Source organism: Scyliorhinus canicula, chromosome 9, assembly GCF_902713615.1.
Source record: "Scyliorhinus canicula chromosome 9, sScyCan1.1, whole genome shotgun sequence".
NCBI lineage: Eukaryota > Metazoa > Chordata > Chondrichthyes > Carcharhiniformes > Scyliorhinidae > Scyliorhinus > Scyliorhinus canicula.
The window spans coordinates 21,614,752-21,686,840 of NC_052154.1; the positions used below are offsets into that span (position 1 = coordinate 21,614,752).

At 46.7% G+C, this 72,089-nt stretch overlaps 1 long non-coding RNA gene across 1 annotated transcript; it reads right to left on the minus strand.

Annotated features, from left to right (window-relative positions):
• Window positions 1-26,934: 26,934 nt before the first annotated feature.
• On the minus strand, window positions 26,935-30,659 carry LOC119970968. The gene is made up of 3 exons (XR_005461703.1): window positions 30,307-30,659; window positions 29,784-29,857; window positions 26,935-27,922 (listed from the first exon to the last, which is right to left on the minus strand). It is a non-coding gene; the product is annotated as an uncharacterized LOC119970968 (long non-coding RNA).
• Window positions 30,660-72,089: the final 41,430 nt, after the last annotated feature.

Below are 72,089 nucleotides of genomic sequence, written 5' to 3' on the forward strand. Positions count from 1 at the left end.
TCAAAATAGTCCTCTGGAATCTGTAATGTCCTCCTGAAGAAACTACAGGTCCTTGATTTAACATCTCATCTAACAGACAGCATTCCCCACACTATTGCACCATGTTGTTATAAGATGAGCATATACCTTTAAGGACACACATATTAAATTAAAGTCAATCACTGCCCACCTCAACAGAATATGATGTATTCGTCATATGATTGTTAGTCAGTCTAGGAGCAGCAGCAATCAAAGTCAAATGTACTATACTTATGTTATAACCCCCATGAGGACCACAGGGAAAGACATTGTTGATGGGCGGCACGGTTGCACAGTGGTTAGCACTGCTGCCTCACAGCTCCAGGGACCCAGGTTCAATTCCAGCCTCCGGTGACTGCCGATGTGGAGTTTTCACTTTCTCCACGTGTCTGCATAGGTTTCCTCTGGGTGCTCCGGTTTCCTCCCACAGTCCACAGATGTGCAGGTTAGGTGGATTGGCCACACAAAATTGCCCCTTAGTGTCCAAAGGTTGGGTGGGGTTACTGCGCTTAAGTAGGGTGTTCTTTCAGGGGCTGGTGTGGACTCAATGGGCCAAATGGCCTCCTTCTGCACTGTAAATTCTTTGATTCTATGTCCCCGTGGAACTCATGGAGTACGAACTTCCCAGCTGGAGTTCAGTAAAGTCTACATATAAAAGCCGGCCCAAGCAGGGCCCGAAGTTGTTGATTGTCCCAACAAGGACTGGATTGGGAAGGAGTTGTTGCTGTGGACAAAATATGCTACATCGTTCAATAAATCCTTGACTCACTACCTCGCTTCCTCAAGTTACTAAAACGTAACTCTCAGTGATCTAGATAGAGTCTTCAAATAAAGAGCCTCATTATTGTTTCACCAATGTCCTTGTGTATGATTGATGTAATAACTCTCACGAGGATTATGATGGATCACTCATTGATCTACTTGTGGGCTCATGGAGTACAGATTACCATGATAATGGGCGGAGGCCTATTCAGCTAGGACTCATTATTGAGCCTTTTAAATACCATCCCTGGACTGCGAGTGCCTGTTAGTCCTAGGTTGCAACTAATCTTGTATATCACGGATGGAGCTTTACTTTTGAGTGAAAATAAATGTTGTTTAACCTTTACCTTGCATCTACTGGACTACTAAAATTGTTATGTTTACTTAAAATAACCAAAGACTGTAACATGGTGGCAGGGTGATAACATGGTCTTTAAAGATTTGACTGCAAAAATACAAGCCTCAAGCCCTTTACATCAGCAGAAGAAAAGACCTGGTACAGAAGTAAGACAGCAATGGTATGTAAGGATTCTGCAACTTTGTAGGGATTGTTATGGGCCAGGATTTAGAAACTCCAAAGTATATTATGAAATCCACCTGACCTATAACCTTTATGTTGAATTTTGCTAGGATGAGCGCAAGAGCCGTCCCTTCAGGTGTGACTCAACAGTCTTCCTAAGCACTTTAAGAAAAATAAACTTTATTTTAATAACTTAGTTAACATTTATGTAAAGACACCCCACAGCTACAGTATTCTATGTATAACACTTAATGAATTCCCCCTTAACTGTTCCAATTCAAACAAATCCCATAAACCAAAAAAAAACTTTTTCAAAGGCATATCCCAGCACTCTGCATTCTCTCTTGAATAAGACTGGCTTTCCCTGAGATTCTGACCCCATCTCACCAGAGCAAACTAGATATTTTAAGTTACCAAGCAGGTGGCTATAATCAATGAATTTTTTACTGGAACAGATATTTAAAATGAAAACAGAGGGAGACAGGCCGTAACACTTATTTTCTTTGTCTATAGTCCACAGCTGTCAAAACTGAAAGTGAAAGTAAAACAAACCTCACAGCTCAGCTCCACCCACAAAGTGACATCACTGAAGCCATTTGATAAGACAAAAAAACTTTCTTGAAGGGATGCACCCTTGACAGGATTCTATGCACTGCAGTTTCATTCTGAGATCACACCTTGCTCCAGCCAACAGGCATCATGTCTTGGTAAGACTGTTCAAATTTGAGAGAGCTTAATAGGTAAACATTTAACTGCAATAAAGTTTAAGTAGGAACAGAAATTACACAGCAGATTGCAGATGGTCTCACTTAAAACTCCACACACAGAAATACTAACTGCAGCTGAAGCTAAATACTGCAGACGGGACTGGGAAGAAGAATCTTTTCAGCAACAGCTCCCAAAAGATAGAAGTAGGCTGTAAATATCTTTATTCACTGCTTTCACTTTAGGCGTCCTGCTGTAATTTTCCTGCCTATTATCACTGTATTGTACATGGAGCTTAGAAGTAAACTGGGGAAAATAGAGCTCAAGAGCTCTACCATTTCAGTTAAGCAATAACCTATGACCAGCTAAGGGAGTGGCCACTGAAGGTACTGCAATTCAGAACAAAATGGGGCCTCCATGGATTGAACACGTCAGGTCTGCCTGACCTCTTGAAAAATCTGAATAAAATATGTTCAACACACAAAGATTAATTACGAGTGAAGCTCAATTTCAGAATATTCCGTCTGGAGTTCATATTGTTTAGACAACAACTGCTAGAGATCATTGACCACTTCATAAGTAGATGCCGAGATAAGAGGAATGATTCAGCAGCAAAGATAGTCAACAGAATAATCAGGTTTTTGGTAGCATCTACCCTAAAAGCAGCAATCCAAAAAGACCTTTTGGACCAACCCAAAACATACACCATGAGAGAACTACTGCAAAGCAGATGCAAGTGTGAAGCCATACTAAGAGGTAGACAAAGTCTGAAGTCTATGGGCTGAATCCTCCATTGTCCGACGCTGGCAGAGAGATCATCGATTGGATGGAGAATCCAGCGCCAGGAAGAGGACAGGATCAGTGCAATGCTCTGGCCCCTGATGGCAGCGGCATTGAGGTCCATACTGCGCGCCAACTGGAGGATCCGAATAGGTCAAAATGACCGATTTTCATCCTATTTACATGCTGGACACCAGATTATCCAGGCCTCCATGATTCTCTGGCTCACTGGGTCAGAATTCATGCGGACGTGGATTTGTACAAACATTTGTCAGGTGGACCTCGCAGTGGGCCAAGGGGGTAAGTATTTAAGGTATATGCCCCAAAGTCCTTCGGAGGGCCCCCTCCCCCCAGAATGCAAATCCTGCCCGCCCCGCCCCCACCAGACCTCCCCACCAGATACCCTCATCAGACACTCCCACATATCAGGGACCCCCATATCAGAGACCCTCATATATCAGTGATTGCCCCCATAGCAGAACCCCCCCCCCCTCCAATCAGTCACCCATGCCTGGAAGCTAAAGTGCAGTTCAGACAGAAAGAGTGAAAAAATGTCACTGCATTAAAACTCACCTGTCCCTTATAGTTGCTGCCTCAGATGAGGAAGCAGCAGCTGTAACTTCATAGAAAGCGAAAACCACATCACCAGGGGTCAAACCCCCTCAGATCCTCTGATGTATTCTTCTATTCACTTCAAAGAGAAGTAGCTTTCACTAGGCTGTAATTGACAGCTTCCAGATAGCCAGATGTCTGGATTGTTTATTTTCATTTCCCTTCACTCTTGAAAGGATCTTAAGTATTCTGTTGTGAAACTAACCACAATGTTTATAAACACCTCGGAGTTAAGTGCTTCCACTTCCTCTTTTTCGCAACAGAAAGCACTTAACTGCTTTTGACGTGTGTCAATGTTTATAAACATTGCATTGGAAGTGCAAAATTTAGAAAACAAAGGCCAAAACAAGTGGTTCAACATCACAATGAGCCACTACCAGAGGCCAGACAGGTACAACATTCTAATCAATCAAGTGTCAAGACGTAGTTAAGACAAGATCCACAAAATATCCAGCTAAGCTATGTGGCCAGATGGTGACAATGACCAGACCATCAACACACAAAGTGAGCTGACATAAAGTAAAGTCACCATAGTCCCAGATGACCATAGGCTGCTTTCCCCTTTGAGGGGGAGAGCTGACTAGTGGTAGATTTAACTTGAGGGTCACCACACCGCAGGCAAGGAATAAAGTTGAGAAGACAGGGCCTTCATGAATAACCTCAGCTTGTATAGGAATTGAACCTACGCTGTTGGTCGTGTTCTGCATCATGAACCACCTATCCAGCCAACTGTGCAAATTCAGCTGTACAACACAGATTTGTTCCAATTAGTTCATATTTGCATTTATATTCACGTGAATCTCCTCATGCCTTCCCTCATCTAATCCTATCACCATAACTGCCTATACCCTTCCCCCTTGTGCTTACCTTGAGGCATTTCTCAGGGCTAGAAGGCTGGCAACAGATGAAGCCTGTGTGGAATATAAGGAAGGAACTTAAGCAAGGAGTCAGGAGGGCTAAAGGGGATCACAAAAAGTCATGACCAAATATGGTTAAGGAAAATCCCAAGGCTTTTTGCACGTACATAAAAAGTAAGAGGGTAGCCAGGGAAAGGGTTAACCCACTGAAGGACAGGGGAATAAATCTATGTGTGGAGCCAGAGGAAATGGGCGAGGTACTAAATGAATATTTTGCATCAGTATTCACCAAAGAGAAGGAATTGGTGGATGCGAAGTCTGGAGAAGCGTGTGTAGATAGCCTGGGACACATTGAGATCCAAAAAGACGAGGTGTTGGGCGTCTTGAAAAATATTAAGGTGGATAAGTCCCCAGGGCCTGATGGGATCTACCCCAGAATACTGAAGGAGGCAAGAGAGGAAATTGCTAGGGCCTTGACAGAAATCTTTGGATCCTCACTGTCTTCAGGTGATGTCCCAGAGGACTGGAGAATAGCCAATGTTGTTCCTTTTTTTAAAAGGGTAGCAAGGATAATCCAGGGAACTACAGGCCGGTGAGCCTTATGTCAGTGGTAGGGAAATTACTGGAGATAATTCTTTGAGACAGGATCTACTCCCATTTGGAAGCAAGTGGACATATTAGCGAGAGGCAACACGGTTTTGTGAAGGAGAGGTCGTGTCTCACTAACTTGATAGACGTTTTTGAGGAGGTCGCAAAGAGGATTGACGCAGGTAGGGCAGTGGATGTTGTCTATATGGACTTCAGTAAGGCCTTTGACAAGGTCCCTCATGGCAGACTGCTACAAAAGGTGCTTTTCTGATTGGAGGGCTGTGACAATTGGTGTTCCGCAGGGTTCAGTGCTGGGACATTTGCTGTTCGCAGTATATATAAATGATTTGGAGGACAATGTAACTGATCTGATTAGTAAGTTTGCGGACGACACAAAGGTTGATGGAATTGCGGATAGCGATGAGGACTGTCAGAGGATACAGCAGGATTTAGATTGTTAGGAGACTTGGGCGGAGATATGTCAGATGGAGATTAATCCGGTCAAATGTGAGGTAATGCATTTTGGAAGGTCTAATACAGAGAGTGAATATATAGTGAATGGTAGAATGCTCAAGAGTATCGACAGTCATAGAGATCTAGGTGTACAGGTCCACAGGTCACTGAAAGAGGCAACACAGGTGGACAAGTTAGTCAAGAAGGCATACGGCGGGCAGCACAGTGGCGCAGTGGATTAGCACTGCAGCCTCACGGCGCCGAGGTCCCAGGTTCAATCCCGGCTCTGGGTCACTGTCCGTGTGGAGTTTGTACATTCTCCCCGTGTTTGCGTGGGTTTCGCCCCCACAACCCAAAAAATGTACAGGCTAGGTGGATTGGCCACGCTAAATTGCCCCTTAATTGGAAAAAATGAATTGGGTACTCTAAATTTAAAAAAAAGAAGGCATACGGCATGCTTGCCTTCATTGGCTGGGGCATTGAGTATAAAAATTGGCAAGTCATGTTGCAGCTGTACAGAATCTTAGTTAGGCCACACTTGGAGTATTGTGTTCAATTCTGGTCGCCACACTACCAGAAGGATGTGGAGGCTTTAGAGAGGGTGCAGAAGAGATTTACCAGGATGTTGCCTGGTATGGAGGGCATTAGCTATGAGGAGAGGTTGAATAAACTTGGTTAGTTCTCACTGGAACAATGCAGATTGAGGGGTGACCTGATAGAGGTCTACAAAATTATGAGGGGTATAGACAGAGTGGATAGTCAGAGACTTTTTCCCAGGGTAGAGGGGTCAATTACTAGGGGGCACAGGTTTAAGGTGCGAGGGGCAAGGTTTAGAGGAGATGTACAAAGCAAGTTTTTTACACAGAGGGTAGTGGGTGACTGAAACACGCTGCCGGAGGAAGTGGTGGAAGCAGGGATGATAGTGGCGTTTAAGGGGCATCTTGACAAATACATGAATAGGATGGGAATAGAGGGATACGGACCCCGGAAGTGTAGACGATTTTAGTTCAGACAGGCAACATGGTCGGCGCAGGCTTGGAGGGCCGAAGGGCCTGTTCCTGTGCTGTACTTTTCTTTGTTCTTTGTTCTTTAATCTTCCCTTTTCAAGATAAAAGAGGCCCAATCTGTTCATCATCTCTCTGGGTTACATAACTCATATTTCTGTTATCATTATTATAAATCTTTGAATCATCCTTTCTAGTGGCTGCATCATTATTTTTGTGAAATGGTGACCTGAATTGCACACTGTACTCCAGATGTGGCCTACCAAGGTCCAATACAAATTTTGCATAACATCTTTACTTTCCAACTCTGTTATTCTGGAAATAAACCCCAGTGTGTGCTTTGCCTTGTTATGGCCTTGCTAATGTTTGGTGCTACTTTTAGTGATTTGTATGTTTACACTTGCACTTCGATTTGCTCCTCTATCCTGTTTAGATTCTCATTAACCATGTTATTTGCAACTTGTTTGCCAAAAAGTAATACCTGCGACTTATCTTATTTTCAAAGTTATATGTAACTTTCTCATTTTGCCTGCTGAAAGTAATACCTCACATTCATCTTTTATTCTATGTATCAACTGCTTCTTGGCTCCCCAAGCAGAGGAAACGTTCTCCCAGTGTCTACCCTGTCAAGCCTTAAGAATTTATGTGTGTAAAATTGTTTAGCACACTAGGCTAAATTGTTGGCTTTTAAAGCAGACCAAGGCAGGCCAGCATCATGGTTCAATTCCCATACCAACCTCCCAGAATGTGGCGACTAGGGGCTTTTCACAGTAACTTCATTGAAGCCTACTCATGACAATAAGCGATTTTCTTTTCATTTTCATTCAGCTCTATGGGTATAGTTTTGGTACCAAATGGCATGTGGGCAACACCCGCACACATCCAGCAAGACATTGGCTGAATACCAATTTCGTAGAGGCGTTAGCTTGGGTGATAGGTGCATTTGCCAGATGTACGCACAATTGGGAGATTGTGATGCCAGTCACAGTATAAAGCCATTTTTGCCTGAATACTCCACCTAACCTGGCCTCTTAAACACACACTAGAATGTGAACCTGTCTGCAAGAAATACCTCCATCAGTGCGACTTAAAAGGGTTTGTGGTGAATGTATTCACCAGATAGGTGATATGCCTTTAAGGCTTGGGTTGGAACCCCGGGGGGCTCCACCCCTGGCTCCGCCTCCCCAGCGCTGTATATAATGTTGCGTCCAGTGGGTGGCGCTCAGTTTGTACTGAAGTCTCTGGCTAGCTAAGTTCTTTGCGTATATCAATTTAATACGCAAAGAATGACACTATGGTCCCTGCTCTCAAGCCAGAGAAACTTGATCTAGATGCACGTGCGGCAGAAGCCAAGGAGGTCTTCTTTCATTGGCTTTGCTGCTTCGAGGCATATATCGGCTCCTCAGAAGCACCTATCCTCAAAACTTGCAAGCTGCACCTCCTCCATGCTCGGGTGAGCCACAGAATCTCCGTTTTAAACGAGAAGGCGGCCTCGTATGACGCTGCGGTCGAGATTCTAAAGAGGCGCTTTATCAAGCCTGTCAATGAGGTGTTCGCACGGCATCTACTCCCTACCCGCCGGCAGCGCTCCGGGGAATCGCTGGATGAGTATTTGGAAAAGTTCACCATGCTCGCCAGAAACGGCAAATACCAAGCTGTATCGGCGGAGGACCACATGAAGCTGCAGATCTGGGACCTACGTGGCTGGAATCTGCTCGAACTACGTCAGGCAGCGACTCCTAGAAAACGGGGCAAACGACACGCAGGAAACGGTAAAATTAGCCACGTCATTAGAGGTGACCTGCCAGAACCTCGGCGCATACCCAGTGGACCCTGTGAGCCCCACGCGGGCTTCACCAGACCCGACTACGCCACAGGTCTGTGCCACGCGGCAGCCCGCCCAGACCGGGGGACCGTCGTGCTACTTCTGTGGTCAGGGCCAACATCCAAGACAGTGTTGCCCAGCCCGCTCCGCAACATGTAGCGACTGCGGCAAAAAGGGGCATTTCGCTCGAGAGTGCCTGGCCAGACCGAAGGTCCAGAAGCAGAAAACTCACCAGGCCCGACGAACGGATTCACAGGCCCGCAGGCCTCGCAATGTGGCTGCGTGTCTGCCGGACACGCCCTTTTCCGACGGGTCAGCGGCCTTGTGCAATTCGTGGGGGCGGCCATCTTGGTGGCCATCTTCTGCTCAACCCGACACGTGCGACCGATGGGGCGGCCATTTTGTGACTCCGATTCCCCGGATGACACAGACTAGCTGCAGCTTGGAGCAGTTACCCTTGACCAGTCGTGGCCGAAGCACCTACGGAGCTCCATGATGGTCGTCCAGGTCAACGGGTACGAGACCCCCTGCCTCTATGACTCCGGGAGCATGGAGAGTTTTATGCATCCAGAAACGGTAAGGCGCTGCTCCCTGCGCACCTACCCTGCCTCCCAAACAATCTCCCTCGCCTCGGAGTCCCATTCCGTCCGAATTCGGGGGTACTGTATCGCAAACCTCATGATCCAGGGTGCTGAATACGCCCACTTTAAACTCTATGTCCTCCCTCACCTACTGCTTGGTCTGGATTTTCAATGTAGTCACCGATGCCTGACCCTGAAGGTCGGCGGACGCTTACCCCCCTCACGGTCTGTAGCCATGCGACTCTGAAGGTCGCCACCCCCCCTCGCTCTTTGCGATCCTCACCCCCGACTGTAAGCCCATCGCCACCAGGAGCCGGCTGTACAGTGCTGGGGATATGACTTTCATCAAGTCAGAGGTCCAGCAACTCTTAAGAGAGGGGGTCATCGAGGCCAGCAACAGCCCCTGGAGGGCGCAGGTGGTGGTAGTCTGGTCTGGAGGAAAGAACCGGATGGTCGTGGATTACAGCCAGACCATAAACTGGTTCATGCAGCTTGATGCGTACCCCCTTCACCGCATAGTGGAGATGGTTAATCAGATCGCGCAATACCGAGTTTTCTCCACGGTCGATCTGATGTCCGCCTACCATCAGCTCCCGATCCGCCCGGAAGATCGCCACGACACTGCTTTTGAAACAGCCGGCCGGCTCTTCCACTTCCTTAGGGTCCCTTTCGGCGTCACTAATGGAGTCTTGGTCTTCCAGAGAACGATGGACCAAATGGTGGACCAGTACGGGCTGTGGGCTACTTACCCGTACTTGGACAATGTCACCATCTGCGGCTATGATCATCAGGACCACAAGGCCAACCTTGAGAAGTTCCTCCAGACAGCCCGGGCCCTCAACTTAACTTACAACAAAGAAAAATGCGTTTTCCGCACAACCCGGCTCGCCATCCTCAGCTATATAGTGGGAAGTGGGGTCCTAGGGCCCGACCCCAACTGCATGCGCCCCCTCATGGAACTCCCTCTTCCCCACAGCCTCAAGGCCCTCAAACGGTGCTTGGGGCTTTTTTCCTATTATGGCCATTTCCCCTGACGGCTGAGGCCCGTTCAGCCTTCAGCCGTATCAAGGCCGATATCACTAAGGCCGCTATGCACGCGGTGGATGAGACCATTCCCTTCCAGGTCGAGAGCGATGCATTAGACGTCGCCCTGGCTGCTACCCTCAACCAGGCAGGCAGGCCAGTTGCGTTTTTTTCTAGAACCATCAACGCTTCCGAGATCCGGCACTCCAGCTATTGTGGAAGCTGTGCGGCATTGGAGGCACTATCTAGCCGGTAGGAGGTTCACCCTCGTCACCGACCAGCGGTCGGTTGCCTTTATGTTCGACAACGCACAGCGGGGCAAGATCAAGAATGATAAGATCTTGAGGTGGAGAATCAAACTCTCCACCTACACTTACGATATTAGGTATATTGCTATACGCAAAGAACTTAGCTAGCGAGGGACTTCAGTACAAACCGAGCGCCACCCACTGGACGCAACATTATATATAGCCCTGGGGAGGCGAAGCCAGGGGCGGAGCCCACCGGGGTTCCAACACAAGCCTTAAAGGCATATTACACCAAACCTTAAAGGCATATCACCTATCTGGTGAATACATTCACCACAGGGTTATCAACAACTTCCAGTTTCGTTGCTGTCTACTTTCAATCGGTTCTGCTGGTGGAATTGTTAGGTGTTTAAGGAGTTGGCTACAGTTGAAGTCTGCAGGGATGGATGTTGCACATGAGGATGGCATTGGTTGCTACTGCAACGTTTCTGCACATCACTTGCTCGCAATCATCGTGCCGTGTTTGCATTCCACCTTGGGTTTCAGATTGAGAAGAAGATGGAACAGAGGTAGCAAAGAATGGGGCAAATTTCTCCCAGAGGGGGGGAGGTGGAGGGGGAGAGGGGCTCTCAGCAGGAGGTCTTGACTATGTAGTGTCTTCTGGGAGCACATCTTTCACCTCCACCTAATCCAGGAGGAGTGTGTGTTTCATCTGCATTTTACGAAGGAGGTGCTGGTGGATCTGTATCTCCTTTCTTTCAACCAACCCAACAATCTCCAAGCAGGTCAAGGAGGGAACTGCCAGTTGCTGTGAAGGTTACATTTTGCGATACTCTTCGTCCGGAGCAGGCAACACATCTTTTTTTACTCAATTTTTTAACTTTCTACACTAAAGTAACAAAAATATTTTCAGTGCAAAACAAGTATTGTACAGAACACAAATTATTGCAATTATGAGAACAAACAAGATAGCATGACTTTAGAACAAGAGACTTTATGAACTAGCGCCTCCAATTTTAATATCAGATCAATCGAAAAAAACAACTGGGGGAGAAAGGGAAATGCCGTATAAATAAGATGGGATAACATTTCAGGCCGCACACATTTATGTATTGTGAGATCAAGACTTACAATCTGACTCAAGGGAAACCCAACTAGAGTAGGTCAGACAAGGTGGAGCTATCAATTTGATTTAGGAGTCCCACATTTTACGGAATGCATCAGACTTAGAATGGATCACAGAAATCAGGGATTCCATAGGAATACATTCCATGACTAATTAATGCCAGTTTTGAATCGAAGGGAACTTGTCACTGATCCAGGAGCAGAGGATATTTTTTCCGAGCTGCAAAGGTTAGGATGCTATACAGCCTTTTTTGATTAACATCAGTAATTCTCCCACCTGGAAGACCCAGAATTAGGAACAAAGATTAAGCTCTAAGGCCCTGTCAAATGCCGTCTCGAACTCTCTAACTACGCAAAATAAATAGGATTGAATCTTAACACAGGTCCATATGCATAATCACCCTTAATTAGCAGGATCAACCCTGTATCTCAGACGAGGCATGATATGCAATTATCTAAACTGACTCTCCTTCATTCGACTGCAATCTGACATTTTATTGGCATACTACCATATACTACCCCATGTCTCCTCATTATTTTAGTTGCCAAGTTCTTTTTTCCAAGACTGCAGGGTACCCAATGCCCAATGCACTAACACAGGATCTAGAACACAAGGTATCAAGAAACTTGTTAATGAACTGTATAGGCTCTGCAGAAATCAGGGGCGTGATTTAACTGCCTCGTCGCACCTGGTCTTGGTGTCGCGATGCTCAAAATGTCTCGCGAGATTCAACTGAACTTCATGAGAGGTTGCAACCCAATAGTGGGGTTCCAAACTTTGAGGGGGGAGGTAATGCCCATGTGTTCGGGAGGTGATATTGTCTGTGGGTAGGTGGGGGGGATGGGGTTGGGGGACCCTCAAGCTCACTTGTGTTTGTGGGATTCAACCCCACAACTCAAAGATGTGCAGGGTAGGTGGATTGGCCACACTAAAAACAATTGGCATGATCTCATTAAATGGTGGGATAGGCTCGAGGGGCTGATTGACCTACTCCTGTTCCTATGTTCCTCAGACTTTCTTCCTCACTATTAGCCACCCTGCCAATCTTTGTGTTATCTGTAAACTTATGTGTCACCCCCTTCGTCCCCACATGCTCATCTATATTATTTATATACATCATGAACAATAAGGGACCTCGTTGATTACTTTTAGTTACGGAGACATCTTTGTAGGATATTCCGGGATATCTCAGAGCCTACGCCAGGCTTTAGACTGTATCACTTCAACATGCGGTGGCAGCAGTCAGGTGTGGCTGGCTAACAGGCAACAACAAGGCCTCTGACATAGTAACAGCGATGGGAGTGCAGCTACTAACAACCTGAGGGACCAGCACTAGGTTCGCGCACCAGGAAACCACGGCCACTCACCCAGGGGTGACCCCCTCAGCAATCCTAATCGTGTGTTAGGAGGTGAGATTTCTGGGCCGCTGTGACAGCCGGCCTTTTTCCTGAGCCCCCTTGACAGCCATTCTGTGCTCGCAGAGGCTGGCTGCTGTTCATGCTGCTCACACTGCAATAGGAGCGGTGACATTGCTGTTCAGACAACGCCCACTGGTTTGCTTCACAAGTGTTCAAATGGAGATGGCCACCAATTCCACGCTGCAAAGGATGGACTGTGAACGCTATGTAAAATCCTGCGTCGGGTTGGTGCCAGACTCCTCCTCCATGTCTTTGATGTTGAACACAGGCTTTCCGGTCGACTTGTCAATGCACCACGTGTGACTGTTTACATGGCCATAGCCCTATTAGAATGCTTATCTGAGTACTCCACAGCAGAACCCATGTACAACCTCAACCTGCCCTCTACAGTGTATGCAGTGCCAGTGTCTCAGTTGGTAGCAGCAAGTGTGAGATCAAGTGTTGGTATTTCTTTGTCATTCGTGTCCTGTCCAATGTGTCAGACATCTGCACTTAAGGGCATCCGAACTGGTATCTGCCACCTGCTGAAGATGCAGCTGTCGGCGGCACGGTAGCTGTGGTTAGCACTGTTGCTTCACAGCGCCAGGGTCCCAGGTTCGATTCCCGGCTTGGGTCACTGACTGTGAGTAGTTTGCATGTTCTCCCCGTGTCTGCGTGGGTTTCCTCCGTGTGCTCTGGTTACCTCCCACAAGTCCCGAAAGATATGCTGTTAGGTAATTCGGACATTCTAAATTCTTCCTCTGTGTACCCGAACTGGCACCGGAATGTGGCGACGCGGGGATTTTCACAGTAACTTCACTGCAGTGTTAATGCAAGCCTACTTGTGACAATAAAGATTATTATTATCAGAGCAAGGCAAAGAGTGCATTGGCAGTGACTGTGAAGGTGGCCATAACATTTATGCATGTAATGCCTTACAGGCTGTAGCTGCAACATGTCACAGTTTGCCATAAATTATTACATAAGGGAGGTCACTCAGGTTCTTTGTTCAAATAGAGCTAACTACATTTTTTCCATGCCAGAGATTAGTAGGTTGAGTGGGCTCATGCCTTTGTGAGGATTTCACGATTCCCCATGGTGACATAAATTGTACTCAAATCACTTTATAGGCATTGTAAACCAACTCTATACGGGAACTTAAAGGAATTTCACTGCCTTAACATACAACAGTATTACCATATTCAGCGAATAATGCAAGTCAGTGCCTAATATTTTGACAGCAGTTATGATGCCTTCATTGTGCAGCAGTCAACTGTACCACTTGTATTTGAGCCACCACGGCAAACCAAAGGATGCCCGCTGAGCAACAAGGCCGATCTGCTGATGGGGCAGCACGGTAGCATGGTGGTTAGCATAAATGCTTCACAGCTCCAGGGTCCCAGGTTCGATTCCCGGCTGGGTCACTGTCTGTGTGGAGTCTGCACGTCCTCCCCGTGTGTGCGTGGGTTTCCTCCGGGTGCTCCGGTTTCCTCCCACAGTCCAAAGATGTGCGGGTTAGGTGGATTGGCCATGATAAATTGCCCGTAGTGTCCTAATAGTAAGGTTAAGGGGGGGAGTTGTTGGGTTACAGGTATAGGGTGGATATGTGGGTTTGAGTAGGGTGATCATTGCTCGGCACAACATCGAGGGCCGAAGGGCCTGTTCTGTCCTGTACTGTTCTATGTTCTATGACTCCAGTATGTAACACATAGGACTCAGCGTGCACACACTGAAAGCCATGGTCCCACACAAAATGTGACCAAGCAAACCACCGGCAGACTGAAACAAAGCTTCTTGGTTTGCTCTGCTGGAGCTGTATAGTGCCCAGCAGTGTAGGTGTTAATGTTCATAGTGATTTGCTTCATGCTGCACATCCTCGCCATCATGAGGAGGCAGTGTTCTCCTGGCAGCTGAGGGAGAGAAACAGAAGAATGAAGAAGTGGAGGAGGACGAAAAGGAAGGAGGCAACCAAGACTGGACTGTCCAGGAAGAACTCATCCAAGTATGATATCAGTAACCGTAAACCCAATTCCCATACAGTCCCATTTACTTCCCCCTTCACTGACTAACACAGTGTCCCCTTGGCCGCAATGCAAAAATAAAAGCCACCATGTGGGTTTAAATAAGGTGGTTCTTTCAAAGGGCCAGTGCAGACTCAATAAGCCGAGTGGCCTCTTTTCTGCACTGTAAATTCTATGAAACAGTCTGAACCAAAATTATCAGTGGAATTGCACCATATTGCATTCAAGGGTCAACCAATCACCTTGTGCATTTCCTTTGTGCCTATCCTCCTTTTGCTGCTCTTGCTCCTACACAGTGCCTGCAGCTGGATGGTGGAAGACTGATGACTTACAGTGAGGAAGAATGTCAATGATCATGCTGGATTCCTTAGCGCAGATCTTGACATTGAAGGCCCCACTTTAACACCGCTGCATGAGTATTATTCACAGTTCAGACTAACAGACCACAAGGAGGGGAACTGACAGACCAGTGAGAAGATAATCTTGGTTTAGTTGAAGATGGTCACCATTTTCATGCTCTATGGGCGCACGGCTACTCGCATCTGAGGCAGTTCCTCAGTTGGAGAGCAGATTGCTGGACAGCTGGGAGGCCCTGTGAGCCCCTCAGCATGCAGAAATTGACAGTCCTGATGGCATTACATAACATCAGTCTGAGCTTCCACTGCAGCCCTCAGGCAGTTGGTAGCCATGGCATGTACTGCAATAGTGGTTACAACATCAACCATCAGACAGTATATCATGCCTGATTCAGAACTGTGTGAATGGAATTGGTCACCATTGTCATGCTGGCAATGGTGGTGCTTTTGTGGAACACCCTGTGCCAAGTTCATGCTGGATTCTTTAATGCTCCATGACATTGACTGCAGTCTTTCTGGCAGGCTTCCCTATGCTCCAAATGTTTTATTAATAATAAAGGGGTGATGTCAGAGGTAGGTTCTTTACCCAGAGAGTAGTGGGGGTATGGAATGCACTGCCTGTGGAAGTAGTTGAGTCAGAAACATTAGGGACCTTCAAGCGGCTATTGTATAGGTACATGGATTATGGTAGAATGATGGAGTGTAGATTAATTTGTTCTTAAGGGCAACACGGTAGCATTGTGGATAGCACAATTGCTTCGCGGCTCCAGGGACTCAGGTTCGATTCTGGCTTGGGTCACTGTCTGTGCGGAGTCTGCACATCCTCCCTGTGTGTGCGTGGGTTTCCTCTGGGTGCTCCGGTTTCCTCCCACGGTCCAAAGATGTGCAGGTTGGGTGGATTGGCCATGATAAATTGCCCTTGGTGTCCAGAATTGCCCTTAGTATTGGGTGGGGTTACTGGGTTATGGGGATAGGGTGGAGGTGTTGACCTCGGGTAGGGTGCTCTTCCCAAGAGCCGGTGCAGACTCGATGGGCCGAGTGGCCTCCTTCTGCACTGTAAATTCTATGATATTAATAATAATCTTTATTGTCACAAGTAGCCTTACATTAACACTGCAATGAGGTTACTGTGGAAAGCACCTAGTCGCCACATTCCAGCGCCTGTTTGGGTACAAGGAGGGAGGATTCAGAATGTCCAAATGGCCTAACAACACATCTTTCAGGACTTGTGGGAAGAAACCGGAGCACCTGGAGGAAACCCACGCAGACACAGAGAGAAGGTGCAGACTCCGTTCAGACAGTTACCCAAGCCATGAATCAAACCTAGGACCCTGGTTGTTCCATCAAAGCGCGCATCTGAGTTCTCTGCATTGGAATTCATGTCCAACCCAGTCCTCTGGCAAGCTGGCACCTGTGTTTTCCTTGCTCCACCACCTGGTTGCAAGCCATTTGTACGCAGGGTCCCATCATGTGTATAACGTACCTTTCTGCTAGGTTATCACTGTCGGTATCCGAGCTGCTGGCTTCAAGATCACTGTGCTCAAGCTGTTTCTCCAGTGCCTGGCCAGGCTTCACTTCTTGGGCATCCAATAGGAGAAAGGCATGGGGGTATGGTTGAGGTGTGGAGAAAGTGAATGCTCACACCACCAGCTGCTTGTAAATCAGAAGACAATGTGAGACGAAGCAGGCTGGAATGTAAGAAGGAGGATTAACTGTGTAAGGACACCGTCTTCTTCAATGATATCAGCCCTGAAATGGGCCACAGCCTGGGTTATGGGTGTTCCAATAATATCTCCCACTGTCTCCTCCATCAGTGTGAGGATGTGCAGGCTCACCTGTCCCCCATTCCTTGGCTCCTGCGCCTCTGTGTCCTGCGAGAAAAAAAGAGTCGTGTCAATGGGTGCAGTGCAATCTGTGTGGCCATGCGTGAATAGCTAGCCGTGTTTGCAGGCTGTGAGATGTGAGCTTGTGAGGCATGGAGCAGTGCTATGATAAACCCAAATAGCTGCAGATGCTGGAAATCTGAAATAAAACCAGAAAATGTTGGATAACTTAGCAGGTCTGGCAGCAGAGAATCATAGAATCCTTACAGTGCAGAAGGAGGCCTTTCAGCCCATCGAGTCTGCACGACCCTGCAGTTTTCATGGCAACTGAAAATTTACTCGGGAATGCGAGATGTCAGAAATCCTCGGACCACGAATAATCAAAATTCTTGAAGCAGCATAAAATTTAAATAACACCATCTCTTACAGACATGTAGAAGGGGGCATGAAATGCTGTTACAAGATGGTTTTGATCTGGATAATAAGATTGAAAATGTGCCCCCCCCAGGGCTTTTTGTTTTAGCTGAAACTATCCTTGTAACATCTGACTTATTTTTATTTGCGTTTATCATTATTATATTTCTACCTTGTTTGCTTCAATTATCTTATCATTTATAATTACCTCATAATTAAATGGTGTATTTTGATGTTTCATTTGTCCAAGTTATAATATTATAAATACAAAACTTTGATACCATGTTAATATTTAACTTAACGTTTAATATTAAAAGTTGCTGTATGACATTTAATTTAAAAAAAATTTTTTTTTATTCTCCTCCTTTTTCATATTTTCTCCCAAATTTACACCCACCAACAATAAACAATAATCAGTAACAAATATGTCAATCCCCACATCAATAACTACGATCCCATCCTCCCACCAAACCCCAAACATTAGCCCGCATGTTCACACAAACATATGACAAAAAGGAATTAGGGATCACCCAGAGTCGCCATTAACACACACACCCACCCACCCCAACTGATGTTCGATGTTATCCAGTTCTTGAAACTGCAAAATGAATAATGCCCATGAATTGTAGAAGCCCTCCATCCATCCCCTCAGTTCAAACTTAACCTTCTCAAGAGTCAAGAATTCCAACAGATCCCCCCCGCCACGCCAGGGCACAGGGTGGAGAGGTTGCTCTTCAATCTATCAGGATCCGCCTTTGGGCGATCAACGAGGCGAAGGCTACAATATCAGCCTCCGCACCCGTTTGAACCCTGGCTGGTCCAACACTCTGAATATGGCCTCCTGGGGGCCCAGGTCCAGTTTCACGTGCATCACTTTAGAAATTACCCTAAAAACCTCCTTCCTGTAATCCTCTAGCTTTAGACAGGACCAAAACATATGAGCATGATTAGCGGGCTCCCCTTCCCCCCCAGCAACGTTCACAAACATCTTCTACTCCTTCAAAGAATCGGCTCATCCTCGCCTTCGTGAGGTGTGCTCTGTATACCACCTTCAGCTGTATCAGCCCCAACCTCGCACACGAGGTGGAGGCATTCACTCTCCGGAGCACCTCACACCAGAATTCCTCCTCCATATCCTCTCCCAACTCTTCCTCCCACTTTGCTTTGCTCCCTTCCAGTGGTGCCTTATCCTCTTCCAAAATAGCTCCGTACACCGCTGACACTACCCCCTTCTCCAGTCCCCCTGTCGTCAGCACCTCCTCCAGCAATGTGGAGGCCGGCTCCACGGGAAGCTCTGTATCTCCTTTCTGGCAAAATCTCGAACCTGCATGTATCTAAACATTTCCCCCTGCTCCAGCCCCTACTTCGCTTCCAGCTCCTTCAATCCTGCAAACTGACCCCTAAGAAACAAATCTTTTAGTGTCTTAATCTCCTTCTCCTCCCATTTCTGAAAATGTTATCCCACCTCCCTGGCTCAAATCTGTGGTTCCCCCGAATCGGCATTTCCCTTGAACCTGCCCCTAACCTGAAGTGTTGATGAAACTGCCTCCAAATTTTCAATGAAGCTATTATTACCGGACTCCCTGAGTATTTCCCCGGAGCTATCGGGAGCGGCGCTGTTGCTAGTGCTTTCAGTCCCGACCCCCTGCACAAACTTTCCTCCATTCTGAGCCACTGGGAATCAACCCCTCTGACCCAGCTGTGCACCATCTCCACATTCGCCGCCCACTAGTAATTCATCAGGTTCGGAAGACCCAAACCCCCTGCCTGCCTTCCCCTCTGTAGCAGCACCTTTCTAACTCTGGCCACACCCCCCCCCCCCCCCCCCCCCCCCCCCCCCCCCCCGATATGAACAAAGTAATCCTTCCCTCAATCTCTCTGAAAAAAGCCTTTGGCAGGAAAATCAGCAGGCATTGAAAAATAAACAGAAATCACGGCAACATGTTCATTTTAACTACCTGTACCCGACCCGCCAATGACAAAGGGAGACCATCCCACCTTGCCAGATCAGCTTTCACTCTCCCCAACAAACTAGAAATGTTGTACCTGAGGAGCCACCCCCACTCCCGGGCAACCTGCGCCCACAGGTACCCAAAGTGAGTCCCTGCCCTACGGAATGGCAGCCCCCCAACTCCTGCCCCCACCCCCGGCCGAGACACCACTAAATACTCACTCTTGTCTTGATTTAGTTTGTACCCTGAGAAAGACCCAAACACTCGAAGCAACTCCAATATTCCCCCTATTGACACACTCGGTTCCGACACATCTAACAGCAAGTCATCGTCATATAAGGACGCCCTATGCTCTATCCCCCCAACCCCTCCCCCCCGCCCCCACTATTCCTTTCCATACCCCCAAAGTCTTAATGCGATGGCCAATGGCTCAATCACAAGTGCAAACAGCAGGGGGACAAGGACATCCCTGCCTAGTCCCACGGTGGAGAGAAAAGTATCTCGAGCTGATGTTGTATGTGCGGACACGCGCCCTCGTCTCCTTATATAGTAGCTTTACCCAGTCCACAAATCTTGGTCCAATCCCAAACCGCTCCAGAACTGCCATCAAGTACCCCCATTCCACCCGGTCAAACACCTTCTCAGCGTCCAATGCCACAACTACCTCTGTTTCCTTCCCCTCTGCCGGTGCCATAACCACGTTCAATACCTTTCTAATGTTTGAAAAGAGTTGCCTCCCTCTCACGAACACGTCTGATCTTCACCTATCACCTTCGGGAGGTACTCCTCTAGTCTACCCGCCAGTACCTTCGCCAATACTTTTACGTCCACATCCAGAAGTGATATGGGCCGATACGGCCCACACTCCGTCGGATCCTTATCTTTTTTTAGCAACAGGGAAATCGATGCCTGCCCCAACGTTTGCAGCAACACCCCCTTCCCTATCGCCTCTTCAAACATCCCCACAATCAGGGGTACCAGCTTATCCTTGAATTTTTATAATATTCCACCGGAAACCTATCCGGCCCTGGAACCTTTCCCGACTGCATCTCCAAATCGCATCGTTTATCTCCTGCTCCACTCTCGCTCCTTCTAATGTAGCCCTGTCCCGCTCCCCTAACCTCGGGTGCTCCAACCTATCTAGAAATTCCTGCATCTCACTGTCTCCCCCAGGTGGCTCTGACCTGTACAACCCTCTGTACAACCTCAAAAACCTTGTTAATCAGATCCGGAGCCATCACCAATTTCCCTGCCCTCTCCCTCACCCGAACAATTTCCCTTACCGCTGCCTCCCTCCGGAGCCGACCTGCTAACATATCTCCATGTTCGGAAACTGCACCCCTTGCTCGTCTCAGTTGGCGCACCGCCTTCCTGGTTGATAGTCGGTCAAAGCTCGTCTGTAATTCCTTCCTCTTTTCCAGCTTTGCTGGGTCCCCATCTTCTGCATAACTCTGCTCTAACTCCAACATCTCATCTATTACCCTCTGCCGCTCCAACCTTTCCTCTTTGTCCACTCTCGTCTTAAACAAAATCAGCTCACCCCTCACCACCGCCTTTAGAGCCTCCCAGACAACTGCCTTCGACACCTCACCCATATAGTTGACACCTACATATTCCTCAATTACCTTTTCAATTTTGTCACAGAACCCTTGGTCCCCCAAAAGTCCCACATCTAATTTCCACCCGGGCCTCTGCGCTACCCCCTTCTCCAGCACCATATCCACCCAATGTGGAGCATGATCTGACGCTGCAATTGGCGAGTATTCCGACCCCTTAACCCCAGCCAGCAAAGCCTTCACCACGAAAAGGTCGATCCGCGAATATACCCTATGGACTGCTGAGAAAAACTAGTACTTCCCTCGGGTGCAGAAACCTCCAAGGGTCCAGCGAGCGCGGCCGTGACCTGTCCAACCGTGGCTCCTGCAGCAAGTTCCAGTCCCGCCCACTATCAGTTCGTGTGTGTCCAAGTCGGGGATGGCCCCAAACAACTTATTCACGAATCCCACATCGACCCAATTGAGACCATATACACTTACCAGCGCCACTAACCTCCCCTCCAGTGCCCCTGTCACAATCACATATCTACCCCCCTGATCTGCCACCACCTTCTCTATCTGGAAGCGTACTCTTTTGCTGACCATTACCGCTACCATCAAGCCCTTCCGTCAAATCCAGAGTGAATCACTTGACTAACCCAGCCCTTTTTAAGTCTCACCTGGTCCTTCACCCTCAAGTGAGTCTCCTGCAGCAATGCTACATCGGCTTTCAAACTTTTAAGATGCACAAGCACCCTTGACCTCTTGACTGGACCTCTTAACCCCCTCACGTTCTACATGACTATCCTAACTGGGGGTCTCTCACCCCTCCCCCCACCCTGCTTATCCACCATCATCATGTCACCGGGCCCTGCCCCATGAGCCTGACCCGCCCCTATCCATTATTAACATTGAACCCCTTCCCTCCCTTCCAAAACCCCCCCTACATTTCCTCTCGAAAAAACACCTCCCAGCATCAACCCCTTCCCCTCCCCTCGCTCGTCTCGTAGGCCCATTGAAACCTGCTAAACAGGCTCCAATGTCCGCAGCACTCCTCTCACCTCACCTCCGTTCACTAGCCGACTTTAGTTAGCTAGCGCGGGTGGCTACCCCCGGCAAGGTATACCGCCCTTCCCACCAGTCCCAGAGAAAGAAAAAAACAAAAACACCAATCCAACCCATACAAATCACTAAAATAAGGTATAACCGTCGCAACACAGAATGCCAATCAACCCAACCAATAACTTGAACTCTGTAACAATGCGAAGAGAAGTAAATTACAATACACATCAGTAAAAAGAAAGTTATAGAATTTATACATTATCCAGCTCCCCAATCAGTCCACAGTCTCTCTTCCAGCTCCGCTCCTCACGTCTGTCCCAAGCCTTCTGCCCTCACGAACGCCTCAGCCGCCTCCGCTGTCTCGAAATATAAGTCTCTGGCATCATACATTACCCTCAGCTTCGCCGGGTATACCATACCAAATCACACCCCCTTTTTGTACTGTTCCACCTTTACTCGCCCGGACGTCGCTCGTCTTTTTGTCATCTCCACCGTCAAGTCCTGGTAGATCCGAACTCCAGCACCATCCCACTGCGCCTCGCTCTTCTGCTTCGCCCAGCTGAACACCTTCTCCTTTATGCAGTACTTATGGAAGCAGATAATTACTGCTCTTGGCGGCTCATTCACTTTGGGCTTCGGCCTTAATGACCGATGAGCTTGGTCCAGCTCATACCAGGAGGGGTTCTCACCGTCCTCCATCAACTCCACCAATTCTTAGCGAAGTACTCTGTTGGGCTTGGGCCCTCTGTCCCTTCACGCAAGCCAACAATTTTGAGATTGTGCCGCCTTGAGCAGTTCTCCAAGTCCTCGAGCTTTGCTCGGAGTCCTCTGTTGACTTCCACCACCCTCCGCAGCTCGTCCCCCATCGAGGTGAACTGGTCGCTGTGCTGCGACACGGCCTTCTCCACTTCCTTCATCTTCTCGCCCTGCTCTCTCACCTCGGCCGATGTCTTTGCCACAGTTACCCTCACCTGGGCGATTGCTGCCTCCACCAATGACTTCAATGCGACCGCCATCTCCTTCCTCAAAGCCTCCATGTGCCTCGCAAACTGCGTTTCCAGCTCCACCGCCATCTTCAATCTATTTTTTATAGAAAAACAAAAAAATTCTTCCTTCAAAAAAAGAAAAAAAAATTTCACCAAGTTTCTTTAAAACCTCTTTCTCCTCTTTTTTTGTATTCCTCCAGAATTTCCCTAGGACCAGACTTCAGTCTTCTTACAACATTCTAGGCGGGAGCCACCCGATGTGGGACATCTCACCTACATCGCTCCCTGGCTTCGGGCCTGCCGCCTCAACCTCCGTTTGGCTCCACCCCGCTGCTCCGACCTGCGCGCGCGCTGGGCCTGACGCCTCAGCACCAGCCGCCCAACACCCGCGCGAGGTTCCTCGGCAGCTTACGATGCCCGGAACAGCCCCAAAGGCCAATAATAATTGGGGAGGAGAGCGAAGAATCGGGGAAACCCCCGAAAGCACTGCAAATCGGGGCCACCGGCGGGAGCTCCTCTCAATGCGGCCGCCCCGCTCGAAACCACCGGAAGACCCCTATGACATTTAGTTTAATAACTGCCTCAACCATTTCAAATTCTTTGCAATAAAATATGGGCGCAATTCTCCGTGGTCACGAAAATTCGGAGAATAGCGGGCGGCGTAAATTTTTACGGACACGCTGTTCCGACGCCCTCCCGCTATTCTCCACCCCCCCCCCCCCCACGCCCGCCTCCCGACACGAATCGCTGCCTGCCATTTTTTTACGGCGAGCAACTATTCACCCCTGGCCGATGGGCCGATTTCCAAGGCCTTTACGGCCGTTTTTATGTTCGTAAACACACCTGGTCTGACCGTTCGTAAAAACGGCCGTAAAGTCCCGATCTGGGGAATCATGGCACCGATTGGCACGGCCGTACCACGGAGTTGTACAATCCGCGCATGCGCGGCTGACGTCATCTGACGCGTCAGCCGTCGCTATCTCTGGCTAGCGGGCTTAACGAAATTCGTTAAGCCCACGATGCCGGAGTTCACGGCCGCGCGGTACTAGCCCCGACCGGGGAGCTGAATCAGTTCCCGGTCGGGGGGGGGGGCGGAGGCTGGCGTCAAACCCGCCCATTTTTGACGCCAGCTTCCCGAGTCTTCGTGACGCGGGAGAATCGCGCCCTATATATTTTCACTTTAACACAACGATCAATAAAATAATTTTTTTACTTGAACACAATGGTTCTATTGCCTTTCTGTAAATAGGGGAAGGGGGAGGTGATGGGAGGAGGGGAAGGGAGGGAGGGGAGGGAAGGGAGGTGGAGGCAGGGGGGAGAAGGGAGGGTTCAATGTCTAAATGCAGCTACTGCCAGGCACACCAAACTGCTGTAGGATTCTGAATTTAACTTTAATCTTGAATCTAACAGGAGTTAAACCTCATAGAGGGCAGCACGGTAGCACAGTGGTTAGCATTGTTGCTTCACAGCGCCAGGATCCCAGGTTCGATTCTCGGTTTGGGTCACTGACTGTGCAGAGTCTGCACGTTCTTCCCATGCCTTCGTAGGTTTCCTCCGGGTGCTCCGGTTTCCTCCCAAAGTCCCGAAAGACGTGGGGTGGAATTCTCCGCTCCCGGGAAAAATCGGGAGGGCCGTCCTGAAATCGGCCGAGTTTCACGACGGCCTTGGAGGCCGCTCCTCGCCCCCTATTCTCCCCTCCCGGCGGGGCTAGGAGCGGTGCTCCGTAACACTCGGCCGCGAGGACGTCGCGCCAAGAATGATGCGGCCGGCGCACCTAATGACGTCAGCCGCGCATGCGCAGGTTGGCCGGCTCCAACCCGCGCATGCGCGGCTGACGTCATGACGCTGACGGCACGAATCCGCGCATGCGCGGTGGCCGTCTTTCCCCTCAGCCGCCCCGCAAGACGTGGTGGCTTGATCTTGCAGGGCGGCGGAGGGGAAATAGTGCATCTGATTTGGACGCCGGCCTGACGATCGGTGGGCACCGATCGCGGGCCTGTCCCCTCCCGAGCACAGTCGTGGTGCTCTTTCCTTTCTAGGCCACCTACAAGCCCCAAACGGGCTTCTCACTCCCGTTTCACAATGGCAGCAACCAGGTGTGTTTGCCGCTGTCGTGAAACGCCCTGGAACGGCAGGCCGCTCGGCCCATCCGGGTCGGAGAATCGCCGTTTGCCGTAAAACGGCGAGCGGCGATTCTTCCAAGCCGGCGGGGGGGGGGGGGGGGGGGGGGGGGGGGGGGGGGGGGGGGGGGGGGGGGGGGGGAGAATTGCGGGGGGCGCCAGGGGGTCGTGAAATTTGTCGGGAGGCCCTCCCGCGATTTTCCCACCCGGCATGGGGAGCGGAGAATCGTGCCTGTGCTGTTCGATGAATTGGACATTCTGTATTCTCCCTCAGTGTACCCGAATAGGCGCCGGAATGTGACAACTAGGGGATTTTCACAGTAACTTCATTCCAGTGTTAAAGTCAGCCTACTTGTGACAATAATAAAGATTATTATTATTATTATTGTATTAAATATCAGAGAATGGAATGGCCACTGGTGCCCGGTATGATATGGACACCATAGTTATGTTTCTTCACAGCTTTACTGCTAAGCTGCTTCTTAAGTGGACATATTGGGATTTTCAGTTATTTTTGCGAGTTATTTTGCCTTCTTGAAAAATTACTTTACTTTCTTTGATTCTTTCCATCTCCATCGTGTCCTGACTATATTGCAGGCACTTATTCATCTTGGTTTGCATGCTGGATATCCAGGAATGGACCAAACAGACTCAAACAAAAAGAAAGGGCTCCATGCTAATCTAGAACTGAAAGCAACACTTCATTGGTCTTATCTCAATTGGCATGAGAAACCAGAAGATTGGCTTGGCAAGGAAAAGCAATCAGCAGCGATAAGTGGGTAAGTGTTTCTATTTAGGGGCAGCGTTAAGTGCAATGCTTGAGTGGCCTGTTGTTGACTGCTGTTTACAAAGTTTGGAAAATAACTCGTGATGAATTACAAAAATAATTTGCCTCCCCTCAGACACTTGAGGGAAAGATTCAGTTGTGTTGCATTTAGTGCTGTCTCCCCGGATTAAGTGAGCAATGAAGGAAGGCAGACAAATTTGGGAGAGATTCACAACATCTGAAACATGCGGCATAATGGCCTGACTGCCCAATTCTTCATTAGTGAGCTTCAGTCGCACACTGGCTCCATTACAATGATGCCCATCGGAACCCCCGGCTTCACCAATCAGTCATGGGGAACGTACCTTGCAAATCCTCTCCCCGCACTCTGTCCAAAAATGGATATGCCTGAAATTCTGGGGTTTTAAAATAATCTTGTCCAAAAATGGAGTGGGACAAGAACTTGGAGTGGGGCAAGAACTTCAAAATGATCAAGGGTACTTTTAAAATGTTATAATTCCGCAGAGTGGGAAAAAGAGAAGTAAAAGACGATAATCAGACTTTTTAGGAGCTGATCGCCTGAATGATGGAATTTCAATCAAACTTACGGATTCATGTTCTGAAACAGAAATGTAAAAGGAACAGTAATGTAACAAAAATGAACCTGGGGTAGCACAGTGGTTAGCACTGTTGCTCCACAGCGCCAGGATTCAAGGTTCAATTCCTGGCTTGGCCACTGTGTGGAGTCTGCACCTTCCCTCTGTGTCTGCGTGTGTTTCCTCCGGGTGCTTAGGTTCCCTCCCACAAGTCCTGAAAGACATGCTTGTTAGGTGAATTGGACATTCTGAATTCTCCCTCTGTGTACCCGAAAAGGGAGGATGGCGACTAGGGGCTTTTCACAGTAACTTCATTGCAGTGTTAATGTAAGCCTACTTTGTGACAATAATACAGATTATTATTATTATGTCTACTTGTGGTGTCCATGTACATGTTACTTTGAACATGGGAATACCTTTTCATAATAACTCACACCCTCCTCCTCTAAGTATATTTTATAACCTAAGAAATAGACCTGAAAATAGGTCAATTATTACAATTTGATAGCCATTCAGATAAAACACCAACCACGTGGACTGCAGGCAGCTCACTACCACCTTTTCAAGGGCAATTAGGAATGGGCAATAAATGTTGACCAAGCCACGATGCCTGCATCCCATGTGTGCAAGTGCTGGGTTCCAATCACTGGCAACCACTGACCGCAATGTTTTATCGAACACAAACTAATCGATGTGGCAATGTCCTTGAGCCATACTGTCAAACCCTGACACCATGTAGATGTGCTGGGTTCCAATCACTGATGAGCAAGGATTTATAACAACAGTAGTTTATTTAGTACTCTGAGCAGTTCTTTCATGTTTCATTCTGCCCGTGCTCCGGGCAGAATTCCCACGCTTCCAACACATTATGCTTTAAGTAGCGTCAACATCACGTGACTACTCGGTCTACATGTGGAAGTATAAATTAAAATAGAAGTCAGAATTGATGGCCTTCTTAGGAATTGCATTGGCTGACCATGTCTTTGCCATCACCCTGTGGATATGTCCACAATCATCGCTCAGACAGGTGAAAGATACATCACGTAGCTTTTCTTGACTCAAGAGTAAAGTGTTAAATACGTTTTGTCAGAATGTGTACAATACTACACAAAACATTTGTACTAATGTCAGGCATCTAAGCTGAAAAATCTCTGTTTGAACCAACAATCCAGAAGCTGCGCAGCCCCAGAAAGGTCAACGATTGAGGGACAAGTGCGCGTCTATTTTTTGAAATGTCACGAGTTGAAAGAGGAATTGTCTCCAAGATCCATGAGGGGGTTTTCAGCCACCTCAGCACTAAACAGATCAAAATGTAGGGATGCAGAAAGAGATGACCTTTAAAATGTTTCGGTGTTTCCAATTCATTGGCCACTTACGTTTTGGTGGCACCCAGAGGGGGATTATTTCAGCAGCACACTTTAGTCATTGTTAAAGATTAACCATCTTTGTGGGAAATGTATCCAGTGATCTTTTTGTCTGTCCTGGTTCTATGGGCATGAGCCCCAATGAGTGCTCCATCATTGTGATGAAAATTAAGTGGTCTCCTTTGCACTCCCAAAGCAACATTGTTTTGTCAAACTTCGCTTCACTGAACGAATGTCCTTTTAACTTTGTCTATCTTGCAATTGAAACTTTTAGTTAGCAGTGGCTCTAACAGAACCATTCTTGCATTTAAAACCAAAGTCTGATCTTAAAGGACAATCTTCAATGAACATTCCAGACTGTGCCCACATTTTCAGAGTTGACCATTGAACAAAATCCTCTTCATCCTCTTTGAATTCTCTGCCTTTACCTTTTAGAATGATCAAAAAGGACATTTCAATAACGTGATAAATTACTGCAGTGAGGGCCAAAGGGTACGCTTTAATTCATTAAATTGTAGGGAGAGTTAAAAAATTCAAAACAGGTCAAAAAAGGAAGAGTAGAATATGTGGTGCGTGTTATAGTGTTGAATTATTACCTTGTACAAGTATATTGATCCATTAATCAATGGGTTTACAGTTTTGTTGCCGAGTAATGTAAGTATCATATTGCAAGCAAAACAATATCAATGATTCATTTTATATGATAGCCATATTCAAGGTCCATGAAATAGCTCAGTACAGGGGGAAAAAAATATATGTTTCACTTATTGTCTCATTGTTTATCTGGTGAATTGTATCCGGTGTTGAAACATGAACTCCTATCATTTAAACATTCGTCCTGATTGATGGTATAAATTCCATGCCTCTCATAATCCTATAAAGATTGATGGAATGTAACTAGTCAGGGGTGAATTGAATTTACTAAAAAGCTTTCAGTACATCGTTAAGTTTTATTAATCGTGCAGATTTATGTGTAAACCTTAGTTTTGCTTATCACTTGTCAACTTCCCACAAAGTCAGCTTTGAATTCTTGTTGCTCTGCCCGTCTCACCTAATACAAGTCCACTTTTCTCCAATGTGGAGATGATAGAGATTTGAAAAAAAAGTGGCTTTTGTAATCTTCACTAATTTTCACAAATTTTCACAAATTTTCACAAATAAAATTGAACGCGAGCATTTCCTCGGTCCAAACTGGTTTACTGTGCGGAAGGAGGCCATTTGTGCTTGTGTTGGCGGTTTGCTGTATAATCCAAAACAAATCCCCCTGCCTCATTCTCTCCTCACAGCCATTTATTGTCCCCTGTTTCAAATGTTCATCCAAGTATCCCTTAAAATATGCATTAGTGCTCGCTTCAATCACCAGCATGGTCCTTAAAGGCTGCATAATCTCGATGCTCCGTGTCTGCCCCCCTTATTCATTGCACAAAAATGAGCCTACATAGGGAATATATGATGAGATTTGTGCGCTTGATTCTACAACCTCTGGTGAAGCCAGTTCATTAATCCACTGGCGTGGGATGAAAGCCTCTGAGCAGAGGTCACAGGGATCACCAGGATTAATTATTCACCCTTATTCCGCTATTTATGTAACATGAAAAATCATACTGGCTGCTGAAAAAAAGGATAGGATTTTAATTTCTCATGCTAAATGTTACCTGAGTTAAAAAGGGACATGTTTATGTTTCACAGTTGGCGGAATGTTCTCAATTTATTTTATACTGATGAATTTTAAATCACTCGCCCCCACAAAATCAGTGCAAAACTAGCCTTCTTCAATACCTAACTCCCACAGACTATCAAATGTCTATCTCATACAAATATCTGTTAAGATCGAGAAATTGTTGGCTCTTCCGTTTTCTGCAGAGCTCTCATGTAACTGCAGAGAAAGCGAAGGTATTAGTCGTCGTTGATTCAAATTTGGCATTATTATAATTCTGAACAGATCCCCAGGCTTTTGCGAAGATCCAGTTAGGGACCAGTAATGTTTTGTTCAATGTAGACAAAGTTTGAAATTCAAGACACTAGCAGCACGGTAGCATTGTGGATAGCACAATCGCTTCACAGCTCCAGGGTCCCAGGTTCGATTCCGGCTTGGGTCACTGTAAGTGCGGAGTCTGCACATCCTCCCCGTGTGCGTGTGGGTTTCCTCCGGGTGCTCCGGTTTCCTCCCACAGTCCAAAGATGTGCAGGTTAGGTGGATTGGCCAAGATAAATTGCCCTTAGTGTCCAAAATTGCCCTTAGTGTTGGGTGGAGTTACTGGGTTATGGGGATAAGGTGGAAGTGTTAACCTTGGGTAGGGTGCTCTTTCCAGGAGCCGGTGCAGACTCGATGGGCCGAATGGCCTCCTTCTGCACTGTAAATTCTATGAAAAAAAACAAAAAAACAAAATAAAATCTCAGGATTCCACAGGTTTTGAACAAGCAGAAATAAACTTAAGTATACAATTTAGGGTCATAGAGTTTTACAACATGGAAAGAGTACCTTTGGCCCATCACATCCACACGAATCATCAATATCTGACTATTCTAATCCCATTTTCCAGCATTTGGTCCGTAACCTTGTATGTTGTGGAGTTTCAAATGTTCATCTAAATATTTCTTAAATGTTGTAAAGGTTCCCGCCTCGACCACCCTTTCAGGATAGGGAATTCCAGATTGAAACCACCCTCTGGGTGAAAAGGCTTTTCCTCACATCTCCTCTAAATATCCTGTCTATTACTCTAAATCTATGCCTCCTATTTATTGATCCCCTCCAAACGAGGAAAAGTACCTTCCTATCCACCCTATCTATGTCCTTCATAATTGTACATACCCCAATCAGGTCAGCCCTCAGCCTTCTCTGCTCCAAGGAAACAACCACAGCCTGGCCAGTCACGCTTGATAACTGGAACTCTCCAGCCCAGGCAACATTCTGGTGAATCTTCTCTGCACCTTCTCCAGTGCAATCATTTCCTTTCTATAGTGTGGTTACCATCACTGTATTCAGTACTCCAACTAGGACCTAACCAGCGTTTTGTACGGCTCCAACATAACATACCTGCGATTATATTCAATAAGAAGTCTTACAACGCCAGGTTAAAGTCCAACAGGTTTGTTTTGAATCATTAGCTTTCGGAGCACAGCTCCTTCCTCAGGTGAATGAAGAGGTGGGTTCTACAACCACATATATTGAAAAATTCAATGATGCAAGATGACACTTTGAATGCGAGTCTTTGCAGGTAATTAAGTCTTTACAGGTCCAGATGGTGTGACTGGAGAGAGGGATAATCACAGATTAAAGAGGTGTAAATTGTCTCAAACCAGGATAGTTAGTAGAATTTCGCAAGCCCAGGCCAGATGGTGGGGGATGAATGTAATGCATGAGGCTGTACTCATGCATGCGGAACTTGGCTATCAGTTTCTGCTCGACGATTCTACATTGCTGCGCGTCCTGAATGCTGCCTTGGAGAAGGCTTACCCGAAGATCAGAGGCTGAATGCCTTTCACTGCTGAAGTGTTCCCTGACTGGAAGGTAACATTCCTACCTGGCGATTGTCACGCGATGTCTGTTCATCTATTGTCGCAGCGTCTTCATAGTCTCACTAATGTACCACGCCTCGGGACATCCTTTCTTGCAGCGTATGAGGTAGACAACATTGACCCAGTCGCACGGGTATGTACCACGTACCTGGTGGGTGGTGTTCTCATGTGTAATTGTGGTACCCATGTCGATAATCTGGCACATCTTGCAGAGATTGCCATGGCAGGGTTGTGAGGTGTCGTGGTCACTGTTCTCCTGAAGGCTGGGCAATTTGCTGCAAACAATGGTCTGTTTGAGGTTGCGCGGTTGTTTGAAGGCAGGTAGTGGGGGTGTGGGGATGGCCTTGACAAGATGTTCATCTTCATCGATGACATGTTGAAGACTGCGAAGAGGATGTTGTAGTTTCTCTGCTCCGGGGAAGTACTGGAGGACGAAGGGTACTCTGTTGGTTGTGTCCCATGTTTGTCTTCTGAGGAGGTCGGTGCGGTTTTGTGCTGTGGCGCGTTGGAACTGTCGATCGCAGAGTCGAGTGCCATATCCTCGGGATTTGAAAAAAGAGTGAAAGTTTGAATATTACATGAAACAAGCAGTGGGATTTGTTTTTTCCATCCATAAATGCTGCTTTTCCCACCCGCCACTGTATTTTGCCAAAAACAGGAAAAACTCCATAGGGAACTGTTGCTTTACTTCTTAATCTGTCTCTTAATGCCTTCAACGGCCCTGGGTCACTGTCTGTGTGGAATTTGCACATTCTCCCTGTGTCTGTGTGGGTTTCACCCCCACAAACCAAAGGTGTGCAGGTTAGCTGGATTTGCCATGCTAAATTGCCCTTAATTGGAAAAAAAATAATTGAGTACTCTAAGTTTATTTACAAAAACTTTTGTTTGGCATGAGGATGTTAATTCCATTAAAGGAACTAGCGTGGATAGAATGCAATGATCACTCGTGAGTATGATTGTCCACCTAAGATACCCTGTGTTACTGGTCATGTGTTCTTTGCATCCTTGCGTGGCTGATGAGCCCGATCCTGGAGCTGCATCTTCAAACACTCACTTGGCAGGAGTTTCCAAAAGGTGGGATTGGTCCTGGACGCGAAGTCACGCTCCAAATCGAGGCCTCCTCTTGCTGCTTTCAGACATTAAGCTTGTCAATTAACAATTGTCAAAACACTCCCCTTCCCTCCTCGTTTCCCTCCTTCCCTACTCTTTCCCTCCCTACCCTTCGCTCCCTTCGCTCCCTCTTCCCTTCCTTTCCCTCACTCCCCTACCCCCTCTTCCTTTCCTCCCTCCCTCTCCCCTCCCAAAAATAGATGGAACTATTGTGTTTAAGTGAGAAATATATTTTATTGCAAGAAATTTGTAAAAGTTGAGGTTGTTTTATGTGATTGCTCAGCTGATAAAGTTAAACATTAAGTTAAATGTTAACTGGTTTCAAAGTTTTGTATTTATAAAATTATTTTGTTAATAAATGTTTTCTATTAATCATTACAAGCTTCTACAAATGTCTTACTGAAACATCAGATCATAACATTTAACTGAGATAATTAGAAATGAATAAGATAATTGAAGTAATCAAGGCAGAAAAATATTTAACACGAGTAACATGATGGCACACTAGTTAGAACTGCTGCCTCACAACACCAGGGACTAGTTCAATTTGGACTTGGGTAACGGTCTTGGGTGTGTTTGTACATTCTCCCCGTTTCTGCATGTGTTTCTGAGAACCATGGGATAGAACCATTGGATTCCTACAGTGCAGAAGGAGGCCATTCAGCCCATCAAGTCTGCACCAACCCTCTGAAAGAGTATCCTACCTGGATCCACTCCCCCGCCCTATCCCCAGGACCTAGCCTGTACAACCCTGGACACTAAGGGGTAACTTAGCATGGCCAATCCACCTAACCTGTACATCTTTGAACTGTGGGAGGACAGCAGAGCACTCAGAGGAAACCCATTCCCACATGGGGAGAAAGTGCAAACTCCACGCAGACAGTCACCCAAAGCCGGAATTGAAATGAAATGAAAATCACTTATTGTCACGAGTAGGCTTCAAATGAAGTTACTGTGAAAAGCCCCTAGTCGCCACATTCCGGCGCCTGTTCCAGGAGGCTGTTACGGGAATTGAACCGTGCTGCTGGCCTGCCTTAGTCTGCTTTCAAAGCCAGCAATTTAGCCCTGTGCTAAACAGCCCCTGTTTACCCAGCTCCCTGTGCTCTGTGAGGCAGCAGAGCTAACCACTATGCCACCATGCCGCCGAGTTTCCTTCAGGTGCTTTGGTATCCTCCCATAGTCCAAAGATATGCAGGTTAGGTGAATTAGCTTTGCTAAATTGCCCCTTGGTTTCCAAAGGTTAGGTTGGGATATGGCGATAGGGTGGGGTGTGGGCCTGGGTAGGGTGCTGTTTCGGAGCATCAGTATAGACTTGATGGGCTGAGTGGTTTTCTTCTGCTCTGCAGTGACTGATCAAAAAAAAAATCAGATGTTACAAGGACTGTGGCAGCAAAAAGCCCTGGGGTACTTTTAAAATCTTATGATGTGCAGATGCCGACGCTGGACTGGGGTGGGCCCAGTAAAAAGTCTCACAACAGCAGATTAAAGTCCAACAGATTTATTTGAAATCACTAGCTTTCCAAGCTCTGCTCCTTCATCAGATGACTTCACCTGATGAAGGAGCAGCGTTCTGAAAGCTTGTGATTTCAAATAAACCTGTTGGATGTTAAAATCTTATGACCATAATCTAAATTAAAACATACGAACATTTTTAAGCATGCCACACAGTAAAATGATATAAGAATATTGTGCAGATTTAAATAGTTTCAAGATTTAAAACAAATAACAAAGCCTCTGTTCACTTATAAATAATCACCTTTAATCATAAAAAAATAAAATTACTTTAAAAGAATTAACAATAGTAATGCCTGTTTAAAAGAAAGAGCAAAAAAATCTCTTTAAAAAAGTCTGCATACCTTTAAAGCATTTGTTAAAAAGTTACCTGTTGTTTTCTATCTAAATCTGTTGTTTAAATGCCTGCCCTCAATAGGCGTTCCCAAGCTGGCCACATCATCGGGGGTGGGGCTGCACTCCTCCTGCGCCGCGCTGGAGCCTGCGCAGACCACTGGCTGCCAAAGGGAAAGGAAGGTTGGACGTGTCATCGGAGCGCAGATAAATGCGCACATTTCTCTTTTAAAATCGGGGGCCCGTGGCTTCCCGCCTCTAACAGGAAGCTATGGGTCATAATTATTGTAATATTAGAATATCTTTGTGCTGTGTAGGATTCCAGCCAGTGAAGTTTCCCCCCCCGCCCCCCCCCCCCCCCCCACCAAATCCTAATGACCTCGGTTTTGCTAGTGCTCCTGATTCACACTGGGTCAAATGCTGCTTTGATGTCAAGGACAATGAGTTTCACCTCTCCTTTTAAATTCAGCACTGTAAAGCTGTAATGAGAAGGCTGGAGTTGAGTGATTCTGGTGTAACCCAAGATGAGCGTCAGTGAGCAGATTATTGCTGAGCAAAGCCATTTGATACCACTGTCATTGACACTTTCCATCACTTTGCTAGTGATTGAAAATAGACTAATGGGGAGATAATTGGCCGGCTTGGATTGATCCTGGTTTTTGTGGGCAAGACCTTCCTGGTCACATTGTCAAGTTCTGGAATAACTGGAACATTTTGGACAATTGTCGGCAACACGTTTTAGGAAAATAGTAAAATTGGAAAAGGGTAGCTTACCAGGAGTGAGGGGTTTCAGTGAAGGGAGTGGGCTTGTATAGTTTGGAATGCGTTGTTTGGACAGAGTTACAAGGTGACCTCATGGAGGCTTTCAAGGTAATGAATGGATTTGATACAGTGGGCAAGGAAAAAAATACACCCTCTGATGAGAGGATCAATAAATAACTAGAGCCATTGATGTAAAATCATTAATAAAAGATCTGGAGGGGAGATAAAGGGATTTGTTTCACTCAGAGTTGTCAGAATATGGAATGCTCTACCTGAAAAGATATTAGAAGTTGATTCGATCAATGCTTTTGAAAGGGAATTGGACAAGTTACTTGATGTGGAACAAAGCATGATTACTCTGCTAAAGAACTGTACAGGCATGAAAGGCCAATTGTGGGTTTCTACTAATCAATTGCTCATTCAAACTTGAAAGTATTGTGACAGCACTAGAAGATGCAAGTGAATAAATGTCATTGCACCATTAGAAGTGTGAAAATCTAGGGTAGACGCTGGCGCATTTCAGGTTACAACAGAGATATTCACTGTTGGAAACATTGGAATATCAGAATGGCTCAAATGAGGTAGGCAACTGGCTGGTCAGGCTAAAGATGAGATGCCGCAAGTCATTTCTATTTGAAGAGAGGTGCAGAATTTGTCAGTAATTTCTTACTGCTTGATTTCAATGTGGTGGAGACTATGTGTAGTCCAGAAGAGCATCGGCACATTCTCTCAGCAGACATAGTCCAGCCGGAATTCCAAGGGAGTCGAGGAATGTCTTCACCCATGCCCTCAACAGTACCAATGCTCCCTCCACTCCACTCAATTGGGATTTGGCAAGAAATCTCTCAAAGGGCTGCAAATGCGAAGCAACGGGGTTCCACCTCAGTGCCATGGGACTGTCCCTTTAAGAAAGGATTTTGTCTGATCACATTGCTTCAGTGATGTCATTTTGTGGGTGGAGCTGAGCTGTGGCTGTGAGGTTTGTTTTACTTTCACTTTCAGTTTTGACTGCTATGGACTACAGACAGAGAAAATAAGGGTTTTGGTCTGCCTCCCTCTAGTTTCATTTTAACGAGCTGTTCCAGGAAAAAAACTCCATTGATTATAGATACCTGCTTTGGTAACTTAAAGAGATAGTTTGTTTTCTGGAAGGATTTAAACCTGCTGGTGAGACAGGGTCAGAATCAAATGAGAATGCAGAATGCTGGGCAACGTCCTTGAAAAGGGGTTTTTGGTTTTTGGGATTTAATTTTAGAATTGGAACAGTTAAGGGGGAATTCATTAAGTGTTTTACATAGATTACTGTAGCTGTGTGGTGTCTTTAATGTTTGTAACTGATAATAATTCTTGCTGTGTGTTTAGAATAAAGCTTGTTTTGATTAAAGTGTCTAAGCAGTCTGTTGAATCACATCTGTGCTCATCCTAGCCAAATTCAACATAAAGGTTTCAGGTCAGGTGGACTTCACAACTCCTTTGGAGTTTCTAAACCTTGGCCCATGACACCAACTTCAGGGTCCTCTGTCAAGCCTGCTCTGGAATTCTCCCCCCACCCACCCTCGCCTTGTGCAAGAACAGAATATCTGTCCAGCTATCCTTAACTGAGTAGTGTTTGAGAAGACTGTGCATTGCATTGAAGTGTTTCCTTCAGAACAATTCAATCCCTGGAGGTGAATATATTTATGGTCACCTTGAGATTGTGGGAAAGTGCACCTAGTTCTGTGCTAAAGTGTATATCCTGTGGACCATTCTGCTGTACAAAGCCCGACATCCCAACTATATATTCAGGAAGCAGGATTACCCTTCATTTAGCAGTAAGCAGCATCAGTACAAATTCAAGCAATAGAAAGTTATTCAAGCATGTATTACAATTGATTAAAGCTATTCGTTTTACATACAGTTTTATTTTTAAAAAACGGTTTCATTTATAGAAGCAAAAAATTTACTGGCTTATTGCGGTCTTCTCAGAAAAACATTCACAGTGCCAGTCTTTCCCCTCCTTTCTGTTTCCATTCAACGCCTCTTCTGATTAACGTGTTACGCTTGCCTCAATCTCATACAGTATTTAAAAGAAATCTCATTTTACTGAAATACAGCAACAAAATAAAACCACAATCAGGCACGCAGAATTAAATATTAATAAACTCAACCTGAAATCGCAGTGTATTTTTCTCACTTGCGTTACCACACCAGTCTCCAGTGGTTTACATGAACAGCAAACCACCACAGCAGTGCTACAGAAAGAAAAAAGTGCCTGAGGTTGGCTGGAGGATGACATACTACAAAATTAAAACACTCAGTGCTTCAGACAATTTATGCAAAGGCTTAAAATTTCTACTTATCAAATAGCTTGGGGAAAATTACTTTGCCGCTTCGCTGGGCTGACACAACAGCTCACAAGTAATTTTAATTCTCCCTGATTATTGTGAAAGGAACGGGCAAGTTTTTGGAAAGGAGTACTCCCATTCCCTAAAATGTCCTTAAGGCTGTTCACAGGGGCCTATTCAAAAGATTTGACACTGATTCACGTAAGGAGGTATCAAGAAGTAGGGTTTTGGAGCATCTTAAAGGAGGCAAGAGAGATAGAAAGGCAGAGAGGTTTGGGGGGGGGGGGGGTGGGGGGGGGGGGGGGGGGTGGGGGGTGGGGGGGGGGGGGGGTGGGGGGGGGGGGGGGGGGGGAATTCCAGAGATTCATGCCTAGGAAGGTGAAGAGCAAACAGCTCAGCTGCCAATGATAAAACAGTTAAAATTAGAGTTGTACAAGAAGCCAGAATTGGAAGAGTGCAGAGATCTTAGAGGGGTTGAAGGAATGGAGAAGCTTACAGACACAGGGATAGGTGAGGCCTTGGAATTATTTGGAAACAAGGATGAGAATTTAAAAATTGAACCATTATTGGAGTGGCAACCAATTAATCCCTTCAAGCACAGCAGTTATGGTTAACGTGATTAGTATAAGTTGGAATACAATAGCAGAGTTCAGATGAGTTCACGTTTAGCAGTTTAGAAAGGGTGCAAAGGTCTAAACAATCCAGAAGAGCATTATTATCTCTAAAGTCTCTGAAAACCTCATCAATATATGCAAACTGGAGTCCCAAGATGCCTATAGGAACCCAATTAAAATTTTAACCCATCCTGAATGAAACACCCATCATTGCGTCTTCACCGGTTAAAACTGTCAGGAAGATAATTACGCTTTCGTTGGTAGGGCCTTAAAGAAAATGAGGGTCTTGCACCTCGCCAAGGAAAAGCCAGATCTCTGCTGCCTCAGGTTCAAAACCCTTCCCCCACCACAACCAACAAGCAATCCCCTCAAAATCCCCCACTTTCTCTTGAAGCGGACAGCTCAGGAGGCAACTTTGGCAGGCTATCTTTGTTTGGGCCCAGGATACTACCTTGCTACTAGTGAGGTATGGGTTTTTCTCTGCTTCCAGACTTGGAATTTGACATATGAGCATCCCAAGATCAATTCTTCATCCAACATATCTGCTTCACCAGCAAAACCCAGGTGACAGGAGGGATGTAATTGAGTACTTCATTTACCCTTAGCAGAGGCTCCACCAATGCTCTAACTCAGTTGATAAATACAATTCCTCTAATAAAATCTTTCTAATATCTCCTCATATCTTTGCTGATGCAGAACTGGATCGCATTCTGTTACACATGTTTCTTTTTATATCAGTAGTTTGGGAACCATAACAGCGAGAGATGATATAAAACTATCCAAGCTGGTGTTACAGAAGATAAGCTGGAAAAAGCAAGTTTCCAATTTAAAAATTTCACTCCATCATACTTTTGCGATTTTCACAAGTAAGGTCCTCAGAAGTGTCAGATCTGTACTTTCTGAAATCACTGAGCTTCAGAAAGTGCCTCGGGGCATTTTCTGACTTTGGAAGGATGAGACCTCCACCTCTACCCATACCCAGGTCTTCCTTTGCAGGTGAGAGCTTTCTGCACTTGTGCAACCCAGAGTGGCTGCTGAAGGGGTCTCGGCCAGCTGCTGCAGCACATCTAGCAGAATGTACATACTGTAGTCATGTTGCATCTGTGGGGAAAGAAGTGAATGTTCAAGGTGGTGGGTGGTCAGTGTGCCAATCAAGTGGACTGCCTTGTTCTCAAGTTTCTTGAGTGTTGTCAGCCTTGCGCTCATCCAGGCAATTGGAGAGTAATCCACCACACACCTGACTTGTACCTTATGGGAAGCATGAGGATTTGGGGAGTCAGGAGGTGATTGACTCGTCTTTACAGAGATTAATGTCTCACTCTTCAAGCCACTTGCTAGATTTGTATAATTATAAATTCTATCTTAAAATAGCATGATTTTCCAAATGTTGTAAGTGATGATGGCATTTTGGCCAAAGATGGGGCAGTGGCTAATTTGATCATGGGGGATAATTGAGTGGGGTTTGGGGTTGTTTTGTGGGACTGAGAGATGGTGGGGTCCAGGTAGGTAGTTGAGAGCGGGTTTGGGGGAGTGGGGCAGGGGGAGGGGATTGGTCAATGATTGGAGGGATGGTCATGTCGGGTTTGGGGGCTGCCAGGTCAGGTCAAGTCAGGGGCTAGTCGGGTTGCGTCAGGGAGTAGGTAGGTCGGTGGGGGGATGGTTGGGTTGGATTGGGGGGGGGGGTCAGGTCGAGCTAGCTGGTAGGAGTAGCTGCGTTAGGTTGATGGTGCAGTCAGGTCGGGTTAAATCGGGCGGGTGGTCAGGTTGTTGGGGGGTTAGGTTGGGTCAGTTCAGGGAGTAGTTGGTGGGGATGGGGGCGGGTTAGCAAGTGTAATCAGGGAGTAGGCAGGTTTCAGTTCATAGTTACCCAAATGTTAGATTGACACTCTGCTCCTTTTTATTTACCTTAAACTAAAGCAAGGATAATCCAGGGACTACAGGCCGGTGAGCCTTACATCAGTGGTAGGGAAATTACTGGAGAGAATTCTTCAAGACAGGACCTACTTCCATTTTGAAGCAAATGGTCGTATTAGCGAGAGGCAGCACAGTTTTGTGAAGGGGAGGTTGTGTCTCACTAACTTGATAGAGTTTTTCGCGGAGGTCACAAAGATGATTGATGCAGGTAGAGCAGTGGATGTTATCTATATGGACTTCAGTAAGGCCTTTGACAAGGTCCCTCATGGCAGACTGGTACAAAAGGTGAAGTCACACGGGATCAGGGGTGAGCTGGCAAGATCGATACAGAACTGGCTAGGTCATAGAAGGCTGAGAGTAGCAATAGAAGGGTGCTTTTCTGATTGGAGGGCTGTGACTAGTGGTGTTCCACAGGGATCAGTGCTGGGACTTTTGCTGTTCATAGTATATATAAACAATTTGGAGGAAAATGTAACTGGTCCGATTAGTAAGTTTGCGGACGACACAAAGGTTAGTGGAATTGCGGATAGTGATGAGGACTGTCAGAGGATACAGCAGGATTTAGATCGTTTGGAGACTTGGGCGGATTCTCCATGGCAGTTTAATCCGGACAAATGTGAGGTAATGCATTTTGGAATGTCTAATGCAGGTCGGGAATATACAGTGAATGGTAGAACCCTTAAGAGTATTGACAGTCAGAAAGATCTAGGTATACAGGTCCACAGGTCACTGAAAGTGGCAACACAGGTGGAGAAGGCAGTCAAGAAGGCATACGGCATGCTTGCCTTCTTTGGCCGGGGCATTGAGTATAAAAATTGGCAAGCCATGTTGCAGCTGCATAGAACCTTAGTTCGGCCACACTTGGAGTGTAGTGTTCAATTCTGGTCGCCACAGTACCAGAAGGATGTGGAGGCTTTAGAGAGGGTGCAGAAGAGATTTACCAGGATGTTGCCTGGTATGGGGGGGTATTAGCTATGAGGAGAGGTTGAATAAACTCGGTTTGTTCTCACTGGAATGACGGAGGTTGAGGGGCGACCTGATAGATGTCTACAAAATTATGAGGGGCATAGACAGAGTGGATAGTCAGAGGCTTTTTCCCAGGGTAGATGGGTCAATTACTAGGGGGCATAGATTTAAGGTGCGAGGGGCAAGGTTTAGAAGAGATGTACGAGACAGGTTTTTTACACAGAGAGTAGTGGGTGCCTGGAACTCTCTGTCAGAGGAGGTGGTGGAAGCAGGGATGATAGTGACATTTAAGGGGCATCTTGACAAATACATGAATAGGACGTCGGTCGTGAAGGTTGACCAGCATGGGTCATGAAGGTCGACCAACGTGGATCGCGAGGTCGACCGGCGTGGGTTGTGGAGGTCGGCCGGCGTGGGTCACAGAGGTCGACCGGCGTGGGTCGCAAAGGTCGACCGGTGTGGGTCGCGAAGGTCGACCAACATGGGTCGCGAAGGTCGACTGGTGTGGGTCGCGAACATTGACCGGCATGGGTCACGAAGGTCGACAGTATAGGTCGCGATGGTCGACAGGCGTGGGTTGTGAACGTCGGCCAGCATGGATTCCAAAGGAAGGCAGGTTGGTAAAAGTGTGTTGTTGGGAAAAAGTTTGTAAAACACTGTTTTAATCTGCCGAACATTTCCTGCGTAACTATTCAGTGAGACTGATGGAAATGTCTGAAGTCTCTAATTTGGAGTCAGGGACATTCGCCGAGGGTCCCAAGTCGTCGGATCGGATGTTGGATCGTGCTCATCGGATGTTGAAACTTCCTGGAAATTCCCAAGTAGCTCCATGTTTCAGGACTTCCACAATGTCCTGACCGACATCTTCAGTTAAACGATGATCTGGATATTTGACCCGCTGTAACAAATCTGTGGCTCTCTGAAGATGTTTTGACCACTGAGGGTATATTTTCTGATCTGTAATGCTCAGACTTTGGTCAGCAAGATAGGTGTAACTGGGTGGAAAGTGGGCTGAGATCACCCATGCTGGTTCTGTGCTCATTGAGCAGATCAAACACTCTTCCAGTTCTCTACTCCTGCCATTGTCAATGGGATTGAAGCCACCCCACACTGGTGGGAAACCAGCGGGTTGGGGTGCCGGTGGGAATAGAGAATCCTAACAGCCGGAGAATTCCGGCCATGATGTCCCCAGGATGCACTATAGATAGAACAAGATATTTCAGTGTTCCCATCCGCAAAGTACTGATTCATATTCCCCCCTGTGGAAAGTAACTGTTTTGGGTTGCCAGCTACAGATATCTTCCTGACTGTACATGCAGAGATGACGACACCAGGGTGGGCACAGATCTCCAGAGGAGACCAATTTAACAGTTGCTTTGAGCATTATCAGGTCATTTCCAACCAATGTTCCCTCTTTGCGCTGCTGATGGTCAGAAAATATTTTAGTGTGGCACGTCCTCTTTTCTTTCTTAATAGTAACAACTTTAGTGGCAAAATATTCCTGTATTTGTTTTTCGTTTGAGAAATATGTGGAGAGCTAACAGACGGGCGGCTGACACGACCTGTGTTCACTCTGGTAACCACAGATCTGCATCTATAGTCACAACTACACATTTCAGAGATTTAGTGCAAGTTCACTGGTGCAATTCCTAAAGAGACCTTTGTGGGTTCGAGAGCACGAATGCAATGGGAAGAGTTTAGTTCCCTCCCCCCCATGGAGGGCTTAGTAGTGTGGGGCATTTAATCAGGTGGGAGGGTGATGGGTGGGGCTTGTGGGCAGCATTCCTGCCCCACCACCAAATGAAGCCATTAAGTGGCCAATTAATGCCCACTAAAGGGCCTCTTTCAGCCACCATTGGTATTAACCCAGAGGCAGACAGGGCATCTGTGGTAGTCACCACTGATGCATTATACTGTATATTATGGGTTTTACGGTAAGGCCCCTGTACAACAGGTACGGGGTAGATCCCTGCCTGCTGGCTCCGCCCAGTAGCAGGAGTATAAATATGTGTGCTCTCCATACAGCAGCCATTTCGCCAGCTGCTGTAGGAGGCCACACATCTCTGTGTAATAAAGCCGTGATTACATTCTACTCTCGCCTCGTCATAATTGATAGTGCATCAGCATCCCCATGCAGGAGGCACTGACAAGCAAACACACACAAGTTACTTGTCGGCTCCCGGAGGGTGTGGGTGGATTACTTTGAAGTAGTGGGGGGCTCCTTATTCCCTGACTCAAAGGCTATCAGAGCCTGATTGAGGAACCCAGTATGGAGAAATGCTGAGATCCACCCCATTGCCTTTGTTGCTGCCCCCCTCCCCCCATGACCCCCACCCTGGAACTGCCCCCCCAGCACCTGCCATCAATCCTGTGATCGGGAATCCAGTTATGATCCTAGGCTTTGGATGAGTTTTCTATCGCCAGTCTATCACAGCCACTTGCCCCCTCCCCCCACTGCCGAGGTAGAGTGAAAAGTATTGATCAGCATACAGTCCAGACAGATCATTCCAGATCTGAAACAAAATCATAGGACATACATAAATACACAATGTAAATACATAGGCATAGGCAACGGGTGAAGCATACAAGAGTATAGCACTACTCAGTGGAGAAGATGTGTGAAGAGATCAGACAATATGAGGATCATTCAGGAGTCAGGAAACAGCAGGGAAGAAGTTGTTTTTGAACCTGTATATTCATGTTCTCAGACTTTTGTACCTCCTGCCCAATGGAAGAAATTGAAAGAGAGAATAGCCCAGGTGGAAGGGGCCATTGATTATGTTGCCTGCTTTCCCAAGGCAACGGGAAGTGTAGATAGAGTCAATGGATGGAAGGCAGGTTCACGTGATGGACTGGGCTGTGATCACGACTCTCTGTAGTTTCTTGCGGTCTTGGACCGAACAGTTGGGCAGCACGGTAGCACAGTGGTTAGCACTGTGGCTTCACAGCGCCAGGGTCCCAGGTTAGATTACCCACTGGGTCACTGTCTGTGCGGAGTCTGCACATTCTCCCCATGTCTACGAGCGTTGCCTCCAGGTGCTCCGGTTTCCTCCCACAGTCCAAAGAGGTGTAGGTTAGGTGGATTGGACATGCCAAATTGCCCTTAGTGTCCAAAAAGGTTAGGAGGGTTTACTGGGTTACGGGGATAGGGTGAGAGTGAGGGCTTCTGTGGGTCGGTGCAGACTCGATAGGCCGAATGGCCTCCTTCTGCACAGTATGTTCTATCTTCTATGTTGTCATACCAAGCTGTGATGCAGCCAGATAGGATGCTTTCTATGGTGCATCTATAAAAATTGGTGAGACGCAATGTGGACATGTCGAATTGCCTTAGCTTTTCTGAGGAAGTATAGGCACTATTGTGCTTTCTTGTTCGTAGCATCGACGTGGGTGGACCAGGGCAGACTATGGTGATGTGCAAACCTAGGAATTTGAAGCTGTCAACCATCTCCACCTCGGCCCCGTTGATGCTGACATTGATGTATGATACTTCGCTTCCTGAAGTCAATGGCCAGCTCTTTTGTTTTGCTGCCGTTGAGGGAGAGATTGTTGTCGTTACACCATGCCACTAGGTTCTCTATCTCCCTCCTGTACTCTGACTCATTATTGTTTAAGATCCAACCTACTACGGTCGTGTCATCAGCAAACATGTAAATGGATTTGGAGCCAAATCTTGCCACACAGATGTGTGTGTATAGGGATTATAATAGGGGGCTAAGTACGCAGCCTTGCGGGGTCCCGGTATTGAGGACTATCGTGGAGGAGGTGTTGTTGTTTTTCCTTACTGATTGTGATCAGGAAGGTGAGGAGGAGTGAGGAGCCAAGTCCTGGTTTTTGAGCTTTGATATGAGCTTGGCTGGGATTATGGTGTTGAAGGCGGAGCTGTAGTCAATGAATAGGAGTCTGACGTAGGAGTCCTTTTTGTTGAGATGCTCCAGGGCTAAGTGTAGGGCCAGGGAGCTGGCATCTGCTGTGGACTGGTTGTGGTGGTATGCGAATTGCAGTGGATCAAGGCATTCTGGGAGTATGGAGTTGATGTATCTCATGACCAATCTCTTGAAGCACTTCCTAATGATCGATGTCAAGGCCACCGGATGGTAGTGGTTGAAGCATGTTGCCTGGTTCTTCTTTGGCTCCTGTATGATGGTGGTTTTCTTGAAGCAGGTGGGAACCTCGGAAAGCAGCAGGGAGAGGTTGAAGATGTCCGCAAACACATGCGGCAATTGGCCCGCGCAGGTGCTGAGTGCACAACCAGGAACCCCGTCAGGACCTGTTGCTTTCCAAGGGTTCACTTTGGCCGATCTGACTTTGGATGCTGTGATGTTAGGTTTAGGTGCGTCCAGGGCTGCAAGGGCAGTTGACAGCGGTTTGATGGTTTCCTGCTCGAACCGAGCATTGAATGAATTGAATTCATCGGGGAGGGGTGCATTGCTGCCAGAGATTCTACTCGGCTTTGCTTTGTAGTTATGTTGTTTATGCCTTGCCACATCCAACGAGAGTCCGTGACTCTAGCCTAGTGTGGTATTGTCTCTTGGCATTCCTTATGGCTTTGCAGAGGTCGTACATGGATTTCTTATATAGGTGAAGGTCGCCTGTCTTGAACGCCTCAGACCTGACCTTCAGTATCAAGTGAATCTCCCGGGTAAGCCATGGTTTCCGGTTGGGTGAGGTGCCCGGGTTGCCACACGCTCATTTTGCTGTTGATGCTTGCCTTCAGCTTGCTCTCGCCAATGAAACTTCAGATGCTCAGCTCCTTCCCAGGAGTTTTCCCGCCACTTCAGGTGGTCTTGGGCCAGAGATTCCCAGGTGTGATTAGGGTTGATGCACTTTTTCAAGGAGACTTTGAGGGTGTCTTTGAGGTGTTTTGTCTGTCCTCCTGTTGTGTTGGAGATCTGAGTTGAGCACTTGTTACATTTATGACAATCAATTCTATTTTCATGGTCATTATTACTAAGATTAGCTTTATATTCCAGATTTATTAATGAATTTAAATTCCACCAGCTGCCATGGTGGATTTGAACCGTGTCCCCAAGCATCAGCCTGGGCCTCTGGATTGCTCGTCCAGTGACATTGACACTACACCAACACCCCCTCCTTAATTGAGCACAGTGTGGTGAATCACAGTAGTGTAATTCACACTGTATTACACATGTTGTACTATGTCGCTGTAAACTCCGGTCCGCCCGGAGGACCGCCACTTCACGGCGTTTGAGGCCGATGGCCGCCTCTTCCACTTCCTCCGGGTCCCCTTTGGCGTCACAAATGGGGTTTCGGTGTTCCAACGAGCAATGGACCGAATGGTGGACCAGTACGGGCTGCGGGCCATGTTTCCGTACTTGGATAACGTTACCATCTGCGGCTATGACCAGCAGGACCACGATGCCAACCTCAACCGATTTCTCCAGATGGCCCAGAAGCTTAACCTCACATACAACAAGGAGAAATGCGTTTTCCGCACAAGCAGACAAGCCATCCTCGGCTATGTCGTGGAAAACGGAGTCCTGGGTCCCGACCCGGACCGGACTCTTAGACCTCCCTCTCCCTTATTGTCCCAAGGCCCTCAAATGGTGCTTGGGATTCTTTTCGTATTATGCCCAGTGGGTCCCTCAATATGCGGACAAACTCCGCCCACTCTTTAAGGCCACACTTTTTCCCCTGTCAGCTGAGGCTCGTCATGCCTTCAACTTCATCAAGGAGGACATCGCCAAGGCAGCCATGCGGGTGGTGGATGAATCCGTCCCTTTCCAGGTAGAGAGTGACGCCTCAGAGGTCGCTCTTGCAGCCACACTAAACCAGGCAGGGAGACCAGTCGCATTTTTCTCCCGAACCATCTCCGCTTCGGAACTTCGACACTCCTCAGTCGAGAAAGAAGCACAAGCCATTGTGGAGGCTATTCGTCACCGGAGGCACTACCTCGCAGGTACGAGGTTCACCCTCATCACCGACCAAAGATCGGTTGCCTTCATGTTTGACAACTCGCAAAGGGGCAAAATTAAAAATGACAAAATTCTGAGGTGGAGGATCGAACTCTCCAACTACAATTACGATATTATGTATCGACCGGGGAAGCTCAACAAGCCCCCAGATGCCCTGTCCCGCGGGTCGTGTGCCAGCGCACAGAGCGACCGCTTAAAAACCATCCACAATGACCTCTGCCACCTGGGGGTCACCCGGCCCGCCCACTACATTAAAGCCCAAAATCTGCCTTTTTCCACCGAGGAGGTAAAAGTCATCACCAGGGATTGCCCGATCTGCGCGGAGTGCAAACCGCACTTCTACAGACCAGACAAGGCCAACCTGGTCAAGGCTTCTAGGCCCTTTGAACGCCTTGCTATCGATTTCAAAGGGCCACTCCCCTCGACTAACAGGAATGTGTACTTTCTGAACGTCATAGACGAGTTCTCCCTTTTTCCCTTTGCTATCCCGTGCCCCAATATGACCTCCCACACAGTCATTAGGGCCCTGCATAGTATCTTCACCCAGTTTGGTTTCCCCAGCTATGTATACAGCGACCGGGGTTCGTCCTTTATGAGCGACTAGCTGCGTCAGTACCTGCTCGGCAAGGGCATTGCCTCGAGCAGGACTACCAGTTATAACCCCAGGGGAAACGGGCAGGTGGAGAGGGAGAATGCGACGGTCTGGAAGACCGTCCTACTGACCCTCCGGTCCAGGAATGTCCCGATCTCCCATTGGCAAGAAGTCCTCCCCGACGCGCTCCACGCTATTCGGTCCCTCTTATGTACCGCTACCAACCAGACCCCTCACGAGCGGCTCTTTTTTTTTTCCAGGGGTACTGCCACGGGGGTTTCGCTCCCGGCATGGTTGAAGGCACCGGGCCCAGTACTCCTCCGGAAGCACATCAGGGCGCACAAAACTGACCCACTCGTAGAGAAAATGCTCCTACTGTATTCAAACCCCCAGTACGCCTTCGTAGAGTTCCCTGACGGCCATCAGGACACTGTATCCCTCCGGGACCTAGCACCTGCAGGATCCAGCCCCCCCACTACCACCGCCGAGATACCCCTCACACTACATCCCACCCAACTCGCCCCCTCACGCCCCCACACCTACCAGTTCGCTACTTTTTTTCGTGCACCCGCGCCAGCTAGCTCCCAACGCCCCCAGTCCCCAGTCGAACCAGACGGGTATGAAGCTCAGGCGGAATCGCCACCGGACAGACTCAATCTGTAAGCCACCACCCCCGCCGGACTTCATTTTTTTACAGGGGGTGAATGTGGTGAATCACAGTAGCGTAATTCATACTGTATTACACATGTTGTACTATGTCGCTGTAAGCTCGGCACACGAGCAGTTGCGCTGCTCTGCCACTAGAGGGAGATGCACTGGGAGTTTGTACTGGGTTCCACCCTTGACTCCACCCACGGCTCCTCCCCCCTAACCGGAAGTATAAAGGTTGATGCTGAGAGCCTGCCTGCCAGTTCATCTGGAGTTCATCGTGTCACAGGCAGGCTCTGTTGTAAGACGATTAAAACCACTGTTCACTTCTAACCACGTGTCGCGTGAATTGATGGTCTCATCACACAGTACTACAGTTGTTGTTGAACCAGTGTTTTATCAATGTTCACCATAACTTCCATGCTCTTGTACTCTGTGCCTCTAGTTACAAAGCTAAGCATCCTGTCTGCTTTAGTAACCACTTTCTCAATCGATGCTTCAGTGATTTCTGCACATTTCCCTCCAGATCCCTTAGCTACTGCACCCGCTGTGGAATTTTATCTTTTGTTTTATATTGTCTCTTCACATTCTTCATTCCAAAAGAATCACTTCACATTTCTTTGCATCAAATTTCATTCGCCACGTTTCTGCCCATTCCACTAACCTGCCTATGTCCTCATGAAGTCTCTCCTCACAGATCAGAAACCTGCCAATACCTTCTGCTGCAATATTAGTGTCACAAGTCGGCTTACATTAACACTGAAATGAAGTTACTGTGAAAAAGTGGTATTTGCTGAAACAAGGGATGTAATGGCAATCAACAATCTGCAGAAACTATGTCACCACCGTCTACATGATCCTACCGCCAGTATCCACAGACTCTGGTACATAGTTAGCAGCAGCCGTCGGCAACGGGATGCACAAATGCTGAGCAAGCCGAACCAGCACTGTGACGTCGGATGCAAGGTTACCTTCACCTAACCCGCACCACAGGGTTGACAGTGATCAACTGGGGCTTCCAGCCTGGTTTAACTCGTCATCAGGCTCACTGTAATCCTGACTGATAGGGATAGTACCCTGGAGTGACACCGTCAAGGCTACAATCCTTCCTGCAGCACCTTCACCAGTCACCAAATGAGGGTTGAGTAATGAGCTGCTTAATCGCTTGCCCGCAGACACTGTGTCTCAGTGTTTCCCTCAGCAGCTGAAATGCCTGTTGAGGTTTGTGAACAGCAAAAAAAATCTTTGCCTCCCAATGATCTTACCTACTGGCTGAGGATCTAGAAACACAGGTATTGCTGAACGCGAGTTTCCACGGTCTGCAAAGTTACTTTACTTTGAACAGTGATAGTTATCGTCCCTGTGAGATATTTTATGACATTTTTGATGACATAAAAAAAGCCAATTCCGATTCAATCTGTTGAGAGACTGTGTTGATAGAATCACTGTAGTGATGTGTACTTGCAGTAGGGGAATGTATGCCTGTACCTGTAATACAGGTTCCTCCAGTAAGCCCCTGCCGGCTAGCTCTGCCCACAGGGAGCTTGTGTATAAATATGCGTGTGAGTCACTCAGACCCTATTCTACAGTTGCAGACGGAGGAATGGCATCACACAGCAATAAAGCCTCGATTGTACTTGTCTCTCGTCTTTGAGTATAATTGTTAGCGCCACAGAGACTCAAACCCGTACTGACACTGAAAAGGAGCAACCAAGAGACATTACATGAATAAGTAAACCTTTCCAAATATTTGGAAAGCAGTTTTGGATAATGATATTTTAATCAAACATCAGAATAATGTTCAGAGCTTGTTACATTTTTACCCTTGGCTTCTACAAAATGAGTTTGTCCTGGTACTTTTCATTGAAATTGGGCAAGGTGCCTGGAGTGCCTCCTGCCTGTAACAAAATAAGAGCTGTCATTCCAATAATAACAACAATACATTTTACTTTAAGCAGCCAGGATATGTAGCATTCTCTGTTAAGCTGACAGATGCATTGATCAGATGTTTGACACTTTGTTTTTTTGAGGAGGTCAAACTCGGTGAGCGCATTTTATTTTTCTCTCAATCACTTCCAGCAGCGCGATCAGATGGAAAATGAATTGGGTCGTGTTCAAAGATAATGTGCTGCCCACAAACGCATATGTCTTTGCCACGCCACAAGCCACAAGTGTCTGTCGTTAGTAAAACTGGTTAATGAGAATCTGCAACAGTCCATTAATAGAAAGAACTGCTTTGGATGAGCAACTGAAAACACAATCAGTAATTATCAAAGTCGCCTGGCTTATAAAGTCATTTGAAGGAAGTTTTTAATTTGGTTGAGATTGGTATGTTTTTATGGTACACTGTAATTCTGATTCATTGTGCTGCCTTGGGCAGAAACTTGTACCAATAATTGATTTTATGCTGCTATTTGCTTTATAATGGACCGCAGAGACTGCATTTAAAATCCATCAAACTCACCCATCATGGCTGCAACAAATCCCCCTGAGGGTTCAATTGCAATATGTAATTTATGTTGTGAAATCACGCACACACCAACACAAACGACTTTATTATACTGAACTTACATTTCCCGGCTGCTCTGTTCCATTACTCGCACTGAAATCCAACAACATTATCCAGTTTAACATTGTTCTCAGTTGGTGACGGATCCAGCTGGGGTTTTACATTTGTTTGGTTAGAGATTTGACAACCCTGATTTTTGGGTGCCTCATGTCCAGAAGGCTCTCATGATGAACTAGTCTCCAACCATTTTGATTGCCCAATTAAACTAAATTTTAAAAACTGAGGGACAAATTCAAAGGGGCCACTCCTTAAAGGGATACTGCCTTAAACAAAAACAGAGCAAATTAAACTTAAAATATCAAACTGAAAGATAATTAAAAGGATCAATACAGCACTGGGCATGGAAGGCCTTGATGGTGCCCGTGGACACCGCATGGTCCCTCTCCAGGGTCACCCGGCTGTGAATGTAGCCATGGTAGAGGGACAGATAGGTCAGATAGGACAACCCCCTCGTGGCCCACTGTCTGGACCTGTTTATGTCAAGTTTGGCTAGGCCCAGGAGAAGGAACGTGAGAAGGTCTTCCGCATACCCCTACCCTCTCCTGACCAGGTGGTAAGCACAATCTCCACCAGTGTTCCTGTGGGAGTTGAGACAGAACATACGATAGGCACTCTTGCTGTTACTGGGATTCAAGCTGAAACTTTGTGGTCACAACATAGAGCACTAACTATTAAACCATCACCACACAACATGCCAATTGCGGCTGCCCTGAACTGGTCTCCATAGCGCCAGCAAACTGATGCACTGCAGGGGGTCAAGTGGAGTTCTGAAGAAACCAAGGGCTTAGCACCCGTCCTTTTTAAAGACAAAGTCCCTATCATAGACATACTGCAGCAATGCACTGCAAGGAGAACATTATCTTACACAAGGGAAAGGGATCCCTGCTTCAGTGATGTCACCCGGAGACATTAGTCAGACAGGTGGAGACCAGGAAAGAAGCAAGAGAGGATGGAATCCTTCACCAAGGAGCCTCTGAGGGGATTGAATGCAAGTGGCAAAGGCTAATGCCCAGAGTATCAGACACAAGGCATGGCAGCAATGGCAAAAGAAGTTTCACGATGTAAGTTAGGTGGTCAGCGCGGGTGGACGCGTCCCAGCATCAGATCTCAGATCCACCACCCAGATCTAACACTGCTTAGCATACTACATGCCTGTCACTCACCTCAGCCACATACACACTTCACAAAAACACACCTCTGCATGCCAATCTATAGCCATTCAGCAATGGCAGACACATCATCCAAGGCACACAGACCCACAGGCACTGAAATTCGCCCCTGTCTCTTGCAGGAAAAGGTGATACCCAGCAGGTAGGAAAGCCGCAGGATCACTGGAGGATCTGCAGATCTGCATCCCCTCAGCGCCTGTGACAATGTGTATATTGTAAGAATAATGAAGGGTTAACAATTTACTGTAACTGCATCCAACCACTAGATGGCGATCAAGAGCACACACGTGGAACAAGTGATACCCTTGATTGGGGGAGAAGGTTGTTAGGCGACGTAGATAATCGTGTTATCAGGAGCTCTGTAATTAGAATAATAGTTTTAGTGGATTTGTAATCTTTGATATCTTAGCAAGCAAGTATAATCTATTAAGTTGTCGTGTAAATAAACTAGCTTTGTTCAAAACTTAGCTTGATGTTCTTTGTGAGACACTACACTTCGAAGCCATCCTCATTCAGAAAGCAAAGAACATCATAGTGGCCTCAATGGGTTGGTCCACAGAATCAGCGGCGTTCCTGAGGCTATTGAGGATGATAGGTTTCTGCCATTTGCACCTCCTCACTCGTCATTCTCATCCTGAAACCTACCAGAATATGGCAACTGCTGATTGGGTGACTATAAAACACCTCCTTCTCTTAGCCCTCCCTTCCCCTTGTGTTTTCAGATAGTTAAAAAGCGATTGCCTGGCCAACCACTGTAGCCTCAGGAGGAAGGGTGAGAGCAATATCGGATCTCTGAACAGAAGCACCATCACTTGATCTGACACTAGCAGCCAGTAGCTCCGATATGGGCATTGACTTGTTTAAGAGGGTAATAAAGGTTGAAGATCTGCAAGTGGTGACTCACTGGGCACAAGTAGGGCGCAGCCAAGACAATGGTGAATGTGCCAGCTGCTATGTGAACAAGGTCACAGACATGTTTCGCTGTGGGGGATTCAGGCGACAATGTTGGGATGGATGGCTGGAAAACGATGATGGTATGCACACACTGAGGTGTGTCCGACAGCATCCATTCGCTGACTAGGAGCATGAAGGAGTCTGGCCCCAAATCGCTACAGGGCATCACACAGAGCTTGGAGCCGAGCTTTTCCAACATGGAAGCAGTGGGAATCTCAATGGCAGAACTGCCAGACCAACCCAATGCAGCACTGGCAAATGTCCCCTGATTTGTCACTGATGCAATGGAAGATTAGGCAAGGTTCTAGCATGCCAGCACAGATCGCTGCCATCCAGGCATAGATTGCTGGTATGCCAGCACAGGTTGCTGACATCCAGGCACAGACTGCTGGCATGCTGGCTTAGATCACTGTCATTTAGTCGCAGAATGCTGCCATCATGGGCATGGTTATCAGTGCTCTGTCTACATACAGGTTTGCACATGCTCTAGCATATTACAAAGACTACCGAGGAGACAACCTGTAGGAATGGCAGTGTCTCCATGGAGAACTAGCTTACTGTCCTCATTCAAGATTACAGCATTTATTCATCCTCCATTCCCCCAAGCAGCCATCCCAGAAAGTTACCACTGAAACAGAGGTGGTATAGCCTGAATCCAGGTCCTAAAGGACCAGAACTGTTCAAGGGAGTCCTACTAGGCCATTCTGCAACCTCCTTAACTGAAAGTTAGCAGTCTTCCATCAGCCATGCTATGGTCACTGGGATAGCACTGTATAAGCACAATAGACCAGGCCAGGACACCTGCAAGACAAGATCTAAGGGATGAACAAGGGTGGTAGCCCCAGGATGTTGAAGGTAGGTATTCAGTGATGGTAATGTCATTAAATGTGAAGGTTAGATGGTTATATTCTCTCTTGCTGGAGATGGTCACTGCCTAGCCCTTGTGTGGTGCAAATGTCACTTGTCACCCATTAGTCCAAGCTTGGATGTTGTCCAGGTCTTGTTGCATTAGTGCCTAAGGAGTTTCAAATAGTACTAAATACCGTGCAATCATCAGAAAACAGCCCTCCGTCCGACTTTACATTGGAGGGAATTGATGCAGCAGTGGGAAATGTCTAAAGATAGTGAGGAGGTTGGTAGGATTTGATATTTGAAGATGCATTCACTAACCTTGACCACTAGTGTGAGATCATTGAACTTATTGTGCCACTGCATCCACATTCTCAGGACATTGATTGCTATGGCTATCTGGTCCCACTGCCTTCTGAGGGTTTGTCAGGAGGGCCTCCTGGTCCACTGTGTGCACAGCACATCTCTTCTCTTCTGCATCTCCTCAAAGAAGGTTGGTGGCGTAGTATCAGAAAATTCTGGATCCTACTCTCACCCATATTATGCGATTCTTATATCGGTTTCCACATTGGAATGAGTCCCACAATGATGTTCATCACCTACTGCAGCCACAATGCTCCCCTTCAAGAGGTGCAGGCTGACTTTAAGTAGTTTAGCTTTAGGTGGTGCTTGCCCCTCACGACTTTGGGTTTCCCTGCTGAGGCGTGCAGCCACTGAACAACACGGTTAGAACTGGCTGCATGCTGCAAACATGTTAATTTTGGGGAGCATGAAGGTAGCATGCAGTTTCAATTAAAGAAGCTACGAGATTGGGTTAATCTCACATCGCAAATTTCGAGCATGTTTTTCAGGGGTTCAGTCCCCCCCCATAATTGTCTTTCCTCTCTCAAAGTATTTTCTTTGTTGTCTTTGACACTTTGTTGATGCCTATTATTTGTGCGTCGAAGGAATCGGAGCTTCTGTAAGGTGATGAATAACATGATTTCATCTTCTATAATATTGCTACATTGTCTTTTATTACTTTGTTCTCATTAATGTATAATGTAATATTAAGTCCACGCTCACACAAGAAAATGATTGCACTTTATCGATAGAGTTGATGCTGTATTCATCTAATATTCAATGCCTGAGCCCAAAAACGTCCACATGGGAGTGTTTATCTAATAGAACTGGTGTATTGGGAAAAAGTAGTGCAATGAAATCGAATGTATAATTGGTGAAAGCTATTTGCGACACTTATTCTTCAAAAATTACAATCTGTTTTATTGTTGTCAAGAGTGTCAGTTGCCTTTGTCTCTTTGAAATGCAGAAAATGTATATATTAATCAACTGCAATCGGTGTGCTCTAAACCTGATCTTTCCAAGCTTTGTTCAAAACCTGCAGGTTCAGCGGCAATTCTGCACTCAATTCACTTTAACTTACTTATTATTAAGTGCGGCTTGGGTCTCTATTGGTCGCAGTGGTTTGACATGATATCAAGGTGTGAAGCATCATTCTCCCACAGTAGAAGATTTATTATACGCTGGCCCTGAGGATCAAACCCATAATAAATCCTATGCATGTTCTGAGAGTGTTGAAACTGATGTAAACATATAACAGTGCCATCATTCAAGGGTACTCCTAAGTTAACAAGCTAACACGATCTGAACAGACTAAATAAAACTCTAAAGTTCCTGGGCTGGATTCTCCGTTTCTGCGGCTAATTGTTGACGCTAACGGAGAATCCGTGGACTTTTACAACAGGAAAATCGCCGCCGTACTTGGACCAATTCCACTACCGGTGAGGGGCTAGAACCGGGGCCACGTGGAACACAGTCGGATCCGATGAAAAACGGTGTGGGATTCGCCAGTGTCAAGATGGACACTCGGGGGTCTGACAAGCTGCAGCCGCTTAAACATACAATGCCCACACACACACACCTATCAACACCAAAAATATGCGACAGGTTGTGCTGGAGCTCCCATACAGCTGATGGATAGGCTACGGCTAGAGAGCACCCAAGGGATTGCTCCGGTGGGGTCACCTATATGACCCAGGGCATCGGATTTAAAGCGGGCTGTCAGCGGCTGTGGCAATGGGGTTGCATACCCACCCACTCTGGCCAAAGCTTTGACAATGGCTCATCTGGACTCGAAATGTTAGCTCTTTTCTCTCCTTACAGATACTCCCAGACTGCTGAGATTTTCAAGCATTTTCTCTTTTGGTTTCAGATTTCAGCATCCACAGTAATTTGCTTTTATCCTAGGTGGATTGGCAATACTAAATTACCCTTTAGTGATTTACGTTGTGCAGGTTAGGTCAGATTATGGACCAAGGGAGGCTTCCCTTTCAGAGGGTCAGCACAGACCCGATGGGATGAATGGCCTCCTTATGCACTATAGGGATTCAATTCTAAGAAGGGCAACAGTGACTGACTACAATAGATACTGCTTTAACTGGTAACCCTGCTTGTCTGAAAATGAAATAATTCTCATTTTATATTTGGGTATGACATGTCTCATAATTTCTCCTCAAATCAAATTCAATTTTCTTTCTATTTCCCACCAATTTGAGTGAGAATTTCCCACCAAATATCACCCCAGATATTTGAAGCTCCAGACTTCAATTCACATTCTATAATGTGCTGACTAGAGATGGAAAAAATATATGTCAGTATTCTAAAACCAAAGCGCAAAATGCTGGGATTACGTAGCAGGGGCGAAATTCTCCAACCCCCAGCAGGGTCGGAGAATCGCCTGGGGCTGCCGAAAATCCTGCCCCCGCCGTGGCAGAGATTCTCACCCACCCGGGAAGTGGCGGTGGCGGGAATCTCGCCACTCCGATCGGAGAGGCCCCTGCAGTGATTCTCCGGCCCGGATGGGCCGAAGTCCCGCCGCTGGGAGGCCTCTCCCGCCGCCGAGGTTTGAACCTCTGGAACGGCGGGATCTGCAGTGCGAGCGGGCCCCGGGGTCCTGGGGGGGGGCGTTCGAACCCCGGGGGGTGCCCCCATGGTGGCCTGGCCCGCCATCGGGGTCCCCCGCTCAGGCTCCGGGCCAGTGCCCTGGGTGCACTATTTTCCTCCGCAACTGCCAAGGCCTCCGCCATGGCGGAAGCAGAAGAGAACCCCACATCGCGCATGCGCCGGCAGTGACGTCAGTGGCCAGCATGCGCCGACCGGCAAAAGCCTTTCGTTCAGCCCCGCTGCCGGGGGGCGCCGGTTATTTGCGCCAGTCTTCTGGTGCAAACCGCTCTGGCGCGGGGCTGGCCCCCAAAGGTGGGGAGAATTCCCCACCTTTGGGGAGGCCCGACCCCTGAGTGGTTGGCGCTACTCCCCTACGCTGGCACCCTCCGTCACGCCGGGTAGGGGAGAATGCCGCCCCAGAGCTGGAATTAAGGGTGGCACAATTTCACAGAGGTTAGCACTGTTGCTTCACAGTTCCAGGGACCTAGGTTCAATTCTCAGCTATGCCACTGTCTGAGCGGAGTCTGCACGTTCTTCCTGTGTCTGCGTGGGCTTCCTCCGGGTGCTCCGATCTCCTCCCACAAGTCCCGAAAGACATGCTTGTTAGGTGAATTGGACATTCTGAATTCTCCCTAAGTGTATCCGAACAGGCGACTAGAGGATTTTCACAGTAACATCATTGCCGTGTCAATGAAAACCTACTTGTGACAATAATAAAAATCTAATTTTCAGAAGATTATCTGAAAAGAGAAGACATTTCAGGTACAAATGCTTTGTTCCAGGTCTGACATCAAAGATTCTGCAGAAAAGCATGCACTTGTTAACCTGTTGGCCGGGATTCTCCGCCGGCGTGATTCTCCGTTTTGCCAGCGCCCGGGGATTTTCCGACGGCGTGGGGCTGCCCCAGAATGGGAAACCCCATTGACTGGCCGACGTAACGGAGAATCCTGCCGGCTGGTCGGGGCAAAAATGTGACGCGGCGGGGCGGAGAATCCAGCCCGTTATCTCTCCTCACAGATGCCAAATGCTTCCTGTGGAATTCTAGCATTTTCTGTTTATTACAGACTTTGTTGGTCAAGCATGGAAAGGAAATTCAGTTAAACTGAGTGTAGAAATGTGCAACCTTCCCCAGTGCCCTCTCAAATAATGCTTCAGGCCCATGTACTGAAGGTCCACATCTTGGGAATTACCAGTGACCAGAAATTTAACTGGAACAGCCATATAAATACTTTGACTATATGAGCAGGGCAGAGGCTGAGAATTCTCCAGTGAGTAATTCACAGCCTGACTGTTTAAAGCCGAGCCATCATCTTCCAGTGGGATGGAATACTCTCCACTTGGTCAGTGCAGCTCCAACAACACTCAAGAATCCTGGAATCACCCAGGTGAAAGCAGTCCACTTGATAAACACACCATTCACCACTCAAACATTCATTCACCCCACCACCTACACACAGTGGCAACAGTGCTGACCATATCCAAGGTGCACAGCAACAACTTGTCAAGGCTCCTTCAGCAGCACCTTCCACAGCTATAAACCCCAACACCTGGATAAACAAAGGCAGAAGGAGGCATGGGAACACCATCACCAACTGCAAGTTCCTTCAAAGTCACAGACCAGTGTGACTTGGAATTATATTGCTACTCCTTCATTACGGCAGGGTCAAAACCCTGAAATCCCTCCATAACAGAACTACAGAGATAACTACACCACATGGGCGGCAGTGGTTTAAGAAGAAGCTCACCACCACGCACCTTGTCAAGGGCAATTAGGAATTGGCAACAAATGATAACCTAGCCAGTGACACTCGTATCTCATACCCAAATAAAAAAATGTGAAATTCTACAGCTATATCTTTCCATTTGCCATATATCATTTGTGTCGAACCAAATGGACCAGTTTTCTCATCTGAACCTTCAAATCTTCCCAATTACTTCCTTTGAAGAATAGCCTCTTTGCATCTGACAGCTATAGATCCAAGGAGTATCTGGTATGGCGAAGGAGTGCACTGAGCCTGCACCTGGTGACTATAACACCTAATTTTATCGTTGACAACTGCTCGGCACAGCAGCTTCTTAATACAGATTTAATTTTAAATAATTCCAGTGAGTTGAACATAATTTGAGTGTAAGGAGAGCTGTTAGAGTAACTAACAAGAAGCTTCCTTTGCTGAAAGGCTGAATCACTTGCATGTTCTGAATTAAAATATCAATGAAGGGAGAAAGTGAGAGGGCCCAGCCCATACCTGCAAGAAAAACATGACCACCAAGTGACCAATAATGCAATCCCATTGTGCACAACAGAACTGTGTAATAGGATGAGTTGGTATTGTACCAAATACTAGGTTAGCTCATTATCATAATCAATGGCATTCCGAGAACATAGTGCACTAGACAGTACCAGAGTGACAGGGTTTGGAACTACAGTAGTTGATTGCCTATTGGGCACTAACAGCATGTTATGGATAAAGATTCTGGTTGAGCTGGCACAATAATGCCACCGGAAATGGTTAGGCAAGCTGGTTTGAGAAAACATTATGCCTTGTCTCCAGCTCCTGCTCCAAGTTGGCCTTTGTGATTGGATATCTACTCAGGCACTCCATTCACTTTATGTGGAGGCACTCACACTGCCACCTCTTCAGCTTCAACATTTCCTCAAAGCTTTGATGAACACAGGTTACCAACAATCTGTATGTTAGCCGGCTGCATTGGACACATTACAAGTCTCCTGTCTCCTTGCAAATAGAATTCACATAAGAACATAAGAAGTAGGAGCAGCAGTGGGCAATTCAGTCCCTCGAGCCCGCTCCACCATTCAATACGATCATGGCTGATCGCCTCTCAACCTCAACTCCACTTAATAATAATCATTATTATTGTTACAAGTAGGCTTACATTAACACCACAATGAACTTATTGTGAAAATTCCTGAGTTGCCACACTCCGGCGCCTATTCGGGTACACTGAGGGAGAATTCAGAATGTCCAATTCACCAACAGCACGTCTTTCGGGACATGTGGGAGGAAACTGGAGCACCTGGAGGAAATCCATGCAGACATGGGGACAATGTGCAGACTCCGCACAGACAGTGACCCAAGCCGGGAATCGACCCTGGGACCCTGGAGCTGTGAAGCAACAGTGCTAACCACTCTGCTACCGTCCCGCCCATTTCCAGCCACTCTCCATAACCCTTCAACCCATTACGAATCCCTTCCTCAAATTCAGCCAATGTCCCGGCATCCACTTGGCCATTCTATTGAATTCTAACCGCTGGAAGTTGGTAATCAAATCAAGTTGTCCAATGGTATCTGCACTGTAAGTTCTACGTTCTATGTTCTATGATATCATAAACCACAACAAACCTCCAGCAATTTCTCAGCTGGATGCTTTCATTGGAGTATCTACGCTTTTTAGCCCCTCTCTCACCCGAATTGAGAATAGTCCCAAAGGTTTCTACACAACACTTTGGGTTGGTAAAACAGAGGAAAATAGTTTTTCTCTGAAAAAGAACTAAGTGCAATATTTTGCATCCCAATTCCTGCTTCAATTTGAAGACATAAATCAAGCCCAATGACTCAGGGGGATTCTAGATACCAATCAGGAGAGATAACGTAGGATGATTTTTCCCCTCCAAATGGTACCAGGTAGAATCATAGTGGGCGCGATTCTCCCAAAACAGGAGAAATCGTAAGGCTGGCGTCAAACGCCGTAAGCTCCGGCATCAAGGGCTTAATGAATTTCGTTAAGCCCGCTTGCCGGAGTTAGCGCCGGCTGACGCGTCATATGACGTCAGCCGCGCATGCGCGGATTGGAAGACTCCAACCCGCGCATGCGCGTATGACGTCATCGCGTATTTGCGCAAAACCCGCGCATGCGCGGGCCGGGATACCCCTCAGCCGCCCCGCGAATGGATACTGCGGGGCGGCGGAAGGAGAAATAGTGCGCGGGCATCGGGCCCGCTGCCCGCGATCGGTGCCCACCGATCACGGGCCCATGGCACCCTTGGCACGGCCGTGGTACTGCCATGCCAATCGGTGCCATGGTTATAAAAAGCGAGTTGTTCCCGCCGTTTTTACGAACGGCCAGACCAGGTGTATTTGCCGTTCGTAAAAACAGCGTAAAGGGCTGGGACTTCGGCCCATCTATCAGCTGTGAATCGCTGCCGGCCGTAAAAAAACGGCGGCAGCGATTCGTGTCGGGAGTTGGGGGGGGGGGGGGGAGAATATCGGGAGGGCGGGAAAAATATCGGGAAGGCCCTCCCGCTATTCTCCGACCCGTCGTGGGGGGCGGAGAATCGCGCCCAGTGTCTATTTAGTGCCTTTGCTGAGATCAACTAACTGAACAGTAAACTGACAAATCTGCGTGTCTCATCTCCATATTTAACCAGTGGGACATCAGGAATCACAGTAGTGAAATTCTGTGTCAGGTACTATAATTAAAATTAGAGTAATAGAATTAGAGTAATAGAAAAGGGGCCTCACGGTAGCATGGTGGTTAGCATCAATGCTTCACAGCTCCAGGGTCCCAGGTTCGAGTCCCGGCTGGGTCACTGTCTGTGTGGAGTCTGCACGTCCTCCCCGTGTGTGCGTGGGTTTCCTCCGGGTGCTCCGGTTTCCTCCCACAGTCCAAAGATGTGCGGGTTAGGTGGATTGGCCGTGCTAAATTGCCCGTAGTGTAAGGTTAATGGGTTAAGGGTATACGGGTTATGTGGGTTTAAGTAGGGTGATCATTGTTCGGCACAACATCGAGGGCTGAAGGGCCTGTTCTGTGCTGTACTGTTCTATGTTCTATGTTCTAATCATAGAGTTTTACAGCACAGAAAGAGACTCTTCGGCCCATTGTATCCCATGCCGGCCATCAAGCACCTAACTATTTTATATCCATTTGTCAGTACTTTGTCCGTAGTCTTGTATGCAATGGTATTTCAAGTGCTCATCTAAATACTTCTTAAAAGTTGTGAGGTCTAAGTGTAAGTATCGGATGTTTTTCTGGCAATTATATTTAGAGAACAAGTTATTGCTGAAGTTTCTTGTCTTGTGTTAGCTGAAAGGTTTGCTAATGTCATTAGCATGTAAAAACAGGAGCAATAATGTCTTTACTCTTCGTAAAAAAGAAACTATTACTGGAAATTTCCAATTCTGAGGGTGTATATATCAGGCGGATGGACGATTCTGTATCACCCATTTTACACTCCACTGATGTCAAACGTTCCATCCTATGTTGCTAGCGTTTGTAGCTTATAAAATGTGTAATGACGTTACAATTATAAATATAGCAATACTTCAAAAGATGAATGGGTACAAGATTATGAGCTGTCTATCAAAGTGATGCCTACTTGAAATTTTAAACTGAGAGCTATGCCTGCTTTAATTTGCTTTTCTCTTCTTTCATTTTGAATTTTATTAACATAAAACCATTTGAAATGTTCATGGTTCAAGTCTAATAATAAACTATTGGAAGAGAACATCCTCTACTGTAATATCCTAATTTGTGACATACGTCAAGTGAAGATGTCAAGTTTAACAAGCACGAACTAACCTAACCGGAATTGATTTTCTTGAAAGTCATTTTAGGTAACTGGTTATGGTCAGATATTCAATCATTTTATCTAAATGTTTAGATTGTACATTATTAAATGGCATTTTAATACATTTATTTTTGCCTTCCCTTATATTCCTTCTGCATGATATAGTTGTCATTTTCTCAGATAGATTTCACATCGGGAAATCTTTGATTTAAATGGAACATCAGCCCCAACATTGAGAGAAGGAAAGCTAGAAGCATTGACCTTTATAAATAAAATACCGCGTTTTACAAGGTTATTCATGTTTAATCATGCAAACATTTATACGTTACCTAATACTGTCTCTGCAATATAATATTTTGTACTGGCTTAAAGCACTGACATTCATAGCACTTACATAATATCAGCGTAAAGCCCTTTTTTCAGATCAAGCAAATTCACAGGAACAATCCTAAAAAAAAGCAAACTGCGACAAAGTCATAATTCTTTTCTGACACTGAATATATTGGGAAAGTCAATACAATTTTATGTGCAAGTTTGATGATAGCACCATTCATTTATTAATGTGGGCTGGGTGGTTTTAAATGCAGAGCAAAATAACTATTTATCATTAATTCTGTTATGGGTTCACATTAATATTAAATGTCAGTACAAACTGACAGTAACAAAATGTTAATTTTGGGGAATGTTTATGATTATGAACATGTTACCTGGAGACGAAATGCAACATGCATGTATAAAATACTGATGGTCTGTACATTTTTATTCATAATACAATTTAGATTGAATGGACCTGACGTTCCTGGGTTGAGGAGAACTCTCCTGCCCTGGGGCTGGGGTCCCAGGGACTCATTGGGTTTCTATCCCATATGACCTCCATCAACATTTCCAATCTGAAAGACTGAGTCCAGCTTCCATTTCCCATTCCCGTGTCCCATACCTTCCTGAACAGCGATTTTGGGAAACCCACCCAGTTAATGCATCATTAACTCCCCGGCATCATTAACTCCCCAGCCTCCCCGGACAGGCGCCGGAATGTGGCGACTAGGGGCTTTTCACAGTAACTTCATTGAAGCCTACTCGTGACAATAAGCGATTTTCATTTCATTTCATTTCAAATGTTATGCTGATTACATGACTGCTCAAAATAGACATGAATTCTGGTTTGAGCCGCCTAAAGGTCCCCCAGAAGGTAAAATTAAAGGTAATTGATTTCAGATGCATTGACCAAAGTCACGTGTCACCGAATGGCTGCTGAGTGGGGAGGGTGGAAAGCGAGATGTGGTCCTGCAGTCAGGATTTTGGGAGCTAGATAGAAAATCTGCAAGTAGGACCTCACAAATAGTAACCTCCGGATTATTCCCAGTGTCATGCTCAAATGGGTACTGAAATAGGAAGATAAAACAGATTAATGCATGGATGGCAAGGTGGTGCAGGAGGGAGGGTTTCAGATTCTTGGGACCTTGGGCCAAACTCTGTGAGAGATGGGACCTGTAAAGATTGGACGGTTTGTACCTGAACAGAGCTGCACCCGAATTCCTTGCGCAGAGTTTTGCGAGTGATGTTGGGGAGGTTTGAAACTAACTTGGTAGGAGTGTGGAAGCCAGGAGATAATATCTGAGAGGAATACCATGGTGTGCAGAATATTGGAAAGACGGTTGGCACTTGAGTAGGGAATAGTAAATTAATAGGAGGGGGTCAGAGAAAAAGAGAAAGTAATAGAGTCTAAATCTGTGAATGCACAGAGTGCGGTAAATAAGATTGGTGATTATAGGCACAGATTGCGTTGTGGAAATATGATGTTATGGCTACACAGAGATATGGCTCAAAGAAGGGCAGGACTGACTATTAAATATTCCTGGTGTTTAGGAAAGATAGTAAAGGAGAAAAAGAAGGAAGGGTGATGGTATTGGATAAGGAGAGTATTAGGTAGTGCTGGAGAAAGAGGATGACCCAAGGGGGTCAAGGACAGAATCTATTCGGCGAGAGCTAAGAAACAGAAAATGGTGCAATTATATTGCTCAATGTTGACTTCAAGACACCAACTAGTGGGAAAGGTGTAGTGGAACAGATTTGCAAGGAAATTACAGAGGTGAGAAAACTATAGTGTACTTATATTGGAGGACTTTTAATCATCCACTCTAGACTGCGACAGTGGTAGTGTAAAGGGCAGAGAGGGGCAAGAGTTCCTAAAGCATGTTAACGAACCTTTTCGTCATGTTTCCAGTCCAATGTGAAAGAAGGCACTGCTAAACCTGGTTCTTGGAAATGTTGTTGGTCAATGACAACAAGTGTGGGAGAAGAACATTTCAGGAACAGTGATCATTGTATCATATAGCTTACGGTGACTATGGAAAAATACAACAAAATGTCAGAGTAAGAAAAATTAACTGGGGAAAAGAAAGAATCTGGGCAAAATAAAGTGGAGTCAAAAGTTGGCAGGAGAACAGGAGCTGACAAGAGGGCTGCCTTCCAAGAAGAACTATTTCAGGCACGACCAAGGTATATTCCTTTGAAAAGGAAAGGCAGGGCAAACGAAACAGAGTCCGCTGGATGACAAAGAAGATAGAAATTAAGATAAATATGAAAAGGTGTTCTTATGACAGATGTCAAGCAGAAACTACAATAGAGAGCTACGCTAAATGTAGAAGGCTCAGAGGGAAGGTGAAGAAGCAACAAGGGAGTATGAAAATAAACTAGCAACTAACATAAAGGGGAAGCTCAGGTCTTAACAAAATATCAGGAGGGTTCCAAGATGAGTTAGGCAAGATACAGAACCTAAAAACAAATATTTACATGGATCCTGAGACCATGGCCATGTTTTTCAGAACCTGACCTGTGCTCTATGGCTTACATGAGAAGGTTATGTCTGAATTCAAGTGGTTGGGAGAATTAGATATTATGAAGCCAGTCAGTTTTTGGAGTGGGCGACTCCCATTGTGCCAGTGGTTAAGCCAGTTAGAACCATTAGGATATGTTGGGACTATAAATTAACTGTGAATCAGGCAGCAAAATTGGACTGATACCCAATACCAAGAATTGAAGATTTATACATTAACTTAGCATGAGGTTTAACTTACATTAAACTTGATATGAGCCATGCGTACCAACAATCAGAATTGGTTGTGGCTTCTAGAGAATTTGTTACTGTAACTACCTACAACGGCTTGTACCAGTACACCTGGCTACCTTTCAGCGTCTCATTGACATGTGCAATTTTCCAGCGTGTGATGGAAAGCTTATTCCAGGAGCTGCCCAAAGTGCTTATCTATCCAGATGATGTACTGATTACAGGTCTGAAGAAGAGCACCTAACAAATCTTGAAGAAGTTTTCAAAGGATTTAAGAAGGCCAGAGTGAGATTAAAAAGGGAAATATGTACATTCCAGGCTCATGAAGTGCTGCACTTGAGGTTGAGAGCAGATGCCCAAGAGATGTACCCTTGGGGGAGAAGATAAAAGTACCAGCCTCCAAAAATGTGACAGAATTGAAATTTGAGGGGGGGGAGGGATGGTAAATTATTACAGTGCTGGCACACTGCACACACTGCTCAAGAAGCACCAGAGGTGGTATTGGAGAGTGTATCAGAAAGAAGCCTTTAAACAGGTTAAACTAGATTTGCAGTCATGCAGTTTATTTTGACCCCTCAAAAGCAATCATTCTTACCTGCGATGCATCTTCCTACAGAATTGGAGTGTTTTATTGCATAAGGTGGAATATGGTGTGGAAAGGCCTATCGTCTATGCCTCGAGGACTCGGACCGATACTGAAAAAATGGATTCGCAAATCAAAAAAGAGAGACTAGCCATAACCTTTGCAGTGAAGAAGTTCCATCAGTATGTTTATGGATGGAACTTAATAGTAGTTACTAACCACAAACCCTTGTTGGGCTTATTTAGGGATGATATGGCCATTCCTCCCATAGTATCCGCGAGGGTCCAACTCTGGACTCTTTTGTTAACAGCCTATGAATATACTTTTCAGCATAGGTGGGCAATATCAAACATAGGCACTTTAAGCGATCTTGCCCTACCAGAAAATATACTGCCTCTGCCAGTACTGCAGGAAATCATTCTTGCTCTAAAGGTTCTCAATACATTACCCATGTCGGCGTGACAGATCAAGTTTTGGACCCAGCAGGACCCCATAATTATCTAGAGTTAAGCATATGGTCCTCCGCGGCTGGCATTTTGATAGCAGATCTGAACAATTAAGACGCTTTCAGATAAGAAAATACAAGTTAAGTTGTGAAAGACAGCGTATTGTTATGCGGAGCAACGGTGATCGTTTCCAGCATTTCATGAGAACCAACAGCGTTCAACGTATTCAAACCGCTCCCTACGAGCCTACTTCAAATGGACTGGCAGAGAGAGGCGTCCAAACATTCAAGACCGCCATGAACAAACAGTCATCAGCCTCCCTACAAATCAGACTGACCCGTTTCCTGATCACCTATAAACAACACCTCATGTCACCACCAGTGTTACACCTGCCCAGCTAATAATGGGATGACATTTCAGAACAAGGTTGGATCTGGAATTTGCTAAAAACAGAAAGCACAGAAAAGACATCATCACTCAGAACAAATGGAGAGAACATTTGAGGTGGACGACTTGGTGTATGTAAAGAATTTTGGTGTTGGTCCGAATTATGTCCCTGAAATGGTCATGGCCAGAACATGTCCAGTGTCATGTGAAATAGATATCCAAGGTCAAAGGGTGAAGAAAAACTCGGACTACTAGAAAATAACAGAATCGCACACAGAGTCAGTGGGGCGGTCCTCCCCGAGTGCCTGATAGTGATATTGCTGCATAAGAAAGTAATAGCGCATAAAGCTACCCCGAGGGAGAGCCAAGTAATGTTTCAGTAGGAACTAGAGGAATTATCTGCACTAATACACCTTTGCAAGACAAGAGTCAACCCATTGAGATTCAAACCAAATTTACCTCTATTGCTGCAGCAACCCCTAGTGAATTATGATGCTCCCAAAGGATCAGAAAATCCCCAGACTAACTTACCTTATAAGGGACTGTGTTGAGATACATTTGTAGTATAATATTGTAAATGTTTCCATTGGTGGCACGGTAGCACAGTGGTTAGCACTGTTGCTTGACAGCACCAGTGACCCAGGTTCGATTCTCGCTTGGGTTACTGTCTGTGTGGAGTCTGCACATTCTCCCTGTGTCTGCGTGGGTTTCCTCTGGGTACTTCAGTTTCCTCCCACAAGTCCCGAAAGACATGGGGCGGGTTTGTCCGTCCTGTCGCACCAGATTTGGATTCTCCGTTTCACCGGCTGGTCAATGGGGTTTCCCATGGTGAGGCAGCCCCACGCAGTCGGGAAACCCCCGGGCTGCCGACAAAACGGAGAATCCCGATGGGAGAGAATTCAGCCCGTGCTGTTAGGTGAATTGGACATTCTGAATTCTCCCTCTGTATACCGGAACAGGCGCCGGAATGTGGCAATTAGGGGATTTTCACAGTAACTTCATTGCAGTATTATTGTACGTCTACTTGTGACTATTGTTATTGAAATGTGTAATCAGGAGCTTAAAGGTGGAGGGATGTAGTAGTGTGCCCTGTGGTGATAACCACTGTAGATATGCATACTTGCAGTAGGGGGATGTATGGCTGTACCTATAATACAGGTTCCTCCGGTCAGCCCCTGCCGGCTAGCTCCGCCCACAGGGAGCTTGTGTATAAATATGCGTGTGAGTCACTCAGACCCTAGTCTTCGGTTGCAGCCGGAGGAACAGCATCACACACTTGTCTCTCGTCTTTGAGTGCAATTGTTAGCGCCACATGCCCTTTAAAAGGTGAGTTCTTGGAGGGTCATGTGACCGTGGCCAACCAGGTTGGAGCATGCGAATCCTGGGGCTGAGCGTGGGTTTTCCTTGCCAGTTTGCTGTTAAAGTCATGATGTGTTGTAGCCTTTATCTCACTCTCTGTAAATGGTTACTGACCTCAAAGGACAGCGGTTTGGTCACAGACGTGGCAATGAGGATTACCGCTGTCCCTCAAGGATCCCGGCCCTGGGTCACTGTCTGTGAGGAGTTTGCACATTCTCCCCGTGTCTGCGTGGGTTTCGCCCCCACAACCCAAAAGATGTGCAGGTTAGGTGGATTGGCCACATTAAATTGGCCCTTAATTGGAAAAAATAATTGGGTACACTAAATTTTTTTTAAAATCTTTTAAAAAAGGGCAATAAGCAGCACCGAGTTTATAGATGAATTTCTTCTCCACCGGACAACTATGTATCAAACATTTTGGGGAGATGGTGGCGTAGTTGTGATTGCACTGGACTCGGGATCCAGGCGGCCATGGGTTCCGGGGCCTTGGGTTCAAATCCCACCATGGAGTCTGGTTGAATTTAAATTCAATTAATGAATCTGGAATTTAAAGCTAGACTCAGTAATGATAACCACGTAACTACCATAAAATGTTGTAAATGACTGGGATTCAATGGAAGGCTATACCAGCAGAAGCAGAATGCACCCAAAAAATGACTCAAGTGATTGAAACAAGCTGGAACTCGGCAAAAGAAAATTCCTGCAAAAGATGATAACTCCAGTTGGAGAAGGCACAGAATGAACTGTTATATTGCTGCTGCCATCTCAAGTCTTGAAGTGCTCTACTGAGATTAGCGCCTTTGGCAATGGCATTTGGCCAATAGCCCGGTGGCGAAATGAGTCCTGGTGTAATCCTCATTGCCATGTCTGTGACCAAATCGCTGTCCTTTGACAGGTCCCTCAAGGCTAAATAAATTGTGAGGGACTTTACAGAGCAAAGCCTGTGTATATTCTTTCTCAGAAATCACTGTTCAGCCCTTTTAATTCAGTTTAAGGTATTGACATTGCTGATTTCAAAGCAGAAATTATCTTAGCAAAGAGGTGTTAATTAGAATGTGTCAGTTTCTACAGTAAATGGTTTTTAGTTACAATGCAATTTTTCTTTTACATTGAAGCTGTTCTGTTTTCCTGCATTCGTTGATTGCAATTGGATTAGTCATAAATTAAAAAGCCAGTATGAATTCAGCCGGAACGTTATTCTTGGTCTGGCATTTTGTCATGTTTATTAATTACTATCATCTCACGGGAGAACAAAACGCCACTGTTGTCTCGTGAAATAAATCAGCAAATATGAAGGCAAAGTTTGTGTAAAGTGATTTTGGGCGCACTTAAACCCTCATGAAAGGCCTCCACCTGTCAGTTTGCATGCAGCATAACTCGAACCCTGTGAAAAGCTGCATTTTAAAAACATTTGAATTCCTATGCTATGCTATGCTTTTGGCAGTTTTTAATGTTCAGTGAAAGTGGATACTTCCATGTAGTGCTCTGTGTTGTGACTGGAACCCAGGTCAGGTTCCCAAAATGTGTACACCCAGACAAGGGATGAAATTCTCCGACCCCCCAGCAGGGTCGGAGAATCGCCTGGGGCCGCCGGAAATCCCGCCCCCGCCATGGCAGAAATTCTCCGCCACCCGGGAATTGGCGGGGACGGGAAACGCGCCGCACCGAGCGGCGAGCTCCCTGCGGCGATTCTCCGAAGTCCCGCCGCTGGGAGGCCTCTCCCGCACCGAGGTTTGAACCACCTCTGGTGGCGGCGGGATCGACGGCGCGAGTCGGCCCCCGGGGTCCTGGGGGGATGCGGGGCGATCGGACCCCGGGGGGTGCCCTCACGGTGGCCAGGCCCGCGATCGGGGCCCACCGATCGGCGGGCGGGCCAGTGCCGTGGGGGCACTCTTTCCCTTCCGCCGCCGCCATGGCCTCCACCATGGCGGACACGGAAGAGAATCCCCCAGCGCGCATGCGCCGGTGGTGACGTCACCACCGGCGCATGCGCGAACCGGCGAAGGCCTTTCGGCCAGCCCCGGCGCCGGGTGCCGGGTGTCAAAGGCCGCTGGTGCCGGTTTTGGCACCAGTCGGCGTGGTGCCAACCGCTCCGGCGCAGGCCTAGCCCCTCAATGTGCACCTTTGGGGAGGCCCGATGCCGGAGTGGTTGGCGCCACTCCGCTACGCCAGGACCCCCCGCCCCGCTGGGTAGGGGAGAATCCCGCCCAAGATCTCTCAATTTACCATCCGACTGCGTTACTCCAAACTTGTCATGCCCTGGGTGAGGAAGGATGAACTGGCTCCCTTTGTTTATTCAATCCCCTCTTGCTGTTCACAACGGGACCAATCCAAAAAGGTTATTTCTATTTCTCAGTCTCGATGTTTATGTTTTAAAAGGAGCCAGTTTAATCAGTCTTTCTTGAATTAAAGATAGAGTGAGTTTATCAATGACTAAAGGCAAGAAAATAATAAAACACATGCATATACATTCATCCAGATTAGAAGTGAGAATTGAGTCCAAAGTAAGTAGGTAAACAAAATAACCTTTGGTGCGTGAGGAGCAGATGATTGAGCGTTGCAGCCGTACTGATTCAAGATTCCTGTAGCGCTGACTTCAACAGGCGAATAGTCAGTTTTGAGCTTCCAGTGTTCTGTCGTTTTGCAGAGAAGCTTCCCTGTTCCCATTTTAGTTGTGGTCTTTTCTGACGTGGCTTACTTCAACAATCAGAGAGAGAGTGGGGATATACCCGCAAAAGGATTTTTCAGGGATGCTGCTGCTGCTGGCTTCTTCTTCGGTGTCACACATTCTGACACCCCAGCACTGGTTCGCACACACCTGGGACAGCTTTTCAGCTGGCCTTTATCCCAATTTGCATAGATTCCTGTAAGGTAAAATCCACCTGGACATTACACACAGGATATCTCTTATCAAGATGATCTCCCATTATGTCCCATTATCTCCATCAGAGATGGCAATTAGTTTTTGGATGCTTTAGAAGTATCCTCATCTGGAAACAGGGTCAGTTTCCATTGTCTCACAGAATAACAACCACCAGTAATTCAGTTAGTGACTGACTTTACATCCTTAGCTATCCTTGGATTGTACTTCCATTTTTTAAAGTGACAGGTGTTATTCAAAGTTCAATATTTTCAGACATAATGTGTTTTTCCTTCATTATTATGATATCTACAATCAGTTAAGTTTAATTGTCTGGGAGCAGAGCTTTGTCCAAGCACAAGTCAACAAAGCTCGTCTGTCTTTGATCTAATTCGACAATTTACCTCATGCCTGATGCACCTCCAACTGAGTGGGACTCTCTCAGTAGGACTGAATTGCAGTGCAAGCTTAGATTATGTATCGAAGTCTAAAGTGGGGCTTGAATTCGTGAGTCTCTGATGTACAGAGAAGAGTTTGATCCCTCCTGTGCATTAAGCTGCACACCAATCCTCAATGAGTCCTACCTCCTGGAACTCTCTCCCTCCCTTTGCTCTGTTGTTTCTCTGCCTAACTTGTCGCCAACTCTCCCAATTCTTCCATTTTGTCCTTGTATTAAAGGCATTGTAGAAATGATGTTACCACTACCAATTTGTCAGTGCTACCGCTGACCTTGACGATAATAACAAGTGGGTTCAGTTATGTACTTTGAATCATGTTATGCGGAAAAAAAGGGAAGGTTTACAACACACTGACCCTGTTTAGTTAGAAAGTATCTACTACTTTTTCATGCGACTGCATGAGAATCGCCTGCTAAAACATGATGCTCATTCTTTTACTGATGTAATGGAATCAGAGTTAAGGACCAGCATAACAACTACCGCTTGGCTACAAATACTTTAGTTGGAGTGCCATTTAAGGCTGCCTCGAGGTTTTCTACATCTAGGCCACATGCGATGGCACCAGAGATTTGACTGAAGCTACCCTGAGCAAGGTGAAGGAAAGTGTCTCTGTACAGCTGAATTGATTTCCCAGAAAGCAAACTTGCCCAGCTAATTGCCCCTAAGTTATTCTGCACAAGTTGTGCACATCTTTTGCAAGTTGAAGTCAGTCTAGACAACAAAAATATCACCCATCAGTTTCAGCTGCATTACTTGTCCAAGTCACCTTTTTAGCAAATCAACAACTGAACTATGCAGGAAAGGATCTCAGGATAACAATATTGAGTAAAAGCTCTTCAATTCATCCTGGGCTCAAAAACATTTTTAGCGTGCAGGCTCTGTATTAAATGAGAGTTAATGGGACGGGTTCTCTGATTTGAAGACTAAGTGCTGATGTTGGTGTGGGAACAGTGGCGTTTTACGCAAGAAAAAACAGCGCAAAAGCTGCACCGATCCTACGTCTGGTGGAGGGCTAGCAGGCACGCAGTGTAAAGCCCCCAGCTTTACCTGCAGATATGGCCAGAGAACTGCCGGGTCCGTGGCCGCGCATGCGCACGTGGCGGGCTGCAGCCTTCCAAAAAGCTGTCTCCCTTTGACCAGGCTCGCCAGCCCCGGACTACCCCCCTACCAGTTCCCCCAGCCCCCGTCAAATGGCTC